Source organism: Aedes albopictus, chromosome 3, assembly GCF_035046485.1.
Source record: "Aedes albopictus strain Foshan chromosome 3, AalbF5, whole genome shotgun sequence".
Lineage (NCBI taxonomy): Eukaryota > Metazoa > Arthropoda > Insecta > Diptera > Culicidae > Aedes > Aedes albopictus.
This window is the reverse complement of record NC_085138.1, coordinates 22,396,057-22,460,972: the sequence shown is the minus strand read 5'-3', so window position 1 is coordinate 22,460,972 and position 64,916 is coordinate 22,396,057. Positions and strand designations below refer to the sequence as shown.

The following is a 64,916-nucleotide window of genomic DNA, read 5'->3' as shown; positions in this document are numbered from 1 at the left end:
ATCATCAGGATGTCGGATGGCAACCCGACTAAAATGGTTCTCGAGAGTTATCCGACCGGTACAAGAAGACGTGTTGCGCAGCGAGCTGGGTGGGTCAACCAAGTGGAGGACGATCTGCGGACCCTACGCAAAGTGCGGAGCTGGAGACAAACAGCCATGGACCGAATGGAATGGAGACGGCTACTATGCACAGCAGAGGCCACCCCGGCCTTAGCCTGATCGGTAAGGTAAGTAATGGTACTTTGCACACAAGTTCGGGCAAGGCTCATTGTTAGCCTTTTAAGCGGTGTCCGGCCATTTGGCCGAACGCCGTTTGGCCGAATGCCGTTTGGCCGAACGCCATTTGGCCGAATGGGTCATTTGGCCGAATGCCGTTTGGCCGAATCGTGATCAAAAGAGTTCAGAAGAAGTCTTCGACATTCTTATTCCCAATATGATCATCAGAAATATTTCCTTCTTTTAATAATAGGCTATTCTTTCTAGTTTTGATATTCAGTGCTTAGTTGGCGTTAAAACTGCCTAAATTTTATCAAAGATTTTTCCTTCTTTGACTCATAGGCTGTTCTTTCAAGTTATACTGAGGCTGGGAACGGGGGCATGGTCACCTAAGTTCATCATTCATTTTTCGGCCAAACGGCATTCGGCCAAATGGCATTCGGCCAAATGACCCTTTCGGCCAAATGGCGTTCGGCCAAACGGCATTCGGCCAAATGGCGTTCGGCCAAATGACCCGGAACCCTTTTAAGCAGCTTAAAAGCTGGATTCGAACCGGACGCCGGTGCGTGAGAGCCCTACGCCTACACCTTACCCCAAAACACCACAATTACGATGAAGTACAAGGCGGGTGAAATCTGACTTGAACCAATGCTTTGTCGACACCTAGATTTGTAAACTCCTGCAGTAGCGTAGTTAACTTGATCATAACCCATTGGCGTATCTAGGATTTTTTCCTAGGGGGTGCCCAAGGGGTGCCAGTTTCAGTGGATTCCAGGTTGTTTTGTTTTTTTAAAGGGAAATACCGATCCACGCTCAATTTCTTAGTACAGTGGCGTTTCGGTTTTATCACTAGTCGTTTTAATCACTACTCGCCCAAATTCACGGTTTTCTGTTCGATTATATCATGATTTTTATTTCGTTTTTATCACACTTGTTTTAAAACATTCCGAAATCAATATAAAATAAATACTGCATTGTCCAGTCCACCAAAACAGTTAAAAAATATAAGCTACGACTTATATATTTTGCAGCTAAAAGATTTTGGATGAAAAATTTACATTTATTTCTCGTTTCGCTAAATTCACGGTTTCGTTTATATCACGGTTAAATTTTTTTTGACCTTGATAAAACCGAAAAACCACTGTATAATGATATACTGCGTCACGGGAAAAATTAGCCCGTAAATTTAAACGCGGTGTAGGTATTATAAAGAACTTTTTTTTTTGAAAATCCAAACCATGGTACTGATTTAACACTTTCTCCGCCATGTGAGGTTTGAAAACTTGATTGCGTATAATACATGGAATTTGCATTTTCAGTTTGAACTTAACAATTATCGCGATAACCTCTTTACTTTGAGGATAGAAAACAATCAGATCCGTAAAATATATTTTCAGAGCAATTATTAGAAGTGTATATCTCGGAAACTATTATAAAATATCCACAAATTTGCGTGTAACTTGTATTATAGTTCCGTTCTGAAGCTTCACGAACATATGATCAACCCAGTTGAAACCTGGAATTTGGTGCGAGCAACCTTCGATTTTTCTCTTCGGGGCTCTGATGCTCACACCAAATTCCAATTTCGACTGGATTGATATTATATCTGGTGAAGGGAATGGTGTATAAAGCAAAAATTTGACTTACGTTAAACCAACATTGTGGTTAACAGTCCAATTTTTAGCTCCATACATTTCGGATAATTGATTCTGGTTTTTATACGTATAACACAAGAAATTTGTGCTCTCGGCAGAACATTCTTTTGGTAATTCCTCAGGAAATTTTTCCGTCAATTTATTTGGAAATTGTTTAGCAATTTATTTCAATCGAGACTTCTTTTGGTAATCTCTCAGTAATTTCTTTGGGTTTTGTAAATTTATTCGGTTATATCTTCGGATCCTCTTCGGCAAATTTTTTAAGAATTTATTTGGTAATATGTTTGGAATTTGAATTTGGTACGAAGCACCTTTCACGCCTCCTTTGAAATTTCATTGGCAATTATTTTGGAAATTTCTTTGGCAATCCCGTTAGGAGTTTATTTGGCTTTTTTTTTATTTCATTCGAAATGTTTTTTCGGGATTTCCTTTGCCAATTTTTTTAGTAGTGTTTCAAGCATTGTTTTGTTAATGTCAGCAATTTTATTGATATTTGCTTCTTTAAAATTCTCAAATTACTCTTCAGGTAATTCCTTTGGGAATTCTTTTAGTGAAGTCTTTGGTAATTCATCCGACAATAACTCTGGGAACTTCCTCACATTTTATATGGAAATGTCTTCGGCAAGTCATTCTACTTTTTTTTGGTATTTTCGTCAATTTTTTGGACTTTCATTATCTATGCTATTCAGTGTTCCTTCGCCAATTTCTTCGAGAACCCCTTCGGAAACTCTTTTTTTTTATAAATTGCTTCTATAATTTTAATGATAATTCTTTTTACAATTTCTGCAGTTATTATGTAAGGAATTCCTGCAGCAGGTGATTTTGGACTATCTTCGGCAATTCCGATGTTACTTGCATTGATAAATTTATTTGGGAATTTCATCAGCAATTCTATTGGAAACTTCGATTATTACTTTGGGAACTTCTTGGATAATTCCTTTGGAAATCCATTCGCGAAATTTCTTAGAGCCTTCCTTCGGGAGTTTATTTAAAAAAAATCTATGCCAGTTCTTTAAAAATTCTGTCACGGTGATTCTACGGCGATTACTTTTGGCATTACATTAAAGTTTCTTCAGAAAAGAGAATCGCGCGCGTTTCGCTTTCGGTAAGTCGATTTTTTTTCCGCCTTCGGATTTGTACATGTGTGACAGCGAGAGGGCCGGCGTTCTTCAGTGTGTGGTGGCTCAGCAGCTCGAGAGCCAGAATCGCGCGCGTTTCGCTTTCGGTAAGTCGATTTTTTTTTCCGCCTTCGGATTTGTACATGTGTGACAGCGAGAGGGCCGGCGTTCTTCAGTGTGTGGTGGCTCAGCAGCTCGAGAGCCAGAATCGCGCGCGTTTCGCTTTCGGTGGTTCGATTTTTTCTCCGCCTTCGGATTTTTTTAGCATAGGTGATAACTTGCATCTAGTTATTGATTTAGTGCATGTTTACTTTTGAAACAGTTTTCATAGAATTTGTATAGTTCGTCACTCGTAGGTTTTTTGTTGTTTTTGATAAGTAAACATATAGCATTCATCCGACGTGGGTGATCGATGGTTTTCTTCCCGTGTGAATTGATCAAGAGTTAGTCAGTTTTTTATGTTGTGTCGCGTCTTTTGTAGCAACACTGGACGATCACCTGCCGTGGGTGATCAGTTGTTTGCTTCTCATATGAAGTGAACAATAGTGCGTCAGCTTGCATGTTCGGTCGTGTCATTTGCAGTTAAATATTTGGCGAGTAGCTTCCGCGGTTCGATTTGAAATATTAAGTGACCACCTGACGTGGGTGATCGATTGTTTGCTTTCCGAGTGAAGCGAATAATAGCGTGTTAGATTGCATATTTTGTCGCGTCGTTTGCAGTAAATATTAAGCGACCACCCGATGTGGATGGTCGATTGTTTGCTTTCCGCGTGAAGCAAACAATAGCGCGGCAACCAGCATGGCACGTAGGTCATATTACTTATCAAAGTGAATCCAGACCCAACGATACCTTTCCTACTACTAACAGACACTCCTTCCTGCAACTTTTGGTGGAGTCGCAGCGGTAAACGCGGTCCTTCACTTAACAAAGGTTGTTACTAATATTCCTTCCCTCTTCCAACCTGACTGCAAGGACGTGGCCGGCGCCGTTATTGTACCGTTAAAGAGAGTCTCTGAAGCGTGCACAGTGAGAATGTTGACCACTCCCACTCAATTATTCAGTTGATTCATTGTGCAACTGTCATTGGTTCGGGTCAATCACGGAATAGCAACCATAGATGTGTGCAGTCAGTCTAAGCTAAGCTAAGCTAAGCTACATTAAAGTTTCTTCAGAAAAGCCTTTGATGATTCCGGAAAATTCTTTGAGAATTTCTTAGATTTTTTTGTGACTGTTTGTGGATTTTTTTTAGAATATATTTCGGCAAATTATTTTGAGATTGGATTTGGCCAATTTTATTGAAAAGTTCCAATATTTTCTTCCGAAATTCCTCTGGTAATTCTTATATAAATGCTTTTGGAAACTACTTTGAAAGTTTTAAGGTAATGTTGATGGAATTTTTTCCGGCAATAGGCTTCTAAAGGCCTATCTCAATTTTTGCATAAATCGATCAAGTATTGGTTAATATGACATATTTACTCATTTTTCATGTATTCCTGTCAGGTAAAGCCCACATGATAACTATTTGAAAAATTTAATATTTTTTAAAACTCTTCTTGTTCAGCACTCAATCTATATATATAAAAATGCAGTGGCATACGTGGGACCGCGCATAACTCGCGAAAGGAAAGTCCGATTTAAGTCGTCTTGGTTTTGTTCTGTTGGTTTTCACCCAAGGAAGGTTTATGAGACAAAAAACATGTGAAAATTGAGAGTTTTTGAAAATCGATCTTCCATACATTTGCACCGGGGACTTGGTCTTGGCTAGCAACTGGAAAAGTCAAAAAACGCAGTACACGCAGAAAAATGTCGCATATTTGAATCAAATGTATAACCACTTTGATTCAAATTCAATACTGTTTTTTAAATCAAAGTACATTGATATTTGAGTCTAATACTAAACGACTTTGATTCTAAAATAAATGTATTAGAAACAAAGTCGTTGTGTCTTTGATTTAAAAAAAGAGACAACTTTGAAATAAATATAACATTGCGCAAGTTTATCCGCGGCCATGTTGTTATTGTTATTAAGCGAAACAAAAAATAACTCGCTCGACGAAATTTAAAACTCGACGTATTTAAAACATAAGACACATTTATTTTATTGAAAACGTGTGGTTTGTCGGAAGACACAGAGAGTTCCTTCATCGGTAAGTACAATAAAGTAAAAGTTATTCATATCATTCCTTCTAAATAACAGCAACACAGAATAATCGAGTGCAAGGAAGTTCAGGAACTCATTCCGCAGCCGTTTCAAGCGGATATGACGAGGTGCATCATGTCGTAATAAAGGAGAGGCTTGATAAGCATCAACTGCTGTTCATAAAATTATATTTGCTAAGGAAACCCTTTTTGTTTTTACAGAATCTTCCTCCGCTATCTATTGAATGTTCCGCTGAATCTGCATCTGTAACTACGCGGCCTCCACCTCTGCCGGCTGCTGCTAATGTAACAAGAGGCAACTGTTGCGCAACTGCACAAACATCAGCAAAGAATAAGATCCATCATCGAATAATATAAAACTAAAAAATTCTAAAATCTATTGTTGAGGTTGTCTAGTTATGAAAATATAACAAATAATGTTTCCTAAAAGTCTTATTCATTTTCATTGGATTATCTGCTTTGATTGAATACGATCTCATAACTAATGAGAGCATTCCGATCTTATGCTCTCAATATTTATTAGATCGCAATCAGTCAAAGCAAAACATATTTATATGGCCTTTTTGAAATATATTACTATCAAATAATAATATTTTTAAAATAAATAAATTTTGTATTTGATTCAAAAATTTATGTTTTTTGATTCAAAAATAAATATTTTTGAAATAAAGTAGTAATATATTTGTTTCAATGAAATTTAATATTAGAACCAAATATATTCCACTTTGAAATTACATTCAGGCTGCTCAGAGCTAGACTTAGAAACAACAAAATAAATGCTTTGAAGCTAATACTCGTTGTCATTGATTCAATAAAAATCGCACTTAGGCCGTGGATCAATGGTATTTTATTTTTGTTTCAAAGTCGTTTTTTAGACTTTAATATATATTTTTCTGCGTGTAGGCAAGACAGAGTTTGCCGGGTACAGCTAGTTTTGAATAAATTTTGTTTACCGTGTATGTCAAACAGGAACATTTGTTGTCAAAAGTGAGCCAATGTGATTTCTTTTGCAACCCGTCGGTCCACTTTCGTTACGTCAAGTTTGACCTCGAAATTCAAACAAGAACTGTTTACCATTATTTTATAGAGCTTGCTGACGTTTATTCACCGTCTTTCTCTTTCAAACATGCAGGCGGAATAGGATTTGTTGTCATCAGGAAAGGTTTCCCGATGAAAACAAATCCTGTCCCGCCTGCATGCTTGAAAGAGAGAGGTGAATAAACGTCAGCAAGCTCTATATTCGAGTTTATTAGCAATTCTGTTATTGTTTAAGTTCGGAAAAAAATCTATTAAGATCAGAATAGCATGCTTTTTCGTGTTATACAACAAAATCGGAAAAATATTTTTTCATTTTAGGAGCCTATTGGTTTGGGAATTTGTCAGGAAGGTTTTCGTGAATTTCATAGGATTTTCTTTGAGCAAGTTCAGTTGAGAATTTCTGAATTTCCAGTTCAGCATATATGAATACAATTAAATCATAGAGAATGGCAAAAGTAATCACGTTTAAATTGCCTAAGAAAATTGCAAAAAAAAACTGAAAAATAAATTGATGAAATAATTTCAGAGGAATGACCATTGAAATTATAGAAATAAAAATCCAAAGAAATTGCTGATTAAAGACTACCACAGAAATTTTCAAAAAAAAAAAAAACAACCATGACGAAGGAACCCTCTAAGTCTAGCGAATACGGAGTCGTGGGTTCGAATCCAAGGTTCGAATCCCACCAGAACGCGATTTTTTTTTTTCACAAATTCATCTCTCAATTTGTCAATGATCAACATTCGGTGCCTTCTAACCAATTAGTTTTTCCCGTTCATTCCTATAGGATTTCACTAGAGATTTGTCTAGTAACACCTCCTAGGATTTCTCTGGAAATTCCAACTACTCTTGAAATTCGTTAAGAAATTCACACAGAGATTTCTATTGGGATTCCTTCAGTGGAATTCTTTGAAGAAGGCCAAGAGGAGCTCCAGGAGTAAAACCACGATTAATTTCTAGAGTAATCCATGGTTAAAAACTCTAAAGAAATTCTTGATTGAGTCTCCAGAAAAATCCCTGAAAAAATCAAAGGCATTTCTGGAAGTATCATAGGAAAATTTCCTAGAACAATCTCAGCAAGAATGCCTGGAGAAATCCCTAGAAGGATTCCTGCAGGTAGTTCAGTAAGAAATTCTGGAGGAGACCTAGGAGGCATGCCTGAAACAGAAGCAGCAGGAATAGCTTATGGAATCCCAGAAGGAGTTCCTGGATGAAAGTCAAGAGGAGTTCTTGGAGGAATCCAATGAGAAATATTTGGAGAAATCCCAGGTAAAAAAACTCTTTAGGATTTCTAGGAAGAAACACCGAAGGTACTTCTGCAAGCATCCTAGGAAGATTTCCTTGAATAATTACAGGAAGTTTTTGTAGGAATCCCTGTAGAAATTCTTAGTAGAATCCCTTGATGATTTCGGAAATGTATTATAGTAAGAATTTCTGGAGCAGTCCTAGGAGAAATTGCTGCAAGAATTACAGCAGAAATAGCTTGAGAAATCCAGCTGAAATTCCTGGAGAAGGCCAAGAGGAGTTTCCTGGAGAAAATCCATGAGAAAATTATGAGAGAATCCTTGGATAAAATAACTTGAATAAAAAAAACCTGGAGGAATCACCGGAGAGCTTCTGAAGACATCACTGAAAAACCTCAGGAGGTATTCTTAGAAGGATTCTGGGATGTATAATTGTAGAAATCTCAGCAGAAATCCTTGGAGGAGTTGCTGGAATAAAATATACAGGAATTTCTAGAGAAACCCCATCAGGAATGCCTGGGGGAATCTAAAGAAAAAATCCTTCGAAAACTAGAGAAGCCCCTGCAAGATCCGGTAGAGGTATTTTGGAAAAATATGTAATGAAGGCCCTGAAGGAATCACAGGAGGAATTCCTGAAAGAATCTCAGGAACATTTCCCAAAAGAATTTCAGCCGTAATGCTAGGATAAATTTATATAGGAAACACTAGAATAATTTCTGGACATATCATAGTAAGAAATTCTGAAGGAATTGCTGGAAGAATCGCAGGAGGAGTTGTTTGAAAAATTCTTGGAGGAAGGCCAAAAAAAGCTTCTGAAGGAATTCCATGAGGAATTTCTAGAGGAATCTTTGGATAAAATCTCTAAAGGAATAACTGGATGAGTCCTTGGAGACATCCCAGGTAGAACCATCAAATGAATTTCTGCAAGAATTTCAGGGAGATTACCTGGCAAGATCTCAGCAAAAAAGCCAGGAGAAAGCTTTAGAAGAATCCGTAGCATAATTTCTGAAGTACATACCACAATTAGAATTTCTGGAGGAAGAATAGCTGGAAGAACCCTAGGAAGAACCCCAGGAATTGCTTGAGGAATCCCAGCTGGAATATCTGGAGGAATTCCTAGAATTTCGGAAGGTATCATAGAAGTAATTTCTAGAGAAATTCTTGAATCCGGAATGTCGGGGGTATCCTAAGTTCCTCTAACAAATGCCTGGAGGAATACCTACAACTCTCCTTGAAATAATCGGTAGACGTTTACTGGATGAATCCCTAATGGAATCGCAGGAGGAATTTCTGGTGGAATTACAGGAGGAATGCCAGAAGAAACCCCTAGAAGCATTTCTGAAGGAGTTCTAAAAAGAATTGCTTGAAGAATTCCAGCTGGAATTCATGGAGAAATTAATAGAAGTTCTGGGAGAAATCCCTTGTAGAATTTCTATAGGATAAATCTTTGAAGAAATCTCGGGAAGAATCATCGAAGGGATCTTTAGATAAATCCTAGGAAGATTTTCCGGAAGAATTTCCAGAAGAACTTCCCTAGTAGAATTCCTAAACATACCAGAGTGAGAATTGTTGGAAGCGTTCTAAGAGAAATTACTAGAAGAATCTCAGCAAGAGTTGCTTGGGAAGTCCTAGCCACAATTCCTGAAGGAAGACCAATATGACCTCTTGGAGGAATTCCATGAGAAAGTTCTGGAAGAAACTCTGAATAAAATCTCTGAAGGAATTCCTGGAAGAATAACCGGAGAAATTGCTGGATCTCTCTGCAGAAATTTCTTGTATGTACAACCCCATCAAGAAGCCGAACCTAAGGGAAGTTTATTGAAGAAATATCGGGAGGAATCCAAAAAGGAGGCCTAGAGAAATCACTGTATAAATAGATAGAGGTATTTTTGGAGGAATCCATGGAGAAGTCTGTTCATTGTTCTTATCAATATCCAAAACGCATATAACAGGTATATAAGTAATTCCAGGTGTGCTTAAGTTTTGTTCAAATGTGACATTAATAAATATTGGAATTATTGTGTGAAGTTTTAAATTTAAGGTGCCTGTCAAGGAAAATTTCTAGGGGGTGCCAAATTTGATCTAGGGGGTGCCAGGCACCCCTGGAACCCCCCCTAGCTACGCCAATGTCATAACCAATGATGCAAATGATCACCTCACTAGTGCTCATCACAACTCATCAACTGTACACGGAGAAACGAAAGTACCCAAAAGTGAGTTCAATCCACCCAACTTAGAGGTTGCGTGCGGGAAGTCAATTTTGAGTTGATGGAGTCGATGTTGAGGTAGGTAGTTTGCATTTAGGCGTATACGGCCAAAGAACCTAGAGTCAAAGTTCTTTTTACTCAACCGTCAGTTCAAATTACTCAACTTTCGGTACTATGTCACTTACTCAATTTTGGCTTCCCGCATCGAACTCTCAAAGTTGGGTTGTTTTGCTATTCACTCTCTGACAACAATAAAGAGAGCGAATGAAACAGGATGCAAAATAGAACTCAAAAGTGAGTTTAAAAAAACTCAATTTTGGGTTCTCTTGTTTTTCAGTGTATATTTATCGCGTGCGATTGAACTGTGCACTGATCAGTGATGACCAGCAGCAAACAGGGGTAGAAGCTGACTGTCAACTGGGAACAAATTGCGCCTACCCTCTATCATGTTTTAGAACCAGTAAAAAGACGTAACTGCCAAACAAAAAAAGTTAAATTTTCGATTGCAAAACTGATTTTAATACAGTTTTATCAAGCTAAAAGCAAGTCAGCATGTGATTCAAACATAAAGAATGTTATATTCAGCATATTAGATTGAAAAATGTACTTCCGAAAAAATCAGTATTTTGTTTTCACCATTATGAAATATTAGCCTCTACTCTAGTTTGTTTTTGTTGTTGTTTTGTTTGATCTGTAAAAATCGGATGAAAATTGAAAACTCCCTGAGCGATTATTTTTCTCCAATGTGAGAATAATTTAACACTATGATTCAAGAAATTTCGATAATTACCGAAAACACTGATCCTAAGCATCAAAATCGAGAGAAAAAGACTGATGATTATGCTACTGTTGATGTTTATAAAACCATTAAACAAAAGATGTTTACAAATTAGAACCAACAGTAGATGGCGCGCAGGTGGGCATGTTTGGGTAGGCGTAAAGGGTAGGATCTTCTACCCCTGGCAGCAAAGAGTTGGCAAAACGAACATGATGTAAATCACAAACGATTTTGCACACATCTGACTGTGCCGCCACACGCTCGACCGAACAGCCGAACCATACCGAATAGAGATAAGTGACATTTCAACACACGAACACTAGCGCAAATTTTTCCTCACACAAAAGTGCACGCCGATTGAAAGGCTATTCAGATTGCATATGCAAATATTACCCAATCAAATTGGGTAAAACGGGTAAATAATGATAAAACTAACGTCCGGGGCAAGAGTGCAAATATTTTCCTCGCAGTTTCACAACTACATCTACAAAAAAGGCACGCATACATTTGAACGTGATTACCTCTATAGGTTGGTTTGCTAAACTACGGCATGAACGCTCGACACGCACACAGAAGCAACATTCGCATGTACCGATACCATACTAATAAAGCTTCCAGCCAACGATGCTTCGCGATAAGCTGTCGAAAAGCATCGAAAGCGATGAAAAGAGATGCTTGGCTAGAACGCAACAGCTCAACGGCGAAAAGGAAGAGTCAACTATGCTGATTAGTGTTGAGTCCGTTCGTGTGCTACTCGTATGGGAGGTTGATTGAATAAAGCGAGGATGGGTGAAAACGTATTCGTTGTCGAAAGCAAATCGCATCATTTCGCGAATGTTTTCATCAAATAGCAAGCTTGATCATAACAAGTATCTACAACAGCGCAGCGGTACGGCAGCAGGTTTTCACGCCGAAAGATCCGGTTCGAATCTTCTCCAGGAGTTTACATTGAGGTTGGTCATTATTCACGCAATATAAGCAATTAACACTGCCTGTGGTGAATGTGGAAAGTACACTCTTAGAAAAATTCATGTAATTTTTTAAGAGTGTAGGTTTTTAAAGCGTTGTAACGTCACGGAAAATCAACCTTTATGAAATTTATTCAAATTTGGAACAAGTTTCAAATTTGAAATTTTGTATGGTCTTTGTACTCTAGAATATCTTTCAAATGAGATTAAAACAAAGGAAATCGTTTCACTGGCGCCTGAGTTTCACCTGGTTGAAGTTTGCGTTGTAACGTCACGAAAAAAAGTTATGTGGAAAAGACCAAATTTCTCTGGCTTGGACGGCTTCTGCAATAGACAAAGGTAGTTCTATATTCCAAACCAATTTCTTTCTCGTTGTGTATGAGCCCTTTTTCAAGGTATCATTCATAAATTGCGTACCATTAAGTCCCTTTCATAAACTACGTAGACTCTTGAGGGACAGAGTGCGGGAGGTGATGTTTGGCCAAAATCTACGCTCTATACAAATTCCAAAAATGGTTTAAATTGTAATTGTACTGCGATCTTGTAAAAATGCCACTCAAACCGATCATTTATATGATATCAGAGCCAAACAGACGAAACACTGACAAAATTACCATCTCGTATATCTCAGGGTATTGATAACTTCGAGAGTTGGTGCTTTCAGCAAAGTTGTTAAGTTGGTCAAAGACTTACAGTTGATGGATAGTATGGTTCAAAGTTCCACAAAAAAGCAGCGCTACACTCTTAGAAAAATTCATGTAAATTTAAGTTCACTTGGATGCACATAAAAGGAGCGGCCCGTTTGACACAAATTTACGTCTTCTATCACAAATAAAATCAAGCCAGCAATCGCTAGAGCCGAAGCGAGAGATAAAACATATGTAAGTAAAATAATGAACTGGATTCGAACTCTGGTCCGCTGATTGAGAGGCACGTACTATACCTCTCGGCTGTATCACCCAGTTGAGAGACAAACGATAAATGTAAAACTGCTTCTACCTATCTGGTCAGATAGGTTTGTTAACATCTTGTGCAACCAACTCGAACTTACATGAAGGATGTAAAACTGAGTCAAATTTGCCATTCAGTCATGAAATGTTTGGGTACGTTGATGGTTTACGTCACGTGTAAATTCCTAATTTTTTAAGAGTGTAGAGAACTTACAAATTTCAAATTTCATGTATCTTAGGACCCCGATTACTTGGAAAGATGGTTTCTTTGGCAAAATTTGGTGAGTCAAGGACTTGCAGTGGGTTTACCATTTGATGCGAGATTTGAGCCACTAGAAGACGCTAGTTTCCATTTTGGAAAAGCTGGCAAATGATTAGAATTTCCCAAAATGTATTCTACAAGTTGGAACTTTTTTCACTTTAGACATATTGTATTCGAATCAAATGGTAATTAAAGACCAACATATTACTCATAAATGTTCAAAAATTGATTTGATTTGTTTCATTTGGTCCCAAATACAAGAGTTAATAAAACGACAGTCAAAAAGATGTATTCTGCTTGAAGCACTCCATCTTCGTGTAGAGCTAACCAATCAAATCCAAATTTGTAGCATTTACAGATAACAAGATGAGGAACTATCAGTCGAAATTTGAAAATTCTTGGTATTTTTTTTTCAAGTTACGGTTTGTTGAATGTTTTCAAGATAACACTAGTTTGCAAAATAAAACGAAAGTCGTGAACTTCTGTCAACGACCAAAACGATCATCAACTTACCGAGTTCAAAAATGCTGTAAACTAGTGTAATTAATAAAATTGGTATGCTTTTGTAAATTTGCAACTAGCGTCACGGTGCGGCAGAAATTAAAACCAAACGGCTATTAAACTGAAAGTTCTTGATCTACCAAACAATTTTACCGAAGCAACAATATTTCTAATTATTCAGGATTCTGAGATAAACGAAACTAAAAATGTGTATACCTTCTACCGCCTCCTAGTGGAAGGATTCGAAATCATACGGCTCATCAATTGAAAGTTCTTGACCAGCCAAACAACTTTGTCGAGGACACCAACAGTCTAAATAATAAGGATCTTGAAATACATGGGAGACTTGAACCCTGGGGAGACTTGTTCCCCCATGTTTTCTTGGAATCAAAAACAGTTTTCTTCTAACATATTTTTTCCAAAACTACGTCTGGACATAAGATTATGTTTTAGCTACAAATGATTTAAATTGTTCATTCCACTATTATTTTAACGACTGACAGTTTGTTTTCAGTCCTTCAGAAATCTTTTAAAAGATTCCAAAAAGTCGCAATAACTTTGTGAAAAATTAACCAAATCGTGTCAAAGTTCCACAGCACATAGTTGAAATAAAGTACTATCTAACTTGTTTATCCAACTAAGATTTTAATAAACATATTTTAGGTAATTTAGCTTAGTATATACAATATTGATGTGGGGAGACTTGATCCTTCGAGGATTACACACACATTATACAGGGGATAAACAAAATGATCAGGACAGGCAAAATTTTCACTTTTCAAAAAATGTTGAACTAGCTATAACTTTTCGAAAAGTGCATCAAATAATCTCAAATTTATACTGTAAGTTCATCAACTAATTGTGTATCAGTGGTTTAAAATTAAGAAAGATTGGGCTATTTTCCACGAAGTTATAAAAATTCTTGGAAAAGCTAGAATTATCCGAATGCCAACTTTCAGCCATTATATCTCCGGATTAATTGAACCGATTGCAATAAAATTTTGACAATTTCTGGGCAATCTACTAGGATGCTGTAGCTTTCATTTGGTGCCAAGAGAACTCAAATCAATTGACAAACGGCCGAAATATTTATTATGATACACTTGGTCAAAAATCTTAAAAAGTTTAGATGTATGACTCATAAGTACTCTTCGAGAGATATCTCGGTAACCAAACGTCCAATCGAAAAAAAATTCAATAGCGTTCTACTAGGATGTAGTAGCTTTCATTTGCTTCCAAGAAAACTTAAATCGGTTAACAGACGGCTGAGAAACGTGCGTGACTTTTTTTTGTAACGCACATACACACACACACACATACACACATACACACACACACACATACAGACATTTGCTCAGTTCGTCGAGCTGAGTTGATTGGTATATGAGACTCGGCCCTGCGGGCCTCGGATCGAAAGTCGGTTTTTCGAGCGGTATTTATACCCTTCTTATGGGTGTAAGAAGGGTAAAAATAGAATATCATAAAAATCCGAGCAGATTTTTGAAGATGTTGGTAGCGCGGTAGAGAGTGTCAGAGTCTAGCGCGTTGTAACGTCACGCTACAAATACGCATTTAAAACACGTTTTTCTCATACAAACTAAATGTTCAGTAGGTCAAATATATTAGAAATTTTACAAGGAATCCGAATATGAAAAAATATTTTGAGGTTTACAATCGTTTTCATGAGATATAGTGGAAAATCTGACTACGAATGCGTCAAAACGTTGTAACGTCACGGTAGAATGTGTCACAAGATATAACAGTGTAGTTTTTAATGTTATTCATAATATTGCCATCCGGATCTCATGCGTTGTTCCTACTGTTGTGATCAGCAAGATTTCCATGTCTGGCACTACCATCTTCCGTTGAAAATTCTGTTTAGATGATGAATCACGAAGTTAAAACACTTATAGCACTTGTAAATCATTTACAACTTACCGGTTAGATATTAAATATAAATTTTATTAATAGCGGAGATATCAATGTTCCAGCAATCAATCAGTGGCGGATAATTCTTCCTTGTCAAGTTTTGGGCATTGGGTACTCCATTTTGGCTCGGAGTTTGCCTTGGAGTATGCTATGAAAATCAATTAATAGTAATTAGTGCAATTAGTTTTCATCCAAAACTAAGTACAAGTTCAGTACTCCATTTTGGATACTTCTGAAAGCAGCTCGGCGAGTAAACAAATTTGCTTTCGAAGTTGACAACAATAAATTTACTCAAAGCTGAGCTCTTTGAGTGTACTTCTTGGTTGAGTAAAAAGCATTTAAAACTGAGAACATAATAGTATCCAAAACGACAGTCTTATGGAAGTACTTAGTTTTGAGTACTTTTTATCTCGATTTTAAGTAGTTTCATTTCCCCGTGTATACTTTTATTTCTGAGTGTACCTACTCAGCGAACGTTTACCTTATCTTAGTATGATTGATTGCTAGTCAAGTGTGGAATTATTCTGTCACTTTGCTACCACATGTGTCAAAAAGATCTCTAACAAATTATTCTTTGGGTCAACTACTGCGACCTTACAGAAATTAGGCGAATCATAAAGTGAATTTCGAGGTATAATGATGACTTTCTCAATTCTAAGACACTCTAATGACAGTGACCATTTTGTCGGTTTTGAGGGTAAAGTCTTATCATCGATTAAGAAATAACATATGTGGGTAGAAACAACATTTTTATTTTAATCAACTATTTCCACTTCCTCGCACCACTCGTTCTCCTTACGAATTTGTTCCTCCTGTTCCGGAGTAAGATCATTCTGGATATTGAACGTTTTCCTAATCTCATTCTCTGTCTTTCCCTTCATCATGTTGGCAACAGTCTTACATGTCAACGCCACCAGTCCTCGGATGTCCAAATAGTTCGCGGCCTTTATCAGCCCGAACAGCGTTTGATTGTCGATTTTCATGAACTCCTTGTCCCATTCGCAGATGTTGTCGGTGCGCCTGTCGATTGGTTGGCCGTCTTCGGGATTCGCCTGTAGTTCGTCCTTATGATAGTTAGCCCATTGTAGGATTTTCCGTAGAATGTTGGAGTCCACGTTGGTCAGGGGTATCACTTCTCCACAGCCATCCTCTAGACCCAGACTTTCCATCATCGTTTTGATGGTGAACGAACACTTGGCGATCTCAACCTCGACGTCGAAAACTTCCCCTTCTGATGATTGAAGCTGAATGCACGGCATTTTTGTCCGAATTGAGTTGAAGGCACGGTTTATCGTAAATTTGATTCAGTTGAACACTTTGGAGTATGGAACGTAACAATGATGAAATGTCGAAGTGCCACTTGTTATTTGTCGGTATTAGGTATATTGTCTTACAAACGTACAGGTATAACATAACATGACATTTGCGATACCTACACATAGCATAACATACCTAGGGTCCACTTTTGTACATTGAAATGTACCTCTAAAACGATACCCACAATATGGAGCATACACAGAAAAAAATCCATTCCCAAGACCATGAATATGACTCATAGTTTCCCGATATTTTTATGATTTTATGTTATAAATATACACCATGATTAAATTTTATGATCTTATGATTGATTTCACCATAGCGCTATGCACCCGTTATTGCTTTGGCTTTCGACGACCAAAAATGGAAAATATAATCATGAAGCTATGATTAAATAAGCTGGGATCATGAGTAGCATTCATGAAGCCAAGAATAATTTTCATAAACCTGGATGCAGATCCTGATGCTTTACCACCAGATTCATAAAATTATGGTTTGGTGAGGTAGAACCATGCATAGAATTCATGGAATCAAAAAATACTTTTATGATTCCGTCGTCGTCGGACCTATATGCTTCTCAGTCAAATTCATAAAATCATGGTTGAGGGAGATGGAACCATGCATAGAATTCATGGAATTAAGAATTACTTTAATGATTCCGTCGTCGTCGGACCTCAATGTTTCTCAGTCAAATTCATAAAATCATGGTTGAGGGAAATGGAACCATGCATAGAATTCATGGAATTAAGAATTACTTTTATGATTCCGTCGTCGTCGGACCCAAATGCTTTTAATTAGAATAATAAAACGATGCAAGCTAAAATCATAAGAAAATAAAATACGTGATATCAGAGCCCATTTCTATGATTTTGGGACCTATCCATCATCCTTTTTTCTATGAGCAAGCAGCACTTTTTAGTTGGCCTCTTGTTAGTGAAGATATGTAATGTTCAAATATAAAAGAGAACAACAATGATCGAACTCACCGGATAATCATATTTAGCTGGTTTATTATTTTTGTCTTTGGCACCTACATCCAACAGGCTAAGGATGCCCTCCAAACCACATCAATTGTTCACTAGTTCACATCACTTGCTGAGTCTCCGAACTCGTCGAACGATGGATAAACCGGAAAAATAGAGAGAATTACCGAAAATTAATAAGTGTAACGCTAGGAAGCGACCATGAATATAATTTATGAAAATGCTTGTTTCTATTCATATTTCTGGTCAACTCATTCATGATATTATGAATTTTAATTATGATATTATGAGTTGGCAGACATCATAAGAACATGATTTTTTATTCATGATTAGGGGAATGGATTTTTTTCCGTGTACCGGAGCATAATGGAGCATAATAGAACAAACCTTAAATTTTCGCTCAAACAGTTGCTTTGGCGAAAGTGATTCAAAGGGTGCATATTATAATTTACTATTCGCGACTATGAAGGTTGATGAGTCGGGAATCACTCTTTCTACAGGGTTTCCCTACGGGCGAATGAGTGAAAAAAGCAAAACATTTTCCCTCCTTCACTTTTTTACAGAAAACCGCAAACAAAATCATCACCCAAATTTGTTTCGGAAATAACTTCATTGACTTCTGCTGCTTTTTAATGCTTTAAACATTACGTCAAGAGTAGTCAGGGCCGGATTTACAAATGTGGGGGCCCGGGGCCACAGTGTTGTGGGGGCCCTCTTTTTAGAGGATATTTTTTTTTCATTATAGAAAAAATCAGAAAATATGAAAAATTCTTTCAAAAATTAGGGATGTTATTGGGGATATTAATCTAGCTTAACTAGCGTAGCGTAACTAGAAAAAAGGCTATCTAAGCATAACAGAGATCCAGATATGAAAATCTAATCTGAAGACGATTGCAAAAGAAATTTTATCAAGTAAATAACGCTTTATCCGAGAGTGTTCAAAGTATTAGGTTCCATTGATCTAGTCAAAATTTAAGAGAAAGCCCTTTGAGAAATTTAAAAATAGATTTTAAAGGAGACATTTTTGATAAATTTCAAATAAAATTCATAGCGCTATCTTTCGGGCCGTTTTTTTTTATTTATTTTTTTATCTGTATTAACGAGATTTTTAGCCCTAGGCTAAGTTCATTTCGGGACCCACACTTTACTTCCCGTCCGAAGGAAGAACTCACATTTTGCGAGTTTGTCGGGAGTGGGATTCGATCCCAGGTCCTTGGCGTGATAGTCAAGTGTTCTAACCATCACACCAGGTCCACTCCTTGGGGCCATTATTGCAAGCTCCAAATAGAATTTCTTGCGGAATCATTGATGAAATTTATAGAGCTGCAAACCGATTACAAGGTTTCTTTTTTTGTGGAACTTAAGCATTATCATTTCTAATTCCGACACGGGTGCATACCCTTCTGGTGTGAAGTGTCGTTAATAAATAATAATAATAATAATAATCATTTCTAACGCAACTTTGAGGATTTTCTTATGAACGCGCAAAATTATTGTTCAGAACTTTTTGTGAAACTTCAGGAGGCAAAAAACCCATAGTGGTATTTTTAGCGGAAATTCAACTCAAAGATTCTGAAGAAATTTCATCGGAAATCCGTATTGAGTTCCTGATGGCATTTCTGTTTTATTTTGAATAGAATTAAAATTTCATAATTATCTTTGGCGGACGAATTTTTTGCCAATTTAAACAAAAATGGTTTGCTAAACTTTAAATATTTCAGGATCTTTCAAGAATTTCTCCACCAATATGTACTGAAATTTTTATAAGGAACCTATGGATTTGTTAAGAGTTCGCTTTAAATAACACATTCACGCCAGGGAAGAAAAATTCGTCGTGAATTTAATCAAATTAAAGCAAATCAGACCAGATCTTTGCCCAAAAAAAATCCGCCTAAAAATCTTGCTAGTTCCTTTAAAGAAATGTTTCAACAATTTTGGCATTCGATTTGAATAATTTATAAGTTTGGCAAGCGGAATCAAACTCTAGAACTTTAAAACCTTTTTTTTATTCTGATAGAAACACTTGCAAATCTTCAAAGAACTATGGAGGAAATGTTTAAAATAATACCAATAATTTTCGATTAGCAAACACGAATTTTCAGCAGAAACTGTTCGACTCTCTATTTCATGGAGTTTAAGATTTCATCCAGAATTCAGGTGAAGATGATCATTCCGAACCATAAAAATCTATCAGAGAAAGTTTGAAATTTTATAAAAAAGGCAGATATCTGCTTCTTTCTAATTTGAAGCACAATATTTCACACGCATCTTGAGAGTAGAAGTACTTGTGATAAAAATTAAATCACGATGTTTTCAGTACTACTTATTTTCGGTTCCCATTTGAAGTTAGATTTTGTGGGGGCCCCTAAAATGTGGGGGCCCGGGGCCATGGCCCCCCTGGCCCCCCCTTAAATCCGGCCCTGAGAGTAGTACATAATCAGATGTACTACACATACAGCGCACTACTTTGGACATTATGTTTAACGTATATGAAAGGCAGCGGAAGCCAATGAAGACGACGAGCTTGGTGGTCTATAGTAACTATCGCTTTTGATTCGTATGCAGAAGGTCCTGGATTCAATCCCTGGATCGTCCCTTTCCTCCTACATTGTATTTATACTTTCTCCCTCCTCTCATGTATATTCACATGTTCATAGCCATCGGGTTGAAAAAGCCGGCTGGCTGTTCGGGTCCGTATGAAGTTGATCTTCAATATTAACTTCTTTTCTCGATCAGCTGTCTAGCTGTGTAGTGTCGATAGCGATTGTCTCAATTGGCTACAATAATAACACTACGGACCGCCTGTTTCGGTGGTAAGAGTCCACCAATAGGTGACCCCTAATTCATGGTGTGATGCGGCTTCATGCTTACCGTGCCTAGGAATGAATGGCTAGGAGGGTCTAATACAAACCTAACCGCAAACGGAGCCTGTGGAGTACTAGGGCGCCCTCCACAGTATGTTGCCCTTACTGCGCTAACCGGAGCAATGGAGCAGTGGACCTTGTGTTTCTCCGAGACAATCGACTGCCCTTCTTTAGTCTCACTTGAGGCTAAATAAGGGCGGGATTATGAAAATGTTGTTAATTAGTTTAAATTTTCACCTATATGGTTTCGCATTATGCGATTTACAGTGTATTCTATGTATCCTCGTCTTTGGCGTTTTCCAATCGATACCGATCTAGTTTTGTTGCTGCCGTTCTTTGTTGTGCTGTTGTTGCGAAGAGTTTAAACTTGCCTAGTTTGGGTAGTGGCTACGGTTAGGATAGCTCAGATCAATCTTCAACATAAAAGAACAGCAACAATTAATCTTTGCAGACTTATGCAAAATGGTTTAGCCCAAGTGGCCTTGGTTCAAGAACCTTACTTCCGTAAGGGGAATTTCTATCTAGGAAACCTTGTGAACCCGGTGTTTGCTATTTTCAGTAAACATGAAATGGCAAACTCGCGTGTCATGCCTCGAGCCTGTGTGCTTGTCAATTACGCAATAGTTGCTATACTCATCTCTGAACTAACCACCAGAGATGTATGTGCTATCACAATTGATGTATCTGTTGGAAACCTCAAAAGGAAATACGTCTATTGTTCAGTTTATTTACCAAACGATGAACCATTCCCTACGGATGCTTTCAAACAAGTCATCGCATACTGTACTTCAAAAGGCCTTCCGCTAATTGATGCTAATGCTCACCATATCAACTGGGGCAGCTCAGACATTAACTTGAGAGGCTCGAGTTTTATGGAGTACTTAAGTAGTACAGATCTTGCATTACTTAACATAGGAAACCGCCCAACCTTCCTGGTATCTGCTAGAGAGGAAGTGTTAGACATAACGCTTTGCTCTAGTAGAATTAGTCACGAGCTGACCAATTGGCATGTGTCAGATGAAGAATCTTTATCTGACCATCGCTACATCTTTTTTGAACATTTAAATGTTACTTCGCAAACATTGCGTTTCAGAAATCCCCTGTCAACAAACTGGGAACTTTTTACTGATTTGGTTGCGGCCAAATTTCATGGATACTCACCATCCATTGACACTCCAAGTGATTTAGATGATACCGTTGATACTACAACGACCTTCATCATGGAAGCTTTTGAAGAAGCATGCCCTCTACGGTCTGTGAAGATCAGAAGAGGAACCCCTTGGTGGAACTCTGATCTGGTGAAACTCAGGAAACAATGTAAAAAGAGTTGGAACAGACGACGTTCGGCTGGTTCGGAGGCTTTCAGGTCGGCTCGCAAGGCCTACAGGAAAGCTTTCTGGTCTACTGAACGATCTGGCTGGAAAAAACCTTTGTACAAATGTTTCCAGCTTGAGTGAAGTCAGTCGGTTAAACAAAATCCTTGCGAAATCTAAGGATTTCCGGGTGAACGAACTTCGTTTGCCAAATGGCGATCTGACTTCCTCTGATGAGGAAGTTCTGGAATGCTTATTCAGCACACACCTCCCTGGATGTGTGGATATTACATCTTCGGATGAACCTGATGTCTTTTCTTGTAGTTACGATTCCCTGGCTTCGGCTCGGAGTATTGTAACTATAGAATCGATTGAGTGGGCACTTAATAGCTTTGCTCCTTTCAATTCTCCTTGAGCAGATGGGATTTATCCTATTTTGCTTCAGAAGGGATTTGATAATTTCAAACATGTTTTGAAAAAATACTTGTTTGCAGTTTTGCTACAGGTTATATTCCCAAATCTTGGCGGGATATTACTGTGAAGTTTATTCCGAAAGTGGGTCGTGCGTCGTATGAAGAAGCAAAGAGTTTCAGACCTATCAGTTTGACCTCTTTTCTTCTGAAATGCTTAGAACGCATTGTAGATCATCACATCCGTGATGTTCATCTGGCCAACGTGCCTCTTCATGTGAACCAACATACCTACCAATCTGGTAAGTCCACTGTGACTCTTTTAAACAAGGTTGTTTACGATGTTGAGAAAGCATTCGCTCAAAAGCAATTTTGTTTGGGTGTTTTCTTTGATATCGAGGGTGCCTTTGACAATGTGCCTTTCGATGCCATATTGGAAGCCGCACGAAGTCATGGTATATTTCCAATGATTTCCAGTTGGATTCATCAAATGCTCAAAAACCGATATCTCTTCTCGACATAGCATCTGGCAGGGATTAGGAAATTGAGTGTTTGTGGATGCCCCCAAGGGGGAGTCTTATCACAGCTTTTGTGGAATCTCGTAGCAGATACGCTATTGAGGCAACTCAATAATAGCGATTTTACTACTTATGGTTTTGCCGACGACTACCTGGAATCAGCAAACGCTGTTCACCTTCTATGGGTACCTGGCCATTCTACCATCGCTGGAAATGAATTGGCTGGTGAGTTAGCTCGCTCTGGAGCATCACATGACTTCATTGGCCCTGAGCCAGCTATTCCGATATCGAAGTGTAGGGTAAAGCTTCAGTTCCACATCTGGGCTACCACTCAACACAGACAATACTGGAATAGTTTGGAGTCATGTCGTCAAACCAAATTGTATTGTACAGAGCCGTCTCCAAAGGTGGCGAAGTATCTTACAAATCTGCCAAAGCAGAATCGCAGCATTCTGGTCAAAGCATGTGACTGTCCAGTTTTGCGCAACTGTGTTTCCGAGTATTCGGTAAACACTTATTAAGAGAAACTGACTTCAGAGACCTGAATATTCAGGATATGTTGTTCATAACCCGCTGTGGTAAAGAGCTATAGGCTCTCTTTCGCTGTATGCGTTATTACAGTGTCCTTTCCAGGGCGCTGTTTGAACCCATTGTGGTACGCTTATGCGTTAGTACCCTCTTCCAGGGTATTTTTTCCTATTTCCCTACCTGTTCGTATCCCCATCCTTATCCTTATTTCCTTCCTTTTCCCACAGGTCTATGATGAAATAGATTATTATTATGGAGATGGCACAAATGTGCCAAATGGAGGGTAACGTGCCTCTGGAGCCGGCCTTCTGATACCTGATAAGTAGTACTTATCGTTCATACATGTATACAAAATTTCATGAGAATCGATTCAAAATTAACTTAGTTATGGCAAAACCTCGTGCAAAAAAATAAAGAAACGGGTGTATTCCATTTTTGTTAGGTACATGTGTGGGCAATATCAACATTTTTATTTTTAATCAGCGTCAATTTCATTTTCCTCGCACCACTCACTCGTTCTCCTGGCGAACTTGATTCTCCTGTTTCGGAGATAGATCATTCTATGGATATTGAACGTTTTCCTGATCTGATCCCCTGTCTTTCAAGGGAATGGGATCATGTTGGCAACCTTGTTGGCAACAGTCTTACACGTCAACGCCGCCAGTCCTCGGATGTCCAAATAATTCGCGGCCTTTATCAGCCCGAAAAGCGTTTGATTGTCGACTGTCATGAACTCCTTGTCCCATTCGCAGATGTTGCGCCTGTCGATTGGTTTGCCGTCTCCAGGATTCGACTTTAGTTCGTCCTTATGATAGTTGGCCCATTGCAGGATTTTCCGTAGAATGGTGGAGTCCACATCGAACAGGGGTATCACTTCTCCACAGCCATCCTCTAGGCCCAGATCTTCCATCATCGTTTTGATAGTGAACGAGCACTTGGCGACCTCAAACTCGACGTTGAAAATTTCTCCATCTGATGATTGAAGCTGAATGTGCGGCATTATTGTCCGAGTAGTTGAAACGAAGATTTCACTTGAATTTGATTCAGTTGAACACTATGGAGTTTGGAACGTAACAATGATGAAATGTCGAAGTGCCACTTGTTATTTGTCGGTATTAGGTATATTTTTTATACAAACGTACAGGTATAACATAACATGACATTCGCATTATCTACACATAGCATAACATACCTAGGGTCCACTTTTGTACATTTAAATGTACCTCTAAAACGATACCCACGATACGGAGGGTACCGGAGCATAAGGCTCAAATGAGAATCGCATATTATCCAAAACTAAAAAAAGCACTTTTCTCCAGAATGACGAAAAAGCAAACAAAACCAGCGTGTCCGATTGTCATAATAGGACAGATCGGTGAAGTACTAGATTTGTAGTAATGAGCTGAATTTTAGTATGGTGAGACGGTCAATTCTCCGTTTCTGCAATGAAATGGTGCAATAAGCGTGGAGCGTGCAATAAGAAAATGCTCCAACCTTGGAAATTTTACAATTCTCTTAAGGGTACGAATCCACCTCGCATTCCTTTTTATCATGCGCCTAATATCTGTAATAGAGTGACTGGAACGGAGAGTGGCGACAGTGTCAAAATTGGAACAGCGATCATCTATAAATTTCATATAAATTCCCGTTCCAAACGAGCAGGAGAGCTGTCAAGATTGGAACATGACGCCACTCTCCCTTCCAGTCACTCTAGTATGTAAGTCTTTAGTTCTTAAACTTTGACTCAAAAGAAAAAAAAACAGCAGATATTTTTGACACATTTATAGAAAATAATAATAGGCGATAGAATTACATTTTTTACGTTCAACTGAAGCAAACTTTTATTGCACCATGTGTAAAACAATCATATTTCGTTTAGAAATATACTAGTGTCTTCTGCACTTTTGATTTCTATGCAAATCTTTATATCATCTGCATAATCGAACACCTTATGCCCATTCAGAGATGGCATGCTCCTCAGTGCGAAACGTGAGAAGAGAAAACATACACTCTACACACGACTTTCAACGAGAGCGAGGGTGCACTACGCAACTTTTTTCACACACAAACCAACCGCTCACTCTCTGGCATCCATCAGCGGCACACTCAAAATGAGTGCTCAAAAAAAATGATAGAACAAGCATGTTTTTCTGTTTCTGCGTGCTCATTTTGTGCGCACAGAAAATGTGCACACAAAAATTCGTTGAGTGCGCACTCAGTCGTGCTTCCAGTGCAATACTGTGTGTACCACAGGGAGTATGAAAGTACTATTACGCCGTCTAGTAGCAAATGCATCTGCTTGTCTAAGATATCATATAAATCACAGACAAATAGATATGTGACACTAACGAAATTTCAATCTCAAATATCTCATGATCCTGATTACTTAGATAGTTGGTGTCTTCGGCAAAGTTGTTTGGCTGGTCAAGGACTATCCGATAATAAAACTTAAGATTCAAAATTCCACCGCTAGGCGGTGATAGTGAGTTAACAAATTTTGTTTTTCATATATATCAGGAAAATTTGCAAAAAACTGCAATTAGCGCCGCCTAGCTGCAGAAACTTGAACCAAACGATAATTATTCTGAAAGCCCATGATCTACCAATCAATATTGCCGAAGACACCATCTTTCTACAAAATCAGGATGCTGAGATATGCGAAATATAAAATTTGTTTGCTCTCTGGCGCCGCCTAGCGGTGGAATTTTGAATCTCAAGCCTTATTATCGGTTAGTCATTGACCAGCCAACTTTGCCGAAGACACCAACTCTCTAAGTAATCAGGATCATGAGATATTTGAGATTGAAATTTCGTTAGTGCCACATATCTATTTGTCTGTGATTTATATGATATCTTAGACAAGCAGATGCAACACTGACAAAATTTCCATCCCATATATCTCAGGATCCTGATTACTTAGAGAGTTGGTTTCTTCGGCAAAGTAGTTCATCTGGTCAAGGGCTTTCAGAATATGGGCCGTATGATTTGTGATTTCACCGCTAGGCGGCGCAAGAGAGCGTACAAATTTTACATTTCACATATCTCAGCATTCTGATTATTTAGAAAGATGGTGTCTTCGGCAAAATTGTTTGGTAGATCAAGGGCTTTCAGAATAATTACCGTTTGGTTCAAGTTTCTGCAGCTAGGCGGCGCTAGTTGCAATATTTTGCCAATTTTCCAGATATATATGAAAAACAAAATTTGCTAACTCACTAGCACCGCCTAGCGGTGCAATTTTGAATCTTAAGTTTTATTATCGGTTAGTCCTTGATCAGCCAAACAACTTTGCCGAAGACACCAACTCTCTAAGTAATCAGGATCATGAGATATATGAGATTGAAATTTCGTTGCTTTTTTTTGCAAATTTTCCTGATATATTTGAAAAACAAAATTTGTTAGCTCACTAGCACAGCCTTTTGGTGGAATTTGGAACCAAAATATCCATCAACTGTAAGTTCTGGACCAGCTTAAGATGTCTGCTTGTCTCTGATATCACAGGATTTGATACCGCTTAGCGGGTTTTGGACTCACTGGCATGCTTTCGGTTCACCAAATGCTCAAACAACACTGATCCCTTTGAACACACTGCGTATGCACTGAGTTCTGTTTTTTTCTGCGTGCGCGCAGAAATTGCGCACTGGGATTATGATCTGCGGTCTCTCATTGCTCTCACGCAGCACTCTAATCACCCGCACAAAAACTCTGCGTGAGAGAAATTATGTACATTTTATTGTGCGTTTTTGCTCTCTCTCTTTTGTAAGAAAAATGAAACTGAGAAGTTCAGTGAAAGATGAGCGTAAATGGGCACAATTTCTGCGTGACATGCCATCCCTGTGCCCATTAGCGTGTTTCAAAAAATCGTTTTTGCTCCACACCGCTTATTCGATTTGTAACCAGATTCTGCGGCTTCTCCCAAAATTTGAGCTCATTTGGTTGAAAATTGAGACTGCACAAGCCCTTCAAAATTTGTATGGGAATTACTATGGGAAAACGATGTTTGTCATTCAATCGACCATAGCATTTCCCCAAGTGTCCTAGAGGATTAGTTGACCCTTGGTACTTCTAGGCTACACTATCAGCTACAACTTTGCCGAAGACCGCATTCAAATCGGACCCCTCATTAATTAGTTATCGATTTGTATCTAACTGGACAAACTTTAGCAATGACCCTCCAGCACCCCCAGCAGGCAACATTGCTGCATATGGCGCCAAAGCACGGCATAAAAATCACAAGGCAGGCTAGTAACCTATGTAAACATCTATTTTGGATGTAAACATGTGATGTCGTTCATCGTTCTTATCGTCTTTCACGTTGATAAATTGGTGTGGAGTACTAGATCACCTATGAACGATTTGAATTACGTCATCAAAAAACTGTCAGATTTCGGGAATATATCACCTTCTCTTCTGTACACCGTGGCGCCAAAGATATAGCACACTGAAATCATGGCTACTATGTTTCACTGCAAAACACAGTGATGCCCACCGATTAGTGTAACCATCATGAGTAAAGATTTCGATTCTGGATAAAAATCGGTAACTAATTAATATGGCGGCCGATTTGAATGCGGTCTTCGGCAAAGTTGTAGCTGATAGAGTAGCCTAGGAGTATCAATGGTCAACTAATCCTCTAGGGCACTTGGGGAAATGCTATGGTCGATGAAATGAAAAATATCGTCTCCCCATAATGATTCTCATAGAAACTTTGTATGGCTTGTGCAGTCTCAATTTTTAACTAAATGAGCTCAAATTTTTGGAGAAGGCATAGAATCTGGTTACTACACTGCACTCTCGTTGGCTTAGTTTCTCGTCACTATATTTCAAGAATTCATACCACTTCGCAGGTAATATTTACCTAGTAGAGTCACGCACGTGAGGCTTACCATTCCTCGAGAGCCTAGCAGTAGATATACCTAACAAACGAAGTGGATAAGCCAAGTCTCGAAACCGACTTAGCGTAAATGGAGCACTCGAACACAAAAGGAGCCGGCAATAATAGCAAAAGTTACTAACCGGCGACAGACAGGCGGAACCAATTGAATAGGTACCTAATCTGTTAAATGAGGAACCCAGATGCAAAGGGGTGTAAGTGACCAAATGGTTAGCGACGAAATCGTCGATTTTGAACTGAGCATATCATAAAATTCTTCAGATTTCAAGCTTTTAGGAACTTCTTTAAGATTGTTTTTTCAATAATTCGAAAAATTACAATAAATCAAAGAAAATTAGGTTTATTTTGAAACTTCATACATTTTGAAACTGTTAACACCCTTCATATTATTTGTGGGGAAGGTGCAATAAAAATACAGCATGGGGGTAATCTGCTCATTGCCATTTAGCCGGGAGCCTCAGGTATCGTGGGGTTAGGGTAGGGACTACTTTCAAGAGCCAACGAAGGATACAGGACTACATCTCCGACCCATTACACCGTTTTCATGTTAGGGGCAGCAGGGACGATAGTCCTGGGCCTGACGCACCCCCCCCCCCCCCCCCCCTCCTCCTGCTACCGAGTCAGCCGCGTAGTCGCCGGCTAAGAATAGGACTACTAACCCCAATTCAAGGTGTCAAGCGACCCGTGCTGAGAAATGAGTGATCGAGGGGGTGAAAAAGATGCTCGATCTTTAAGGACAAACGTCTTGAAATCCCGCTTAAACAGTGCATCGGAACTTCAGACGCACAAATCTCAAGAAGCAAGCTTCAAACAACAGTGCATTTTATTATTCTGTTCTTGCTCACTTGTAATATGCTTAAAATAAGAAGATCAAGTGCACTGGTTTTGTTTACGAAGAGATTTGTGCGCTCAAAATCGTGAGCAGGTACCAAAGTTGGACATTGTGGCGGCCATTTTGGGATTCTAATAAGTCTGTCCATTTGGGATCAGATGCAAAGCAGTGTAGTGACCATTTTGTCGGTTTTGAGGGTAAGGCTGTGATCATCGATTAAGAAATAACATATGTGGGTAGAAACAACATTTTTATTTTAATCAACTATTTCAACTTCCTCGCACCACTCGTTCTCCTTGCGAATTTGTTCCTCCTGTTCCGGAGTTAGATCATTCTGGATATTGAACGTTTTCCTAATCTCATTCTCCGTCTTTCCCTTGATCATGTTGGCAACAGTCTTACATGTCAACGCCACCAGTCTTCTGATGTCCAAATAGTTCGCGGCCTTTATCAGCCCGAACAGCGTTTGATTGTCGACTGTCATGAACTCCTTGTCCCATTCGCAGATGTTATCGGTGCGCCTGTCGACGGCTTTCCCATCTTCGGGATTCGCCTGTAGTTCGTCCTTATAATAGTTGGCCCATTGTAGGATTTTCCGTAGAATGTTGGAGTCCACGTTGGTCAGTGGTATCACTTCTCCACAGCCATCCTCTAGGCCCAGACTTCATCGTTTTGATGGTGAATGAACACTTGGCGATCTCAACCTCAACGTCGAAAATTTCCCCTTCTGATGATTGAAGCTGAATGCACGGCATTTTTGTCCGAATTGAGTTGAAGGCACGGTTTATCGTAAATAGGATACTGCAAGATGACGTCACGAAGCCGTGCACTGACAGTTTAGCGAGCTTGTTTACATGGACTTAGTCTCTGGCGGAGATCCGGCAAAACTGTTTTTCGATGTAATTTCAGTAGAACGGTAATTAGACGATTCGTTTTGTACTAGTAAAGTTGAATATAATGATATTTCCGTACCGTAATGGTTTCGGGATGGAAAACGTAAATTTAATTTTCGCCGCTCGTTAAAAATTCTAACACCTTGTAAACAAGCTCGCTGAACTGTCAGACAAAGTGAGGTTAGATCAGGTGCTTGCAGTACCCTATTTGATTCAGTTGAACACTATGGAGTATGAAACGTAACAATGATGAAATGTCGAAGTGCCACTTGTTATTTGTCGGTATTAGGCATATTTTCTTACAAACGTACAGGTATAACATAACATGACATTTGCGATACCTACACATAGCATAACATACCTAGGGTCCGCTTTTGTACATTGAAATGTACCTCTAAAACGATACCCACGATACGGAGGATACCGGAGCATAATGGAGCATAATCGAACAAACATTAAATTTTCGCTCCAACAGTTACTTTGGCGAAAGTGATTCAAAGGGTGCATATGATTTACTATTCGCGACTACGAAGGTTGATGAGTCGGGAAACACTCTTTCTTCCTACAGGGTTTTCTACGGGCGAATGAGTGAAAAAAGCAAAACATTTTCCCTCCTTCACTTTCTTACAAAAAACCGCAAACAAAATCATCACCTAAATTTGTTTCGGAAATAACTTCATTGACTTCTGCTGCTTTTTAATGCTTTAAACATTACGTCAAGAGTAGTACATAATCAGATGTACTACACAGCGCACTACTTCGGACATTATGTTTAACGTATATGAAAGGCAGCGGAAGCCAATGAAGACGACGAGCTTGGTGGTCTATAGTAACTATCGCTTTTGATTCGTATGCAGAAGGTCCTGGGTTCAATCCGTGGCCCGTCGCTTTCCTCCTACATTGTACACTTTATCCCTCCACTCCTACATAGACAACTCATGTATATTCACATGTTCATAGCGATCGCGTTGAATGAATGGTTTGGGGGGTCTTATAAAAACCTAATCGCAAATGGAGCCTGTGGAGTACCAGGGCAACCTCCACAGTATTTGCCCTTACTGTGCTAACTGGAGCAATAGTGCGGTGGACCTTGTGTGTGGATTTTTATCGCGAACCACTGAATGGTCCATACTCAGCAAGTGATACATTCGCGAATGTAACATTTCGTGCACCGACATGCTCGGGAACGCTCCTCAACATGCTGTTCATTCTCTTGTCCGCACGCAGAACTCGATGTACACAGCGCAACGAGTAACTTTCACGCAGCGACCGAAAAGACAAAAGAATTTTCACGCAGATTTCAGGCCAAACATTTCAATAGGTCCTATCTGCATTTGAGAGGCTCTCTTTGTTTACTTTCTCTTTCAATTATTGCAATATAATGGTACACTTTTCAACTATTTTTGCAGTACAAATCACAAGACGATTGTTTTTACCATCGTTCAAATCAGGGAGGCAATCAAAATACAAATAAATAGCTGAGATATTAACGAAAGAGAGAGAAACCAAAGAGAGCCTCTCTTCTGCAGATTGGACCTTTAGACATGTTTGGCCTGATTTGTGTAACACCGGATCAACACAAAAAATGTGCTGGTCCGATGTTACACAAATCTGCGTGAAAATTCTTTTGTCTTTTTGCTCGCTGCGTGAAAGTTACTCGTGCGCTGTGTTGTTTCATTTAAGGGTGCGGTTCGAAACGAGAGCGCAATCAAGAGAGAAAGATGCTCGATGACGCTAATGAAAGCAATGCATTCGGTAATAATATTTTATTGTCATAATTCTTTTTTATTGTGGCTACACAACCTGCAACGTCATGAATACAGTTAAATTAAATAGTAATTCACGTCTTTAAAGCGAAAACGCATTAAATACTGATAAAAATAACGATTATTCACAGTTGTCCCAAGCCAACGATGAGAGATCATCGGTAACTATCTGCACAGATAACAGACGTTTATGCTTATATTGGCAATGTGTGAAAAAATGCTCAACAGCCATTCTGTATGTAACGAGCAGCTGAGACTCATGTGGCAATCATTTAGAGATGGCGCAGTGATCGATAGTCAGTGATCGCTTTCAAGATTGCATGCATTACGCAATTTTACACTCAAGATTGTATTCGGTCTTGAATGAAACTGGAACTTTGAACTATTCTTGCATTCAAGTTCGATGTAATGTCGCAATAAGTTGAGTAGATGGCGGTAGTGAGCCAACGTATATCGTTTTGAACATTTACACAGGATTCTGTGAAAAATTTGTACTACCATAAACATCTGTTATCTGTGCTATCTGTAAGTGTTCCACGAAGTGGCCAAATCTAGAGCTCGATTTGAATAGGTCGTATGTGCTTTTGTCGATTAAAAATTCGATCAGTTGGATTCGCTTATTATAGCGAAAACCGTTGAAATTGAGCAAAGTTTATACATACAGCAGAATCCTCACAAAACAGGCTTTCTGTTCCATCATTAAAAGTTTTCAAAATATCTGCCATATTGCTACAATGACTAAAATAAACTGATCGAATTTTATATCGACAAAAGCACATACGACCTATTCAAATCGAGCTCCAGAATTGAATAAAATTGATAATACCACAAAATAAAAAGTCTGAAAGCGTTAATCGGTAGTATTCCACTTGAATTTGCTAGGAAAAATGTAAAAACTATTATTTATTTCAGTTTTTGCAAATAAATCACTTGCACCAACTATAGGTACACGGTTCCTATAATGGAGGTAAAATTTAACATTGGTTCCTATAGTGGCGCATCCCATTGAATTCTTATGGGACCCACCACTATAGCAACACTACCACCACTATAGGTGCAAGGAAGCAAAAAAAATAAGGAAAACAATTCTGGAGCTCGATTTGAAAAGGTCGTATGTGCTTTTGTCGATTAAAAATTCGATCAGTTGGATTCGCTTATTATAGCAAAAACCGTTCAAATTGAACAAAGTTGATACATACAGCAGAATCATCACAAAACAGGCTTTCCGTTCCATCATTTAAAGTCTCCAAAATATCTTCCATATTGCTACAATAACTAAAATAAACTGTTCGAATGTTATATCGATAAATGTACATACGACCTATTCAAATCGAGCTCCAGAATTGTTTAAAAAAGGTTTTTCGGCAAATCCTGAACACAAAACTGAATTAATGTTATCAATTAGGTATGATGCATTTATTAAAAATATCATTCTCAAGCTTTTTGATCGGAATAGGGCTAAATTGCCACTACCACCACTATTGGTACTACCTCCACTAAGGGAGCTTTTACCCTATAGTTTTCTCCAAAAAAAACTTTTGCTTCTAACAACTTTTCAAAACATCGACTGTTGGCTCTGCACATCACCAGGCTAATGATCTGTTGGTTTCGAACTCGTTGACCCCGAACCTTTGGCCATTGGCCGGCCGTACATCCTCCTCATGATGGCCACCCAGTTTGCCTCCCATGGCCGCCCATTTCGCCACCCCCATAGCCGCCCATTCGTGCAGTCCTGTGCAGCCTGGTGGTGACTAGCGGAACTACCGTCGTCCTTACATGGGGCAGTGCAGTGATGGCTGCGTTCGTGGACTTTTGGGACGTTACACTTAACCTAACTACAAACGTTTTCTTTTTTATACAAAATACGACGAATACTACACGCGACAAATCTCATCAATACTGGACGTTACACTGACACTTGTTACAGCTTCTCCGATAACCTGATGAAGGGTGTGCAGGAAAATTGTCTCAGACTATATCTGAACCAGTAGTGTTCTGGAACCGGTTCCGGGTGTCTCGCCGAAAGTGAAACAAAACCAATATTCGCGTCACATCAAATGGCTGTTTAGGTAGCCTGATGAGCGGTTAACAAGAAAAATAAATTTTAGATGACATTTGGGAAAACTAGTAGTGTCCCGGAATTGGTTCCGGGTGTCCATCCGGAAGTGGTCAAATGCAGATGGGAATCAAATTCAAGCATGAGACACGTCAAATCACGGCTTTTTTGATAACCTGATGAACGGTTTTCGAGAAAATAGCCTCAAATTACGTTTTAACGCCGGAATTGGTCAAATGAAAAAAAAAATGAACCTTGTACAAAACTCGATCAATTACAAATCAAAATTCCCGTAAATCCATGTCGTCAGCCAAAATTTCTGCTAAATCGAGTACCATATCCTCAAACATGGCCATTTTGTATGAAATGGAACCAATGGTCATTTTTTGGCAGGCACTGTAAATGTTCGGGAACCGGTTCTGGGTGTACCACCAGAAATTGTCAAATATAAGTCGTACAAATTCGTGGATGACGGGCTGATCACTGGCTCCAAGGCAAGATTGATTGCGTCGACGGAAAGGTCATGAGGCGCTGTCCACAAATTACGTAAACCTCTAGGGGGAGGAGGGGGGACTATGGTCGAGCGTTACGGCTCATACAACGATTTTCGAGTTTTCATTCAAAAAAGCGTTACGGAAGGGGAGGGGGGGTCGAAAAATGTCAATTTTAACGTTACGTAATCAATGGATGCTCCCCATGATTCGACGAGAAAGGCACCACTAGGTGAGTTAATCTGTTTTTTTTTTTCAAAAACACGCGTAAAATAGTCAGGTTCACATCTACACGAAAAAAACAGATTACCTAAAAAATACGTTAAAAGAACGCAAAATTAAGTAAACCGCTTGAACTTTTTACCCAGCAGTGGGTTGTTTTCTCGCTCTCCCGCTCGCAATGTTGTCAAAAACAAAGCGAGAAGCAGCTACCTAGCCGATAATGTCCGTGCGAGAAGCCAAATTTGGGTTTTTGCCGTTTACTCAAAAGTGGGTTTATTTCAACCCACTAGGGTACTTCGAAAGTCGACGCTAGGTAGAAAGAACTTTGCGATGGGTTGCAATTTTCTGCCGGGATCAAACGGAAACTACCCACTCAGAGCTTTAACGCGGTATAGCCAAATTTGGGTTCTCGCACGGAAGAGCCGATATGAGTGAAAATAACTTATATTTGGGTTGATTTCTGGTTCCGTGTACCATGACTTGACTATTTTCACGACGTTTTTTGAAATAACGCGTTTTTTTACGCGTAAAAAAAAACTTCAGTGTAGGTGAAAATATTAAAAAATGAGGGTGAAGCTGTGATCATCGATAGAGAAATATCATGCGTGGGTAATATCAAAATTTTTATTTTTAATCAGCATCAATTTCAATTTCCTCGCACCACTCGTTCTCCTGGCGAATTTGATTCTCTTGTTCCGGAGTTACATCATTCTGAATATTGAACGTTTTCCTGATCTGATCCTGTCTTTCAAGGGAAAGGGATCATGTCGTCAACCTTGTTGGCAACAGTCTTACACGTCAACGCCACCAGTCCTCGGATGTCCAAATAGTTCGCGGCCTTTATCAGCCCGAACAGCGTTTGATTGTCGACTGTCATGAACTCCTTGTCCCATTCACAGATGTTGCGCCTGTCGATTGGTTTGCCATCTCCGGGATTCGACTGTAGTTCGTCCTTATGATAGTTGGCCCATTGCAGGATTTTCCGTAGAATGATGGAGTCCACATCGAACAGGGGTATCACTTCTCTACAGCCATCCTCTAGGCCCAGATCTTCCATCATTGTTTTGATGGTGAACGAACACTTGGCGATCTCAACCTCGACGTCGAAAATTTCTCCATCCGATGATTGAAGCTGAATGCACGGCATTTTTGTCCGAGTAGTTGAAAGGAAGATTTCACTTGAATTTGATTCAGTTGAACACTATGGAGTTTGGAACGTAACAATGATGAAATTTCGAAGTGCCACTTGTTATTTATCGGTATTAGGTATATTTTATTACAAACGTACAGGTATAACATAACATGACATTCGCGATACCTACACATAGCATAACATACCTAGGGCCCACTTTTGTACATTGATACCTCTAAAACGATACCCACGATATGGAGGATACCGGAGCATAATGGACATGGCATAGTGGAGCATAATCGAACAAACATTAAATTTTCGCTCCAACAGTTACTTTGGCGAAAGTGATTCAAAGGGTGCATATGATTTACTATTCGCGACTACGAAGGTTGGTGAGTCGGGAAACACTCTTTCTTCCTACAGGTACAGGGTTTTCCTACGGGCGTATCAGTGAAAAAAAAAGCAAAACATTTTCCCTCCTTCACTTTCTCACAGAAAACCGCAAACAAAATCATCACCCAAATTTGTTTCGGAAATAACTTCATTGACTTCTGCTGCTTTTTAATGCTTTAAACACAGACAAACAGACGTATTGCAACCGATACTCCTGCCAAATAGAGAACACCCTTCATCGTGCCATCAACTCACATGTAGATTGCATTGCAACTCATCAGACAACGAATCTGATGGGATGGTTGAACCTATTGTCAACTGCGTGCGTTGATGATATCGACCGTCGCGGTGGTTGGACTCCCACATCTGTAAGTGATTAATTTACGAAAATTAATGAAAGAAACATGACTTACCTCTATGTAAGCTCCTTTTCAATTTCAAACCAGGTGTACACTTCGATTCGTTCAAGCACAGTTCTTCTCTTCTTTCCCTTCTTCTTCTACTTTTCTTCTCCATCTACTTTTCATTGTTCTACTTTTCCTTCTTTTCTATTATTCCTTCCTCTTCTTCTTTTTTTGATTAACATTCTTCTCGACCTTCTTCTTCTCAGCATAACGTCCCAGCTGAGACAAAGTTCACTTCTAAGCCCAGCCCTCTACTAGTACTCACAGTAGTTATTGACTGTGTTATTTACATCGTGTAGCAGACACGAAGACATTCCATTGACAAGGAAGTCGCATAAACCTTGCACTAGGGAAGGTTTCTGGATCGACCGGGAATCTAACCCGAAACCCTCAGCATGGACTCACTGTAATAACAAATTTCTTATTTTCCTATATCAAACAACTCATAGAAAGTACTATGTAACATTTTCCTAACACTTACTGTACTGTATATTTACTTGTTATGTATGTAGATTATGAACAATAATATTTTGATAATAACGTAATTTTGATGGATTTACGTACTGGCGTTGTTGGTCAGCAACAGGTTATTGACTGCATAAGGATGTGTAACTCGATTTAAAAGCGTAAACCGAGGTGTAACTAATATTTTACGTGAAGGCACAGAGAACAGACGTCCAAGCTCATGCAGTGCGGTTGTGTAAAGCATTGCAACGGTTGTTTTGAAATAACTGGGAATGTGGTCATTACGCGGTGCTGTCACATTTCGAAAAGAGGTATAAATTTACCGTTGTTTTACCTTTTGGCGCTAGTGTTGCCAAGTGTGCACCCCAATATAGTTCCACCGAGAGAATGTGTAAGATTTACTTGGAAAACATTAATTGTATTGTTGTTCAACTCATTTCTAATTGAAAGCGATGAAACAAATTATCAATGGGTCGTCCAAATTTAGTTGTTGAACTAGTGAAATAATCATAAACATCTTGTTATTTGACCAAATACAGCACAGTTTCTGAGTAGGAAAATTTAAAGGTGAGCTAGTGAAATATTTCTTTCGTAAGCGCCATCATGATGTCGAAACGCGTTTTTAGGTGGGAAAGTCACCGTCGATGCCGCTACTGAGCTTGTTGTTTTCTTTACACAAGATTTTCAAGAAATTTTGTTCGAGCATGTTCGTCTGTTCTCTGTGGTGAAGGTGCATGTTTTCACCTGAATTTCTCGATTACATCTACAAAGGAGATACGCATTTATTTGACCTTTTCAGCGATATCAGATGGCAATGGTAGTGCCGTGATCTAGGGGCCGCAATGATAGCAATATGTGAATTCCCTGGTGAATTCTCAATACTCATCAGTTTTTAATCCTACAAGCTCTAGCTGCAGCTCAAGCAAAAACACTTTTATATTTACCTGACGAACGTCCTGGTGACCACGATTTTGCACTTCCCAGTAAACATTAACAACACTAAACACTATTTCACACAACTACGGATGAAGAATCCCAACCTCGTTGCCAATTTGTGATATTTCAATAACCAAAAAAAAGTAACACATTCTGTACATTTTGCTATTACTTTTTATTATGAGCATCATCAATATGACATAGACAAATAGACGACTAATGCGTCACAGATAATAGACATACAACTGACAAATATAACACGAATCTCATTACCACAAAAACAAACAGCGCTTCAATCCTTTGTTTTTCGTAGGATGAAAATAGAAGCCACATGCTTAATAAGGAAGTCAATACCCTAATTGGCAAAATGTTGTTAGTAAAAACTCCAGAAGAAATTATAAGAAGCATTTCTTCTAAATGTAAAAAAATGGAACAGGTCATTGTGGTCTGTAAAAAAATGGAACAGTTGTGACAGAATTCCTAGATATAATTTTTGGCGAAATGCGGAATGGAATTTGTTGCTCCATTACTTTAACAAAAAATGTAAAGGGACACCAAGATAAACAGATTCAAAACTGTCAATGTTGAATATGTGGACAAAATTAACATTTACTTTATTTACTAATCCGAATCACTTTCATATTCCTGGTACCATTCATGTTGCCTGCGAATTTGGTCCTGCTGTTTCGTAGTTAAATCATTCGTGATGTTGAACATTCCCCTCACCTGATCCTGGGTCTTTCCCTTCATCATGTTGGCAACAGTTTTACACGTCAACACCACCAGTCCTCTGATATTCAAATAGTGTACGGCCTGCATCAGCTTGAACAATGTTTGCTGATCGACTTCCATGAACTTCCTGTCCCAGTAGCAGATGTTGTCGGTGCGTCTGTCGTTCGGTTCCCCGTCACAATCTTCCTCCGTTGGATCATCCTTGTGATAGTTGGCCCATTGCAGGATTTTCCGTAGAATGCTGGAGTCCACATTGGACAGGGGTATCACTTCACCACCGCCATCCTCTAGGCCCCGATTTTCCATCATTGTTTTGATGGTGAGCGAACACTTGGCGATCCCAACCTCGACGTCGAAAATTTCGCCATCCGATGATTGAAGCTGAATGCACGGCATTTTTGTCCGAAAAGTTGTAGGCAAGGTTTAACGTGATTTTGATTCCGTTGAACACTATGGAGTATGGAACGTAACAATGATGAAATGTTGACATGTGCCGAATACATGGAATTTTTGACACGCGAAAATCGATTTTCTCCCAAACCGTGCCTTGGGACGTGCGCTGGATAGAGGGCCAGATCCGCTGCCATGCGCACTACGTCCGACGTTAGGTTTCAGCACAGAGAACAGACGTCCAAGCTCATGCAGTGCGGTTGTGTAAAGCATTGCAACGGTTGTTTTGAAATAACTGGGAATGTGGCCATTACGCGGTGCTGTCACATTTCGAAAAGAGGTATAAATTTACCGTTGTTTTACCTTTTGGCGCTAGTGTTGCCAAGTGTGCACCCCAATATAGTTCCACCGAGAGAATGTGTAAGATTTACTTGGAAAACATTAATTGTATTGTTGTTCAACTCATTTCTAATTGAAAGCGATGAAACAAATTATCAATGGGTCGTCCAAATTTAGTTGTTGAACTAGTGAAATAATCATAAACATCTTGTTATTTGACCAAATACAGCACAGTTTCTGAGTAGGAAAATTTAAAGGTGAGCTAGTGAAATATTTCTTTCGTAAGCGCCATCATGATGTCGAAACGCGTTTTTAGGTGGGAAAGTCACCGTCGATGCCGCTACTGAGCTTGTTGTTTTCTTTACACAAGATTTTCAAGAAATTTTGTTCGAGCATGTTCGTCTGTTCTCTGTGGTTTCAGGTAGGGATTGGGAGAAAACTCGATTGTCGCGTGTGGGGAAACTTCGGGTTTGGCATCGTACACAAATTACATAACGCTATAGCCCAGAGAACAGACGTCTATCTTCACTTTCTGCCTTGTGTAAAACTTTGTAACGGTCATTTCAAAGTATGTGGTTATGCTCCCGTTGCGCGGCGCTAACATCCCACCACTTGCATTGTTGTGTTGTCATATTTGTTTCCAGTGCTCGCCGTGTTTGGCTGTTTGGCGCTCGTGTCGCTTTGTGGGCTAGTGTATTTTAACGATGAACACTGCCATCGTGGGGTCAAATCGACTTTATATGTGGGGCAGTCTCCGTTGGTGGCGTTGAGGTACACTTAAATCCTTTACACACGATTTCGACGTATTTTTGTTCGAGCTTAAACGTCTGTTCTCTGTGGCTATAGGGAGAGAGGGGGAGTCTAGCTTAGCGTTACGAGTCATACAAAATATTTTTGGTTTTCATACAAAAAGCGTTACATGGGGGAGGGGGAGTCTGAAATCGCTGATTTTAGCGTTACGTAATGTGTGTACCATGCCTTCAACCGCGACGACAATATCTAGATTGAGTTTAAATAAGGGCGAAAGTAACACGAGAGAGTTCTCTTCATCGACTCTCTCTTCTTCAAATTAAAGTGACAAGATGCAAGTATGGTTGCACTTTTTGGTCATAAATCGCGAAGAGAGAGTCGATGAAGAGAACTCTCTCATGTTACTTTCGCCCATATTAAAACTCAATCTAGATATTTATCGGTATTAAGTATATTTATACGTACGGGTACATACAGATGTTAGCGTGGTTTAAAAAATGTGTTTGCTCCACACCGCTTATTTGATTCGTAACCAGATTGTATGCCTTCTCCCAAAAATTGAGCTGATTTGGTTGAAAATTAAGAGTGCAAAAGCCCTTTAAAGTTTGTATGGGAATTACTATGGGAAAACGTTGATTTTCATACAATTGACCGCAGCATTTACTCAAGAGCTCAAGAGTTTTAATTGACCTTTGATACTCCTAGGCTACTTAATCAGCTACAACTTTCCCGAAGACCATATTCAAATCGGACGCCCCATTAATTAGTTATCGATTACACTAAGGTCTTTTTTTACACGGGGGATACGTCCCGTGTAAAAAAAACCGTGTAGAAAAAACCGTGTTAATTCGCGAAACCGTGTAAAAAACCGTGGTAATTCGCGAAACCGTGTAGAAAAAAACCGTGTTAATTTGAGAAACCGTGTAAAAAAATACCGTGCTAATTCGCGAATCCGTGTAAAAACTGAGGGGGAAATCTGAAAATATTTGAAATGTCCTCACTTCCAGACATTCGAGGTTTGTTTTAGAGAGTTGATAAGGAAAGCGGGGGGGGGGGGGGGGGGGGTGGTAGTAGTAAGGGTTGAATCAAGGGGACAAGGGATGTGTTATGGGGAGCAGAGTGCATATTATTACCAAGGAAGATCGCAACGGATATTTTGGGGTGTTACAGGTCCACGGAGCAAGGTGGTGTAGAGAAAGGTGTTCCAGGACACCCAGGAACTTTCGCGAGTAAAGGCTTTAATATCTACGAGCGCAATCGATTGGTTGTTGTTACATCACTGATACTGTTCAACATCCTACAGGTCTACGGAGCATTGTTCTGTAAATAAATAATTTTCAAACATGACCTCCAATTTTGATCTCCGAGAACTTCCGCGAGTAAAGGCCAGAAGATCTACAAACATAGCCAATGGTTTCTTGCTACATTACCGATGCGTTGTAACATTCCAGAGGTCCATTGAACATTGTACTGAAGAGTATTAATTTCTAAAGATATGCTAGGTCTTCCATGAACTTCCGCTAGTTAAGGCCTGAAAATCTACAAGCGTACTCAATGAATTGTTGTTACGTTTCTAATGCGTTGTAACATACAGGTCAATGAACAATTTTTCTTTAAGGAACTAATTTTCATAGATGTTCTAGGTCCTATGAGTAAAGACCTGAAGATCTACAAGCGTTATCAATAGTTTGTCGTCACATTACTGATACAGTGTAGTGTCCTACAGGTCTAGGGAGCATAGTTCTGCAGAAAAATAGTTTCCAAAGGTGATCTAGGACTTCCAAGAACTTCCATGAGTCAAGGCCTTAAGATCTACAAGCGTAATCAATGGAATGTTGTTACATTTATAATACGTTGTCACATGCTACAGGTTCATGAATTTTTTTCTGTAAGAAACTAATTTCGGCAGATACTCTAGGTCCTCCAAGAATTTCCATGTTTAAAGACCTGAATATCTACAAGCGTTATCGATGGTTTATTGTCACATTACTGATACAGTGTAGCGTCCGATGGGTCCAGGGAGCCTAGTTCTGTAGAGACATAATTTCCAAAGATGATCTAGGACCTCCAAGAACTTCCGCAAGTAAAGGCCTTAAGATCTACAAACGTTATCAATGGTGTGTTGCCACATTACTGATATAGTGTAGCGTCCTACAGGTCCAGGGAGCAAAGTTCTATAGAGAAATAATTTCCAAAGATGATCTAGGAGCTCCAAGAACTTCTGCGAGTAAAGGCCTTAAGATCTACAAGCGTAATCAGTGGATGGTTGTTACATTTCTAAAACGTTGTTACATGCTACAGGTCCATGAACCATTTTTCTGTAAAGAACTAATTTCCACAGATGTTCTAGGTCTTCCAAGAACTTCCATGAGTAAAGACCTCAATATCTACAAGCGTTATCAATGGTTTATTGTCTCATTACTGATACAGTGTAGCATCTTACAGGTCCAGGGAGTAGTTCTTTGGAGAAATAATTTCCAAAAGTGATCTAGGACCTCCAAGAACTTCCGCGAATAGTGGCCTTAAGATCTACAAACGTTTTTTTTTTCTATTTCGTTTATTTAAAGGCTCACTTGTTTAATGAAAAACTCTATCGAGCCGAGAATCAAAATTAACTATTTGTTATTCTAAATACAATCAAAAAACGCTAATAGTATGTCTTGCGCGCACATTTCTTCTTGGGGGCTGAACCGGAACCAGAACTTGACCGGGATGCCGCATATTGGGCACGTCGCTGAAATGCCCGCGGGTTCGCAATTGCCTCCTGGATTGCCTTGGCAAATTTTCCTAGCTCTTCCATACCTTTCTTCCGTCGAACCTCCTTGTCTAATTCGGTTGTGGTTTCACTAACGGCTCCTTCCATCAGTTCCTCTTCTCCTGAATCAATAGTCTTCTCAGCTACTGTCGCTTCCTCTTCTTAGATATCTTCTTCTTCCACAATTTCAATAATATCGTCCACAGCTGCTTCTGTTCTATCTACAAACGCTATCAATGGTGTGTTGCAACATTACTGATATAGTGTAGCGTCCTACAGGTCCAGGGAGCATAGTTCTGTAGAGAAATAATTTCCAAAGATAATCTAGGGCTTCCAAGAACTTCCATGAGTAAAGACCTGAATATCTACACGCGTTATCAATGGTTTGTTGTCACATTACTAATACAGTGTAGCGCCATACAGGCCCAGGAAGCATATTTCTGTAGAGAAATAATTTCCAAGGATGATCTAGGACCTTCAAGAACTTCCGCAAGTAAAGGCCTTAAGATTTATACGTGCAATCAATGGAAGTTCCCAAGGACTTCCGCGAGTATAGACCTGAAGATCTACAAGCGTTATCAATGGTTTGTTGTCACATTACTGATATAGTATAGCGTGCTAAAGGTCCAGGGAGCATAGTTCTGTTGAGAAATAATTGCCAAACATCTTCTAGGTACTCCAAGAACTTCCATGAGTAAAACCACAATGGATTGTTGTTACACTACTTATACGGTGCAAGATCATACAAGACCATGGAACATTGAGCTGAAGAGAACAAATCTCCAAAGATAATTTAAGTCCTCCAAGAACTTCCGCGAGTAGAGGCCTTAAGATCTTCAAGGGCAATATATGGATTTTCATTATATTATTGATGCTGTGCAACATCCTACAAATCCATGGAGAATTGTTGTGTAACGAACTAATTTCCAAAGATTTTCTATGTTTCCCAAGAACTTCCGTGAAATAACGTTCAGAATCTCTAAGCTCTCTTCTTCTTCTTCTTTTCTTTGGCGTAACGTCCTCACTGGAACAAAGCCTGCTTCTCAGCTTAGTGTTCAATGAGCACTTCCACAGTTTTTAACTGAGAGCTTCCTCTGCCAATGCCCATTTTGCATGTGTATATCGTGTGGCAGGCACGAAGATACTCTATGCCGAAGGAAGTCAAGGAAATTTCCTTTACGAAAAGATCCTGGACCGACCGGGAATCGGACCCGTCACCCTCAGCATGGTCATGCTGAATACCCGTGCGTTTACCGCCTCGGCTATATGGGCCCCTAATAGGATCTCTAAGCGTAATCGATGAATTGTTGTTTCATTACTGATGCGGTGCAACATCCTTGAGGTTTACCGGTTGTCAACTGCGACTGCGATAGCTATGAACTTTGGTCAACTTCGTACTTATTTTTGAGTTCTCGCATTGGTAAAGAATTCAAAAGACAGATGATTGGGTAATTTCTGTTTGGGTTTGGTCACTACAAAACATAAATGTTGCTGACTGATAAGTTAGTTTTATCGATTATACATACTCAATAAGTACCTCATTATACTCCAAAAGTGAGATGCTTTGGAAACAAAACTCGAATGCCATTCGTCTGAATTCCAAATACCTGAATAATAAACGCTCGAATTTCTTTCGCCCGAAAAAAAATCACTTGCCCGAAAATAACGTTTCCCGCAAAAGAAATCTCCAAATGAATTGTTACAATACTTCATCTGGAATTGCGGTCCAATTGTTTACCATAATGCAAATGTTTGAAATTTTAATCCCAATGCCTGCATATCGTGTAGTGATAATCCGTGATTGAAAAATAACTAAGGCTAAGGTCACCAAGCCTGTAGTCGCATCGTGCTAAGGAGCGTGGGTTCGATTCCCGCCGCAGCTGGCAGGAAAATTTTTTGGCTGTGCCACTGGGCGTTGCATGCTAGTCCGTTGTCTAGTGTCGTGCTTCCTTCAAAGAGCAAATACTTCACTGGAAGCATTAAACGTGTCCGTGTCTTTTCAACTGTCTTCTATGGACCTGGAGGACGTTGCACCGCATCAGTAATGCATCAAAAGTCCATTGATTATGCTTATTGATCTTAAGACCTTTACTCGCGAAAAATCTTGGATTACCTAGAAAATCTTTGAAAATAACTTCGTGGATGCCCTAGAATAACCTTGAAAACAACATCTCTTCAGAGCTATGCTCCATGGGCCTGTAGAATGTTACACCGTATCAGTAATGTGACTACAATCCATCGATACGCTTGTAGATCATAAGGCCTCTATTCGCAAAAGTTTTTGGATGCCCTATTATATCCTTGAACACAACATCTCTTCAGAACTATGCTCCATGGACATGGCGAACCAGCCAAGGGCTGAAAGTCTCTTTCATAAAGACAAATCAATCAATCAATCCATGGACATGTTGGATGTTACACCGTATCAGTAATGTAACAACAATCCATCGATTACGCTGTAGATCTTAATGCCACTACTCGCGGAAGTTCTTGGATGTGCTAGGGCATCATCGAAAATTACTTCTCTTTAGAACTATGCCCCATGGACCTGTAGGATATTACACCGTATCAATAATGTGACTACAATCCATCGATTACGCTAGTAGATCTTAAGGCCTTTATTCGCGGAAGTTATTGGATGCCCTAGAATATCCTTGAAAACAACATATCTTCAGAACTATGCTCTATGGACATTTAGGATGTTACACCGTATCAGTAATGTAACAACAATCCATCGATTACGCTGTAGATCTTAAGGCCACTACTCGCGGAAGTTCTTGGATACCCTAGAATATCCTTGAAAATTACTTCTCTTCAGAACTATGCTCCATGGACCTGTAGGATGTTATACCGCATCAATAATAATGCAACAATTAATTGATTACGGTCGTAGATTTTCATGCCTGAATTCTCGGAAGTTCTTGGAGGTCGTAGAATATCTTTGAAAACTACGTCTCTACAGAACTATGCTCTAAGGACCTGTAGGATGTTGCACCGTATCAGTAATGTGACTACAATCCATCCATTACGCTTGTAGATCTTAAGGCCTTTATTTGCGTAAGTTATTGGATGCCCTAGAATATCCTTCAAAACAACATCTCTTCAGAACTATGCTCCATGGACATGTAGTATGTTACACCGTATCAATAATGTAACAACAATCCATCGATAACGCTGTAGATCTTAAGGCCACTACTCGCGGAAGCTCTTGGATGCCCTAGAATATCCTTGAAAATTACTTCTCTTCAGAACTATGCTCCATGGACCTGTAAAATGTTATACCGCATCAATAATATAGCAACAATTAATTGATTACGCTCGTAGATTTTCAGGCCTGTACTCTCGGAAGTTATTGGAGATCTTAGAATATCTTTGAAAACTAGAGTAAGGTGGGGCAAAAGTTCGACCTTAGTTGAAAATTCAACTTTTTTCAAGAAATCGAAGCGGATAAAAATAAATGAATACCGTGTGGTGATTCTACCATCCTTAAGCTTAAAATTTGCTGAACAAAGTTACGCAAAATGTCTTTCCAATTTTGAGTTACAACACTTTTTGTATGTGTGTGTCTAATTCGAACTCTTGCCCCACCACTGGGGCAAAAGTTCGTATCTAGTGTTGATGGAATTTCGTTCACCGTAGCACACTATTTCGACGCGTTGGTAATCTGAATACCTAATACCAATTAATATTTGATGTTGAACCGAAATACACTTTAAAGTTCGATCTGGGTTTTACCCAAATTAGGGTTAAATTTACTACACCAAAAATTAGTAGTTTTCCGCCAAATTCAGATGAAACAACATTTTATTTGAACTTTGATCGAATTTTCTCACTAATTCCATTATTTTTAGAAATAATATGTACATTTTGCAGAATTTTAGGTTTTTACCTAAAGTTGCTACATGACTCGAACTCTTGCCCCACAATTCGAACTTTTGCCCCACTATGGGTAAAATATGATTTCCAAATTATTTTTGCAAAAAGTTATACATGCTAAAGCATCTTCAAAATATATCTAGTTACGCCCCAAAATAAAATATCGAATTCCATTTCATTACAATTCCATTCCATGCGTTGGAAGGACCATCGCATATTACAATTTTTTGATCAAAAACCAACATTTTGTCATAACTTTTCGGAATATTGATCAATTTTCATAATTTTTGGAGTGAAAGATTCTTTTTCAAAAAGGCTTCGAACAACCTTGACACCCGAAAGAAATAATTTGTATTGAGCTCAAAAACTTCAAAAGAAACTCTTGCCCCACTCGAACTTTTGCCCCACTTTACTCTACGTCTCTACAGAACTATGCTCTAAAGACCTGTAGGATGTTGCACCGTATCAGTAATGTGATAACAATCCATCGATTACGCTTGTAGATCTTAAGACCTTTATTCGCGGAAGTTCTAGGATGCCCTAGAATATCCTTGAAAATTACTTCTCTTCAGAGCTATGCTCCATGGACCTGTAAGACGCTGAACCATACTCCAGAAATCATCTTTAGGAAAACCGCCATTTAACCCCTCCTTGCCAGAGTGTAGAATTAGCAACTAGTTAAAATACACAAAAATAAAAACCCAAAAAAAACCCTCCTTGCCTCCCATATATTAAACCCCCCCCCCCTCCCCCCCTTCAACAAAAAGAAAACCCCCCCCCCCCCCCCCCCACACATCCCTTTCCTGCAGACCTCTTACATCATCATCCACCTCCACCTCAGACCTTAGTGTATTATCCAACTGGAGAAACTTCAACAATGATCATTCAGCTCCCCAGCAGGCAACATTGCTGCACATGGCGCCAAATATAGCACACAGAAATCATGGCTACTATGTTTCAAGGCACATTGCAGTGATGCCCATCGAATAGTGGAACCATCATGATCAAAGATTTTCATTCTGGATAAAAATCAATAACTAATTAATGAGGCGTCCGATTTGAATGTGGTCTGCGACACTAATAGAATAGCCTAGGAGTTCATGTAGCTTCAACAGTTTTGTGGCCTTCTACAAACTTGTTCAGGACGTCAAAATACCATTTCTTCTGAAGATGTGAAATCATTATATCTTAATGCAAAAAAATTTATAGGCAAATTCATGCAATTTGTTGCTTAAAAAAAGCAATTTTATAAGGACACCAATAAAAACAGATTCAAAACTGTCAAGGTTGAATATGTGGACAAAATTAACATTTATTTTAATTATATACTAATCCGAATCACTTTTATATTCCTGGTACCATTCATGCTGCCTGCGAAATTGATCCTGCTGTTCCTTAGTTAGATCATTCGTGATGTTGAACATTCCCCTCACCTGATCCTGTGTCTTTCCCTTCATCATGTTGGCAACAGTTTTACACGTCAACACCACCAGTCCTCTGATATTCAAATAGTGTACGGCCTGCATCAGCTTGAACAACGTTTGCTGGTCGACTTCCATGAACTTCCTGTCCCAGTGGCAGATGTTGTCGGTGCGCCTGTCGTTCAGTTCCCCATCACAATCTTCCTCCGTTGGATTGTCCTTGTGATAGTTGACCCATAGTAGGATTTTCCGCAGGATGTTGGAGTCCACGTTGGATAGTGGTATCACTTCCCAAAGGTTGCCCTCTAGGCTCAGATTGTCCATAATCGTTTTGATGGTGGACGAGCACTTTGCGATCACAGCATCGACGTCGATAATTTCTCCATCTGATGTTTCCACCTTAATGTACGGCATTTTTGTCGAAGCAAAAAGCTAGGGCAAAGATTCAACTTGAGTGTAATTCAATGTGTAAACACAATACGTATGAAACTTAAATCGAAACGTTGAAGTGCTGCCTGTTGTCTTCGGTATTTTTGTTTTACAAAAGTGTAGGTATGACACAATAATTTCGTTACGTAGGTATACGCTATTGTTCTCATCTTCAAACTGTACCTAATAAAAAATAAAACATAGGGGAGTTCGGAGTATAATGAGCATCCGGAGCGAGTTGGACATCCTTGTTCAAACGAAAACAAAAGGATTTTCAGTAAAAATGAAATTCAGAATTTAAGGAACAAAACTCTTCAATAATTCATTTTCTCATAGAGTAATGCTTATCACTTCAGAATATGGGGTGACTTTGGGTTTTATTATCGGTACCCTACGGTACATGGTACACGACTACATCTGGCTCTAGAAACAAAAAGAATAATGATTTTGTTTGTTTTGATCAAGTTATTAGCGAAAGAGAGAGTGGACGAAGAGAAATCGATCAAGTTAGTTAAGGGGCCATTAGACTGTTTGTCATAATGACAAATATTTGCCATGGTAGTCCGACATTCATCCGAAGTTGCCATGATTTACGTTGTGTTGGTCATTTGTTGGGCTTGTTTGGCCAAATATTTGTCATGTCTAATGGGACCTTTAGGCCCTCAAGAAAAATCATTGTCGAATGCGCCCAGTGAATCAAAATTCAGCCATCGCGCAACAATAACGACAATGTAGCAACCTGAATTTATTGCGACATTCTACTCAATGCAACAATGTCCCAACTTGAACACAATAGGGCAAAGATCGTGAACTACGAGTTTATAGAGATTCTTAAGGCTTGCATTGTGATTTTTGAGCGGTAACTTCGAATCGGTAAACACTGCAACGCTGCTGAAGATGTATTATCAAAAAAGTTTGATTTTGGGTTGGTAACAATTGATTATTTACGAGTTGAAAAGTACGCAATGGACTTATCCACCGATGAACCAAATTCATCGCGGTCCGGGAATTTTGACACTAGAGCGGGGCCGTTCCAATCAGAATTGGACGATTCTGATTGGAACAGACCCCGCTCTAGTGTCAAAATTCTCGGACCGCGATGAATTTGGTTCATCGGTGGATAAGTCCATACGCATGATTCTACACCAAAAATGATCATCAGCTTACCGAGTTCAAAAATGCTGTTAACTAGTGAAATGGATGTAAAACCGGTACGGGGGAAGCGTTGAATCATCAATTAAGAAATAAAAAGCTATCTAGGTATTTAAGCTGAACATTTTTATTTAATCCGCAACAATTTCAACTTCCTCACACCACTCGTTCTCCTGGCGAATTTGTTGCTCCTCTTCCGGAGTTAGATCATTCTGGATATTGAACATTTTCCTCATCTGCTCCTCTGTCTTTCCCTTCATCATGTTGGCAACAGTTTTACACGTCAACGCCATCAGTCCTCGGATGTCCAAATAGTTTGCAGCCTTGATCAGCCCATAGAGCGTTTGTTGGTCGACTTTCATGAACTCCTGGTCCCATTCGCAGATGTTATCGGTGCGCCTGTCGACGGGTTTCCCATCTTCGGGATTGGCCTCCGGGTCGTCCTTATGATAGTTGGCCCATTGTAGGATTTTCCGAAGAATGTTGGAGTCCACGTTGGTCAGGGGTACCACTTCTTCACAGTTGTCCTCCAGGCCCAGATCGACCATCATCGTTTTGATAGTGAACGAACACTTGGCGATCTCAACCTCGACGTCGAAAATTTCCCCATCTGATGATTGAAGCTGAATGCGCGGCATTTTTATCCAAATTGTTAAAGGCAAGATTTAACTTGAATTTGATCTAGTGAAACACTCTAGGTGGATAACGCAATAATGATGAAATGTCGAAGTGCCACTTTTTATATGTCGGAATTAGGTATATATTTTTTTTTCAAACTTACGGGTACAAAATAACAGTGCCGTTACCTACACAAAGCATACCTATGGTCCACTTTTGTACATAGAAATACACTGAGGCAAAAACACTTAGGAAGAGCATAAGATCCCCTTAAGATTTGGTGACACTACGATTATTATTGAAAGCCATAAATTTCACTTATGATTAAGAGAGGAAAATTTTTATGTCCAGTCACTTACCAAAATCATAAGTTTTGCTTAGGAATATCATTGGATTAAAACTATAACTATCGTATGTTTGCTCTTATTGAAATCAACTATTGAAACTTATAGAAATCAATATTAGTAATTATGAATGTCATGTCACAAGCAAAATGTTATTCGTATTTATTATGTTTTGAATTTTGTGATGAAATAATTCTGCTCCAACTCATGTCATGCATCTTGAATTACTGCGTAAGTAAAATGATAGATTTCTTTTCATCGATCATTGATAAGTACTTTCATTAAAGAATGCAAGTTTGCATGCGGTTTGTTTTTCTACACAATGCAGTCAAACTTGCTTTTTGTCACTTTTGCGAAAACGCTGGGATCAATTAAGAGGAATCGATCATTTTACTTACGTATAATTCCAATGTTGTTGTTGATTTGAGAGAGTTTATGGGCACTTAAAGAAAATCAATTTGATTTTGAGTGTCCGATAGCTCCGAAAACTGATCTGTGAGTAATGCTTGTTTGTCTAAGACGAAGCTAGCTGAAATCCATACCCTCATTGTAAAGATTTTCATAGATTTCAATTATGGCTTTTTCACAACCATGCTCCAATCGTAAGTTGTTGATATGGAACACGTTTATGACAACTATGAAATCAATAAGCGAGTAATGAAACAGAAAAATAGTCCTTTCATAAGTTGCGACTTATTAAATTCCTAAGTATTTTTGCCTCAGTGTATACCTCTTCAATATAGGGGGTAGCCAGAATATTGGGCAAATCACCACGGTTGATATTGTATTTATTGTCGATTTCCCCCTTAAGGGGAATTATCGAATTATCGAACGCGACGATATGAATCCGTCGCGGGTGAAACCATCGCCAGAGTCGTCGCCAGCCAATCAACTAGCGGGAGTTTGACGTTTCTCCGATCTCACTAACACAAACAGCAGCAGAGGCCGACTGAAAGTTGGCAGCACGCAGCCAACTTTCAGTGGGCATCTCAGAATCGGAGACGAGACTCGTGAAGACGGTCTTCTTTTTCTCCAGTTTGTTATTTTCTTCTTCTTCCTGTCTGTGTTGACATTATGTTTAGGGCTGGTGGTTCAAACACGTACGTGACCGTATCATCTCACATGCAGTGTGATTGAACCCCATTCACGCACAAAATCATGTTGAGGCGAAATTTCGCATCGCCAAGCAATGTAATCATTGGAATATTTTGCTTTCAATTTATTTTTGACAGCACAGGAGAAGAAAATGCTGCTCGGAGTGAATTTTGGCTTCAGAATTTATCTCGGATAGCAATACTTTCCTCGTTTTAGGTAACGTAATCAAACGGGCTACAACTGACAGCTCAGTTGAGCTACACTTGACGTTGCTTTTTTCCTCTTCGCGAGTCTCAGCTCAGAATCATCGAGAAGAATTGACCAATCCAAATTCCTGTGTGGTAGTGGTTTGTGTTCAGATTTCCCGTGTTAATCTATCTGTAAGAACTTTGTAAACATCTTTTGTTCTCACGTATATGGATAGGCTTGCAGTAGGTTTCGTGAGACTTTTTTTGGACAACTCAATTAGCCATCACCTTAACTGGTGCTTGTGTTAGTGAAATCGGAGAAACGTCAGACTCCCGCTTGCTCATTGGTAGACGGCTGGACTATGGTTTCACACGCGGTGAATTCATATCATCGTGTTTGACAAGGTACAAAATCGACAATAATTGGCTACTCAACGTATACGTCCGTCATAAGTATAGACTCACAAAAAGTATTGCAACATTATTGCATCACATTGACTCACCAAGATATCTCCAAAACCTTACAAAGGACTTACAAAGATGCTTCAGCAAAGTTTTTCAGAAACCCAAAAGCCATAACTTTTCTGAAGGCGACATTTTTGTATGTACTGGTTTCAGACATATCGATGTGAGTTAGGGTGATGCAATATTGTTGCAATACTTTTTTGTGAATCTATACTGACACAGTGGTTAATCAACTTCACCCCTGATTCGAAGTTTTCAAAATTGTACTTTTGAACATTTTTCTTACAAAAACGTTGCAATTTCTTGTCGAAACTTCGTCATCGGTGTTTGATAAATTTTCCTTCGGTACATGTTTTAAAAACATTCATATCCGTTTTGGGACGGAGCACAAAAAAGTTAAATCTCCATACAAATCGCTCAACTTTGGCTTTCCAGAACTCTTAGATTTCCCATCAAAACAATTATTTTTCCTTCTTTGAAAGAACTACACTTTTTCTTTCGATTTCTAGCTTTGACTTAGGGTGGCTAGACGTACCGATTTCTCGGTAGTCCTACCGATTTTCCACATGCTTACAGGTGGCGCCTGTGAACCGGTAGCCCTGAAACTACCGATTTTTCAAATTTCCTACCGAACACTACCGATTTTCCATCCGGATAACCAACAATGTTGAAATATCTTGAAATAAAATTTTAAAGTTTGGAATTAAAGTTGGCATGAATTTTTGAAATCAGATCCAATAATTTTAGAGTTTTGTCCGGAGATTACTTCAGGGATTGCTCCAAGCATTTTTTCAAGATTCCCGGATTTTTCTACTTGTATTCCTCCGGGAATTTCAGGGATTCCTCCAGGTGTTCCACCTGAGATTGCTTAAGGAATATCTGTTTGTATTTTTCTTCTAGGATTCCGCCAGAAATTCCAATTCATAAACTTCTCTACGCCACAGTGTACAGTCCGTTGCAAAACTAGACAAACCAAATAAGTCATTTGCCAACAACAACTCGACATGATAGTTACAGTTAGACGAAACATAAGACCAAAAACGAAAAAAATATTACCCCTGAGTGTGTGAACAGTGTAAAAAATCCCTGAATGCATCTCAGGAGCAGAAAATGCTTTAGGAATCTCAGCAGATATTGCTAGATAAATCCCATGAAAAAGTCTCGGAGGAATCCCTAGAAATTCCTGGAAGAATCCTTGAAGAAATCACGGGAGGAAGAATTACAGCCGAAATTTTAGAAAAGGATTTTCAGGCGGTATCTTAGAAGGAAAATCTCTACAGAAATTCATAGAGCAATCATGGCAGAAATATTTGGAGGAATTCTGGAATTCTTGGAGAAATATAAGGAGAAATTGTTGGGGACATTCTTGGAAAAAAATGCTTCGAGCAATCCTTGGTGGAATCACTGGATACACTTCTAAAAGAATCCCTGGTGAAATCTTTAAACGAATATCTGTAAGAATCTCTGTAAAAATCCTAAATGAACTCGTTAAAGAATTCCTGAAGAAATCACAGGAGGAATAGCTGGAGGAATCCCAAAAGGAATCCCAGAAGGGATTTCTAGATGAATTTCTGGAGTAACTGCGACAGTTAATGCTTAAAATATCCCAGTAGGTATTTATGCTGAAAACTTCACAAAAAATCTTGGAGTTAACTTGGCAAAAATGCCCGAAGGAATCTCAAAAGGCATTCTTCGAGAAATACCAAATATAACTCCATGAGAAAATCCTTGGTGGCTGGATAAAATCTCTGGAGGAATCGTTGGACAAATTCCTGGAGGAATCCCAACAAGAGCTTCTCAAAGAATAGTTCCCAAAAAATCTCAGCATGAAATCCTGAAAGAATCCCAGCAGGAATACCTGGGAGAATTCCAGTAGAAAACTGGAGTCATCCATGGAACAATCTCTGGAAAGAAGACTATGTTAATTCAATATTTCCCATGATTTTGAATTCACTATTTGGAGTGTATGCTCTATGGTTATCTATGTTCCCAAAAATTCATCAGGTTGATTCTGTTTCAACTCGATATGTCTGGCTTTCAAGTTATTTTTCAAGCCTATCGATAACTACCGATTTTTATTCATTAAGTCTACCGATGTCAAAGAAAATCATCTGGCCACCCTATGACTACCTAGATCCACAGACAAACAGACGTAACACCTTGAACGATTTTCATGGAAATCCATCGCCCAGTTCACACTACCATCACCTGGTGGAAAAGTTGCACAAATCACTGTGTTGTGCAATATCGTCAACAGAAGGCGCTAGTGTGAAACGTCAAACGTATAGAAAAACGATGTGCGCGCCTCTGGTTGTGAAAGCCACAACTATGAAAATTTAAAATGATCGTTAAAAGCGTGGTCGATGGAAATTTCGCAAGTGTTACGTCTGTTTGTCTGTGCTAGATCAATCGGAAATAAAAATATGCGACAGATAAAACTTCTTCATGTTTTACGGTTTTTTTTTCCACTTTTTGTTCACTTTGTTATGGTAAATTCCACAGGCAACGTAAACAATAGTTTGTTTATACACACAAGTATAAGTAATGGCTGAATTATGGAAACAGTTTACATCAACTAAAACAAAGTCTAAACAGATGAAAAAAATATGCAATCCTGTTGCCGCTCAACAGCACAATTGTGCAATCTTATGTATTCTGTCCGATTCAATACAATGATCAACTTACCCCTATTTTGCTTTTGGGTACTATCTGCAATAACTATGTCAATTGGCTTTTTAAGCGATGTTGAGATAATTCCATATTCTGAATCTGCACGCCAAACTGAGCCGAAATCCAAATTTTCATGAATTTTGGAGCCCGGGAACATATTTAAAAATCAATTTGAAGTTTGTATGAGAGCGATTTGTCGAATCACCCCTCGTCGGATTTTGTACTGGGCGGAGCTGTCAAGCAGTTGCCCAGCTGTCAAAAGGTGATTTGAATAAATCTTTTTGAAATTGATTTTAGGTATCAAAACAAAGATCTAACAATCTGAAAAAAAATCATAGAGGCTTAGAAAAAGTGCTCTTTTTTTTAAAAAAATATAGAATCATTGACTTTTCTAAATTAGTTGTTTCTTTTTTTTTTTGTTGGAAGTGAGCACGCATGAAAACAAAAAGAACGTAATAAATCGGTTGTTTTCAAATAGGATGAATTTGGGAGCGTAGGGTTAATTATGACACTCATACCCTACTGGACTAGATACGCATTCTCACCGTGTGCCCAAAGAAAAAAATAATGAAATTTAAAATTTACCTAGTTATAGTGGCAACGACAGGTATTTCAAATAGGTCCCGTCCTGTCCAATTTGATCCCTTGCCTATTGGTGATTTGTTGTTGCATGAAGAAGAAGAAGAAGAAGAACGATGGTGTTTTGAAAAATATCCTATCCCTACAACACAGGGAAAGATTTTAAAATGCCTCTATAAAATCTAAAACAAAATCTAATTAAAAACGGTTTGATGTACGGTGTTAGACTTTGGACGGACTACATATTGAACGTATAAATTTAAATTTAACATTTTTTTCTTGATAAGGTACTTAATTTGTAATCCGTCCAAAGTCTAACACCGTACATCAAACCGTTTTTAATTAGATTTTATAGAGGCATTTTAAAAACTTCCCCTGTGTTGTAAGGATAGGATTTTTTCAAAACACCATCGTTCTTCTTCTTCTTCATGCAACATCAAATCACCAATTGCCTGCTTTGCGCATTAATTAATATAAAAATTGATCAAAAACCACTCAGACCGCGACCAGTTCTATTGCAAGGAAGCCGATCATCAGAAGCGTGGTGCCCTTTCGAATGAATCGAATGGGCGGTACCCGCGCCAAGTTTCACGCTCCGAACTGGCCACCAGTGTCTCATCATCGTGGGTGGGAAATCTTTTTCTTTCGGAAAAAACTTGTGGTGAAAACTTGCCTACAGAAATGATCCTGTGAAGCACAGTCTTGCCGGTCCGTTGGTAGGGAAAATGAACCAACCGCGCTGATACATTCTACGCTAGCGATGCGGTAGGCAAGGGAGACCAAAGCACGCTTACGATTATCAAACCCAACTACGTTTAGTTATAAAATCAATCTCAATTTAGTACTAGGTACTGTACGAGAACAGTCATCGCTCATCCGTTTGGTTACTATGCGGCTGACAGAAGACGCACTTTCCATCCATCTTACTTCCCATCAAATCAGCTTAGTCGCTAGCCGGCAATTTTATTTTTGTTGTTGAAAAGCACGTGGTTGAGATTGTTTTGACGCGAGCCGCGCGCTAAGGCTTTTCATGTAGTAGTGCGATGAGCTCAACTCTCTAGTTTCTCTTTGCGCCCAACGTTTACAACGTGATAGGCAGAAACCATTCGTTTTACTGCATCTAATTTTAGTTGATTGGTTAGTAATGAATTTGTCATAAAGCTGAAGCAGTTTTGTGAGGGTAGTAAAAATGATCGGGAATGGTTCATTCCCGTTAGAATGCTTTTTTTTCCAATGGGAATTAAACAGAGCTCACCTTCATAGCAGACAGCAGAGAGACGTTAATGGCGGGAAATCGCTACAGCAGCAGGCATCGTCGGAAGCACGTCGTTGGTCAAGCCCCTCTGCAGTTATCGCTTCTCGGCCTAAAGGCTAAGATCAAAGTGTAGTATCTGTTCTTATCAGCTTAACATCTGATAGTTCTCCCATAGGGAGACACCAAATGTTAAACTGATTTTTGGAAAAGGGCGGAATGGTTAGGGGCTTGCTCCACTTCCGCCACGGGTTGGCCCGGTATTGCAGTACCGCCGGGATCGGCCCACGTAATCTAATAAATAAACTAGTTAAGGAAAGGAAATTACAGTAGCAGACACTTATTTCTGAATTGCCTGTTCAGTGCTTTCTTGAACAGATTTTATAACAGCAGTACGATCTCGGTAGTTTCGGTAATCGATTTTACTGAGGTTCAGTAAAACAACTGTCAAAATCGTATGGAAAAGGTAAACAATGCATTCTTTCTGAACGAGTACGGTGCTCAGCAGTTTTAATCTCGTCAAAAAAATACCGAACTCGGTAATCAAAATTAAGTGTGTAGACTGTTCTGGACTTCTTGTTTTCTTACCCCGCCTTAAATCTATGCTCCTGTGTAGAAAGATAGGATGCCAGCTTGAACCACTTGTTATGTTAGCTACGTAAACATTGCAGTTGTGGGATAGGGATACCATTTCCTTGGGGAATTGTTGAAAATAACAGGGTGGGACGGGACCATAGGTGCCACATATGTATACATCAGATTTTTCAATAAACATACAGATTTTTTTTTGTAGCAGCCCGGATAAAAAATTACCATTCATTACATGGTAAATACATATTATTAACATATGACTGGTTTTATTGTTCACAATAAAACACACAGTAGATACATTGTTACTTTTTACAATAGAAATCAAGCCCATATAATTCGTACAATAAGTGAACATTAGCTTTATAAGTGACTAATTGATTCGATTGGTTTTCAATAGTTCTCTAATAATTTAAAGTTACTGTCAATAGAAATTAATTTAAGTTGTTTTCATACAGTTGGAAAAGTGCCTGCAAAGTTCTCATGGACTTTTTATTGAAAAAGAATTTATTTCTCAATTACACTTAAAAACAACTTGTAACAAATAAATAACAATAAATATTATTGTTGCTTGGATCATGTTATTCTACTCTGTATAATCAAATACAAAATCACTTGTAAGATGTTTCGGTTATCGAATTTTATTCGCCAAAACTGCAACGACTGACAGACGTCAAACCGTGTTAGCAGAGGAATCTCTCAATCAATAACTGAAGAAGTACTTATAGAAAACTTGCTGAAAAGCAGGTTTTATCCAAGTGAGGACGTTATGACACGAAATAGATGAACAATTTTTCTATTGTTTCCAAATAAATTAAAGGAATATAGTAAATAGTAAACTACCATTGATAACAATACAAATTCAATTAGTTTAATGGGGTCAATTGAACCGATGTTAAAATAAACATGCGATAATATTTGTTGCTATCACAGATAACAGACGTTTATGCTTATATTGGCAATGTGTGTAAAAATGCTCAACAGCCATTTTGTATGTAACGAGCATCTGAAACTCATGTGGCAATCATTTAGAGATGGCGCAGTGATCGATAGTTAGTGATCGCTTTCAAGATTGCATGCACTACGCAATTTTACATTCAAGATTGTATTCGATCTTGAATGAAAGTGGAACTTTGAACTATTCTTGCATACAAGTTAGATGTAATGTCGCAATCAGTTGAGTAGATGGCGGTAGTGAGCCAACGTATATCGTTTTGAACATTTACACATGATTCTGCGAAAAATTTGTACTAGCATAAACATCTGTTATCTGTGTTGCTATGTAAACAGATTTCGCCTTTGAAAAACCATAGAATTCATATTTCTCGTTAACATTTTTCTCCAGCATTTACAGGTACTTATGACCACATGAATTGTGAACGATTTATAGTATGGATCATATGACCTGAGGTTGTGATCTGAGAGAGAGGAGACAGCTCACTGACAGCCACGATGTTTACATGTCTTCTTCTTACTTCTTTTTACAACTTTGTGCGCCGCACAATGGTTTGAAAATATATTATTGGTCAAAAATGATTTGCATATTGAGTTCGCTGCGACAGAGCATGGAAAATAAATGGATTCGTTGCGCTGGTCGTGGAAAACTGAACATTAATATTTTATCTTTTTTAAGTATCTCATCGCGTTCCAAAAATTGTGTCAATTAGTTCAGAATTGGATGAGTTATAGCAGAAAAGTGCCCAAAATTGGACCCCTGCCGAGATGGTTCCACTTCCCTATTTGAAAAGATTGATGATAGATCTTATCATCAGCTGCCAAGCAATACATTTTTAATCATTTTTTTTTTTATCAACTCCATTGACTCTATCGGACAGAATGCATAAGATTGCATATGAGGGGGTTAGAAGCAAAGAGGTGTAAGTGACAAAAATCCACTTTCGAGTAAATGAGGTTCAAAGTTTTGGACCAATTTTTCATCCCATACAAAATGTATGGAGTTTCAAAATCAACCCAATTTTCTCAGATTTATCGTAATTTTTCTAATCATCGTAGAAACAATCTTAAAAAAGTACCTGAAAGTTTGATATCTGAAAATTTGTATGATATGCTCAGCTCAAAATCTAGAAAATGATCACTTACACCCCTTTGCTTCTGGGCCCCTCATATCCCTTTCGTGACGAACCTGCACAATTGCGCTGTTGAGCGGAAACAGGTTTGCATATTTTTTTCATCTGTTTAGAAAGCACTGAACAGGCAATTCAGAAATAAGTGTCTGCTACTGTAATTTCCTTTCCTTAACTAGTTTATTTATTAGATTACGTGGGCCGATCCCGGCGGTACTGCAATACCGGGCCAACCCGTGGCGGAAGTGGAGCAAGCCCCTAACCATTCCGCCCTTTTCCAAAAATCAGTTTAACATTTGGTGTCTCCCTATGGGAGAACTATCAGATGTTAAGCTGATAAGAACAGATACTACACTTTGATCTTAGCCTTTAGGCCGAGAAGCGATAACTGCAGAGGGGCTTGACCAACGACGTGCTTCCGACGATGCCTGCTGCTGTAGCGATTTCCCGCCATTAACGTCTCTCTGCTGTCTGCTATGAAGGTGAGCTCTGTTTAATTCCCATTGGAAAAAAAGCATTCTAACGGGAATGAACCATTCCCGATCATTTTTACTACCCTCACAAAACTGCTTCAGCTTTATGACAAATTCATTACTAACCAATCAACTAAAATTAGATGCAGTAAAACGAATGGTTTCTGCCTATCACGTTGTAAACGTTGGGCGCAAAGAGAAACTAGAGAGTTGAGCTCATCGCACTACTACATGAAAAGCCTTAGCGCGCGGCTCGCGTCAAAACAATCTCAACCACGTGCTTTTCAACAACAAAAATAAAATTGCCGGCTAGCGACTAAGCTGATTTGATGGGAAGTAATACCCCGGACAGACATGTGATACGAGCGTGATTCCTGTACAACGGTACGCAGTGTCAAGAAAATTCTAACAAGACTGACTTGAACGGAGAGAATTTTCAGTATGGCACTCATTTCAAGCGCAATTGTACAGTGATTCTTGTATCACATGTGTGTCATAAGTATAAGATGGATGGAAAGTGCGTCTTCTGTCAGCCGCATAGTAACCAAACGGATGAGCGATGACTGTTCTCGTACAGTACCTAGCAGTGTTGCCACATTTAAATCTGTATTTTGCCTTTCAAAAATCTTTTTAATCTGTATCACCATTTTTTGCCAAAATTCTGTATGAAATCTGTAATATTTCGCGGAAAATCTGTTTGAAAGTCTGTAAATTTTCGAAAAATCTGTATAATCTGTATGATTTCGCAAAATCTGTAAATATTGGTATACAGAATTCTGTATGAAAAGCTACGAGAAAATCTGCATGATTACAGAAAAATCTGTATATGTGGCATCCCTGGTACCTAGTACTAAATTGAGATTGATTTTATAACTAAACGTAGTTGGGTTTGATAATCGTAAGCGTGCTTTGGTCTCCCTTGCCTACCGCATCGCTAGCGTAGAATGTATCAGCGCGGTCGGTTCATTTTCCCTACCAACGGACCGGCAAGACTGTGCTTCACAGGATCATTTCTGTAGGCAAGTTTTCACCACAAGTTTTTTCCGAAAGGAAAAGATTTCCCACCCACGATGATGAGACACTGGTGACCAGTTCAGAGCGTGAAACTTGGCGCGGGTATCGCCCATTCGATTCATTCGAGAGGGCACCGCGCTTCTGATGATCGGCTTCCTTGCAATAGAACTGGTCGCGGTCTGAGTGGTTTTTGATCAATTTTAATATTAATTAATGCGCAAAGCAGGCAATTGGTGGTGATTTGATGTTGCATGAAGAAGAAGAAGAACGATGGTGTTTTGAAAAAATCCTATCCCTACAACACAGGGGAAGTTTTTAAAATGCCTCTATAAAATCTAATTAAAAACGGTTTGATGTACGGTGTTAGACTTTGGACGGACTACAAATTAAGTACCTTATCAAGAAAAAATGTTAAATTTAAATTTATACGTTCAATATGTAGTCCGTCCAAAGTCTAACACCGTACATCAAACCGTTTTTAATTAGATTTTGTTTTAGATTTCATAGAGGCATTTTAAAATCTTTCCCTGTGTTGTAGGGATTTTGAAGTACCCTCTTTTTTGACAGTTTCATATATGTGTCGAAAGAGGGTATTTTTTACTCCTTAAAGAGTAGAGCTGGGTTCGCAGTGCATCGTTCTTCTTCTTCTTCTTCATGCAACAACAAATCAGTAACAAATTTTGAAAACGATGTATAATCAATGGAGTAGCATTGATTATACGTCGTTTTCAAAATTTGGTGGTGAAATCACCAATAGGCAAGGGATCAAATTGGACAGGACGGGACCTATAAGGCAATCCATGACGACTTTTCGCGATGGGGGTGACAGCCAAAACTGTAAACACAGTGTGAGTACAACTTAACAAAGTTTCGTCAAGTGTCGTCGGTGCTTAACAAATTCCTTTGTGTTCAACTGTCACCCCGATCATCGATTGTCAAAAATACATGGTAAACAAAATAAATCAGCTGATCGCATCTGTCTCATGGATTGCCTTATTTGAAATACCTGTCGTTGCCACTATAACTAGGTAAATTTTATATTTCATTATTTTTTTTGGGCACACGGTGAGAATGCGTATCTAGTCCAGTAGGATATGAGTGCCATAATTAACCCTACGCTCCCAAATTCATCCTATTTGAAAACAACCGATTAATTACGTTCTTTTTGTTTTCATGCGTGCTCACTTCCAACAAAAAAAAAAAAAGAAACAACTAATTTAGAAAAATCAATGATTCTATATTTAAAAAAAAGAGCACCTTTTCTAAGCCTCTATGATTTTTTTTCAGATTTTTAGATCCTTTGTTTTGATACCTAAAATCAATTTCAAAAAGATTTATTCAAATCACCTTTTGACAGCTGGGCAACTGTTTGACAGCTCCGCCCAGTACAAAATCCGACGAGGGGTGATTCGACAAATCGCTCTCATACAAACTTCAAATTGATTTTTAAATATGTTCCCGGGCTCCAACATTCATGAAAATTTGGATTTCGGCTCAGTTTGGCGTGCAGATTCAGAATATGGAATTATCTCAACATCGCTTAAAAAGCCAATTGACATAGTTATTGCAGATAGTACCCAAAAGCAAAATAGGGGTAAGCTGATCATTGTATTGAATCGGACAGAATACATAAGATTGCACAATTGTGCTGTTGAGCGGTAACAGGATTCCAATTTTTTTCATCTGTTTAGACTTTGTTTTAGTTGATGTAAACTGTTTCCGTAATTCAGCCATTACTTATACTTGTGTGTATAAACAAACTATTGTTTACGTTGCCTGTGGAATTTACCATAACATAGTGAACAAAAAATGAATAAAAAACCGTAAAACATGAAGAAGTTTTATCTGTCGCATATTTTTATTTCCGATTGATCTAGGTAGTCATAGGGTGGCCAGATGATTTTCTTTGACATCGGTAGACTTAATGAATAAAAATCCACTGAGAGGAAATTTCATTTTGATTTCACTGGAAAAAGTCAAGTAACCCTTCGAAAATGAATTTTTCAGTGAGTTTACATGAGTTAAGTGAAACCCGCTTGAAAGTATAGTGAATCTCCAAAGAAAAGTTATTGGAAATTTCATACTGTATCGTATTTTAAATTGTATATGGTTTTCAAGTGGATTTTACTGCAGCCGAAAGTATGCAAAATAGAAGCATGTAGTTGTCACCCATCACTAACGAACCATGCATGAGTGTGAGGGATGCCACATATACAGATTTTTCTGTAATCATGCAGATTTTTTTACAGCTTTTCATACAGAATTCTGTATACCAATATACACAGATTTTTGGAAATTATGCAGATTATACAGATTTTTGAGAAACTTACCGAATTTCAAACAGATTTTTTGCGAAATATTACAGATTTCATACAGATTTTTGACAAAAAATGGTGATGCAGATTATAAAGATTTTTGAAAGGCAAAATACAGATTTAAATGTGGCAACACTGTGATGATGGCAATATGTTCTGTGAATTCAGATGTTCCTCTTTATCAAAGGAACCATTTGGTGGTCTCCGATGGCACGGAGACAAACCAAATTTTTGAATTTACCTTAATATAAAATAATAATAGTAGCTAAAACTAGTAAAATTATACTAAAAAATATTTTAAATTCATATGATTTGGCAGTGAAAAATTTCACTTAAATTTTAAAGGATTTTTTCAGCAGAATATTTTCACTTACTAATCATTTAAGTTTCAAATGTTAAGTTAGATGGAAAAAATCTACTTTAGATTTCCAGTAGAATTTAAGTGATTTTTTCGCTCAGTGTCGGTAGTTATCGATAGGCTTGAAAAATAACTTGAAAGCCAGACATATCGAGTTGAAACAGAATCAACCTGATGAATTTTTGGGAACATAGATAACCATAGAGCATACACTCCAAATAGTGAAATCAAAATCATGGGAAATATTGAATTAACATAGTCTTCTTTCCAGAGATTGTTCCATGGATGACTCCAGTTTTCTACTGGAATTCTCCCAGGTATTCCTGCTGGGATTCTTTCAGGATTTCATGCTGAGATTTTTTGGGAACTATTCTTTGAGAAGCTCTTGTTGGGATTCCTCCAGAGATTTTATCTAGCCACCACGGATTTTCTCATGGAGTTATATTTGGTATTTCTCGAAGAATGCCTTTTGAGATTCCTTCGGGCATTTTTGCCAAGTTAACTCCAAGAATTTATGTGAAGTTTCCAGCATAAATACCTACTGGGATATTTTAAGCATTAACTGTCAGTTACTCCAGGAATTCTGGGATTCCTTTTGGGATTCCTCCAGTTATTCCTCCTATGATTTCTTCAGGAATTCTTCAACGAGTTCATTTAAGGATTTTTACAAAGATTCTTACAGATATTCGTTTAGAGATTTTACCAGGGATTCTTTTGTGTATCCAGTATCCAGTATCCAGTGATTCCACCAGGGATTGCTCGAAGCATTTTTTCCAAGAATGTCCCCAACAATTTCTTCTTATATTTCTCCAAGAATTCCAGAATTCCTCCAAATATTTCTGCCATGATTGCTCTATGAATTTCTGTAGAGATTTTCCTTCTAAGATACCGCCTGAAAATCCTTTTCTAAAATTTCTGCTGTAATCCTTCCTCCCGTGATTTCTTCAATGATTCTTCCAGGAATTTCTAGGGATTCCTCCGAGACTTTTTCATGGGATTTATCTAGCAATATCTGGTGAGATTCCTAAAGCATTTTCTGCTCCTGAGATGCATTCAGGGATGTTATACACTGTTCACACATATTCACTATGTTTCATTAGTTGCGTTAATATAATGAAGACTTTCCTCTGGAGGATCGACTGAGGATTTTAATCTACGATTTAAACGGCTACGCAGTCTTTTAACCTTCCAGGACGCGCGGCATCAAGTAACCGAAACTGCACCGCGCTCGCGCTGTATACGAAAAGCGAGTTTTTTTTGGTAGTGTTGTACTTTTTACAACAGCGCGCGCGCTGAAGGGTTAATATGGGCAAACGAGGTTTATTATTTGCCCGACATTTGGACACTGGGGGGTTTTGTGTCATCTTCAGGGGTCAACCAAACCAAATAGGTCATGTACTAATAACAACTCGACAAGACAGTTACAGTTAGATGAAACATAAGACCAAAAACGTTAATTTATTGTTACCCCTAAAGATGACACAAAACCCCAATGTCGAAACGTCGGGCAAATAATAAACCTCGTTTTCCCATACTAAAAGACTGCGTAGCCGTTTAAATCGTAGATATTGAAGATTTGATATGTTT

At 38.8% G+C, this 64,916-nt stretch overlaps 4 protein-coding genes, 4 non-coding genes and 3 pseudogenes across 8 annotated transcripts; 2 read left to right on the top strand and 9 right to left on the bottom strand.

Moving 5' to 3' along the window:
* Window positions 1–15,769: 15,769 nt before the first annotated feature.
* On the bottom strand, window positions 15,770–16,455 carry LOC134291911 (S-phase kinase-associated protein 1-like). Its single transcript, XM_062860316.1, has one exon. The coding sequence runs from the start codon at window positions 16,285–16,287 to the stop codon at window positions 15,784–15,786; it is 504 nt and encodes a 167-aa protein (XP_062716300.1). The 5' UTR covers window positions 16,288–16,455; the 3' UTR covers window positions 15,770–15,783.
* A 6,432-nt stretch (window positions 16,456–22,887) lies between these two features.
* LOC134284038 (S-phase kinase-associated protein 1-like) lies at window positions 22,888–23,961 on the bottom strand (annotated as a pseudogene).
* Window positions 23,962–28,862: 4,901 nt separating this feature from the next.
* LOC109427287 (S-phase kinase-associated protein 1-like) lies at window positions 28,863–29,439 on the bottom strand (annotated as a pseudogene).
* A 5,303-nt stretch (window positions 29,440–34,742) lies between these two features.
* On the bottom strand, window positions 34,743–35,468 carry LOC109427286 (S-phase kinase-associated protein 1-like; annotated as a pseudogene).
* A 1,772-nt stretch (window positions 35,469–37,240) lies between these two features.
* LOC109427285 (S-phase kinase-associated protein 1-like) lies at window positions 37,241–38,775 on the bottom strand. The gene has a single exon (XM_062860596.1). The coding sequence runs from the start codon at window positions 38,568–38,570 to the stop codon at window positions 38,064–38,066; it is 507 nt and encodes a 168-aa protein (XP_062716580.1). The 5' UTR covers window positions 38,571–38,775; the 3' UTR covers window positions 37,241–38,063.
* Window positions 38,776–47,612: 8,837 nt separating this feature from the next.
* On the bottom strand, window positions 47,613–48,119 carry LOC109418178 (S-phase kinase-associated protein 1-like). Its single transcript, XM_062857185.1, has one exon. The coding sequence runs from the start codon at window positions 48,117–48,119 to the stop codon at window positions 47,613–47,615; it is 507 nt and encodes a 168-aa protein (XP_062713169.1).
* A 1,255-nt stretch (window positions 48,120–49,374) lies between these two features.
* Window positions 49,375–50,128, bottom strand: LOC115260174 (S-phase kinase-associated protein 1-like). The gene has a single exon (XM_062859264.1). The coding sequence runs from the start codon at window positions 49,922–49,924 to the stop codon at window positions 49,418–49,420; it is 507 nt and encodes a 168-aa protein (XP_062715248.1). The 5' UTR covers window positions 49,925–50,128; the 3' UTR covers window positions 49,375–49,417.
* Window positions 50,129–55,735: 5,607 nt separating this feature from the next.
* LOC115254368 (small nucleolar RNA U3) lies at window positions 55,736–55,949 on the bottom strand. The gene has a single exon (XR_003891817.2). It is a non-coding gene; the product is annotated as a small nucleolar RNA U3 (small nucleolar RNA).
* A 647-nt stretch (window positions 55,950–56,596) lies between these two features.
* Window positions 56,597–56,791, top strand: LOC134284334 (U2 spliceosomal RNA). Its single transcript, XR_009995766.1, has one exon. It is a non-coding gene; the product is annotated as a U2 spliceosomal RNA (small nuclear RNA).
* Window positions 56,792–59,360: 2,569 nt separating this feature from the next.
* LOC115254415 (U2 spliceosomal RNA) lies at window positions 59,361–59,555 on the bottom strand. Its single transcript, XR_003891846.2, has one exon. It is a non-coding gene; the product is annotated as a U2 spliceosomal RNA (small nuclear RNA).
* Window positions 59,556–60,630: 1,075 nt separating this feature from the next.
* Window positions 60,631–60,844, top strand: LOC115254372 (small nucleolar RNA U3). The gene has a single exon (XR_003891819.2). It is a non-coding gene; the product is annotated as a small nucleolar RNA U3 (small nucleolar RNA).
* The last annotated feature ends 4,072 nt before the right edge of the window (window positions 60,845–64,916 follow it).

Bases quoted from the DNA above. Each gene is read 5' to 3' on its own strand.
- LOC109427285 (XM_062860596.1), bottom strand. From the start codon at position 38,570: ATGCCGTGCATTCAGCTTCAATCATCGGATGGCGAAATTTTCGACGTC.
- LOC109418178 (XM_062857185.1), bottom strand. From the start codon at position 48,119: ATGCCGTACATTAAGGTGGAAACATCAGATGGAGAAATTATCGACGTC.
- LOC115260174 (XM_062859264.1), bottom strand. From the start codon at position 49,924: ATGCCGCGCATTCAGCTTCAATCATCAGATGGGGAAATTTTCGACGTC.
- LOC134291911 (XM_062860316.1), bottom strand. From the start codon at position 16,287: ATGCCGTGCATTCAGCTTCAATCATCAGAAGGGGAAGTTTTCGACGTC.